At 39.9% G+C, this 68,043-nt stretch overlaps 10 protein-coding genes, 3 long non-coding RNA genes and 1 pseudogene across 17 annotated transcripts; 7 read left to right on the forward strand and 7 right to left on the reverse strand.

Annotated features, from left to right (window-relative positions):
• The first annotated feature begins 1,394 nt into the window (after nt 1-1,394).
• LOC126621182 (uncharacterized) lies at nt 1,395-16,626 on the forward strand. Of its 2 annotated transcripts, XR_007622821.1 has the most exons (3): nt 11,654-11,791; nt 12,221-12,904; nt 15,979-16,626. XR_007622821.1 is itself a non-coding variant. In XM_050289589.1 (2 exons), the coding sequence occupies exons 1-2, from the start codon at nt 1,937-1,939 to the stop codon at nt 12,730-12,732; spliced, it is 540 nt and encodes a 179-aa protein (XP_050145546.1). In that variant the 5' UTR covers nt 1,395-1,936; the 3' UTR covers nt 12,733-16,626. The 2 variants fall into 2 exon arrangements, 1 of the variants encoding a protein (XP_050145546.1); XM_050289589.1 differs by lacking the exon at nt 11,654-11,791 and adding an exon at nt 1,395-1,964 and having other exon boundaries at nt 12,221-16,626.
• A 245-nt stretch (nt 16,627-16,871) lies between these two features.
• LOC126621023 (uncharacterized) lies at nt 16,872-18,420 on the forward strand. The gene is made up of 3 exons (XM_050289390.1): nt 16,872-17,773; nt 17,961-18,002; nt 18,122-18,420. The coding sequence occupies exons 1-3, from the start codon at nt 16,966-16,968 to the stop codon at nt 18,247-18,249; spliced, it is 978 nt and encodes a 325-aa protein (XP_050145347.1). The 5' UTR covers nt 16,872-16,965; the 3' UTR covers nt 18,250-18,420.
• Nucleotides 18,421-18,844: 424 nt separating this feature from the next.
• On the reverse strand, nt 18,845-20,420 carry LOC126621022 (putative pectate lyase 2). The gene is made up of 3 exons (XM_050289389.1): nt 19,716-20,420; nt 19,344-19,447; nt 18,845-19,240 (listed from the first exon to the last, which is right to left on the reverse strand). The coding sequence occupies exons 1-3, from the start codon at nt 20,418-20,420 to the stop codon at nt 18,883-18,885; spliced, it is 1,167 nt and encodes a 388-aa protein (XP_050145346.1). The 3' UTR covers nt 18,845-18,882.
• An 8,237-nt stretch (nt 20,421-28,657) lies between these two features.
• Nucleotides 28,658-29,750, forward strand: LOC126623906 (uncharacterized). Its single transcript, XR_007623932.1, has 3 exons — nt 28,658-29,075; nt 29,159-29,256; nt 29,432-29,750. It is a non-coding gene; the product is annotated as an uncharacterized LOC126623906 (long non-coding RNA).
• Nucleotides 29,751-30,000: 250 nt separating this feature from the next.
• Nucleotides 30,001-30,530, forward strand: LOC126623907 (uncharacterized). Its single transcript, XR_007623933.1, has 3 exons — nt 30,001-30,018; nt 30,075-30,452; nt 30,495-30,530. It is a non-coding gene; the product is annotated as an uncharacterized LOC126623907 (long non-coding RNA).
• Nucleotides 30,531-35,972: 5,442 nt separating this feature from the next.
• On the reverse strand, nt 35,973-36,891 carry LOC126621584 (stigma-specific STIG1-like protein 1). The gene has a single exon (XM_050290122.1). The coding sequence runs from the start codon at nt 36,776-36,778 to the stop codon at nt 36,326-36,328; it is 453 nt and encodes a 150-aa protein (XP_050146079.1). The 5' UTR covers nt 36,779-36,891; the 3' UTR covers nt 35,973-36,325.
• A 2,538-nt stretch (nt 36,892-39,429) lies between these two features.
• LOC126621596 (stigma-specific STIG1-like protein 1) lies at nt 39,430-40,367 on the reverse strand. Its single transcript, XM_050290135.1, has one exon. It carries the CDS (start codon nt 40,233-40,235, stop codon nt 39,783-39,785), a length of 453 nt encoding a protein of 150 aa, XP_050146092.1. The 5' UTR covers nt 40,236-40,367; the 3' UTR covers nt 39,430-39,782.
• Nucleotides 40,368-44,600: 4,233 nt separating this feature from the next.
• Nucleotides 44,601-45,357, reverse strand: LOC126624440 (stigma-specific STIG1-like protein 3). The gene has a single exon (XM_050293502.1). The coding sequence runs from the start codon at nt 45,219-45,221 to the stop codon at nt 44,739-44,741; it is 483 nt and encodes a 160-aa protein (XP_050149459.1). The 5' UTR covers nt 45,222-45,357; the 3' UTR covers nt 44,601-44,738.
• Nucleotides 45,358-46,037: 680 nt separating this feature from the next.
• Nucleotides 46,038-48,036, forward strand: LOC126624018 (cytochrome b561 and DOMON domain-containing protein At3g25290-like). 2 transcript variants are annotated; one of them, XM_050293014.1, is made up of 3 exons: nt 46,038-46,340; nt 46,475-46,729; nt 47,709-48,036. In XM_050293014.1, exons 1-3 carry the CDS (start codon nt 46,173-46,175, stop codon nt 47,958-47,960), a joined length of 675 nt encoding a protein of 224 aa, XP_050148971.1. In that variant the 5' UTR covers nt 46,038-46,172; the 3' UTR covers nt 47,961-48,036. The 2 variants fall into 2 exon arrangements, with proteins under 2 accessions (XP_050148971.1, XP_050148972.1); XM_050293015.1 differs by having other exon boundaries at nt 46,243-46,340; nt 46,500-46,729.
• A 489-nt stretch (nt 48,037-48,525) lies between these two features.
• Nucleotides 48,526-50,613, forward strand: LOC126623456 (uncharacterized). Of its 2 annotated transcripts, XM_050292371.1 has the most exons (7): nt 48,526-48,957; nt 49,053-49,119; nt 49,260-49,306; nt 49,638-49,725; nt 49,953-50,086; nt 50,180-50,278; nt 50,365-50,613. In XM_050292371.1, the coding sequence occupies exons 1-7, from the start codon at nt 48,541-48,543 to the stop codon at nt 50,443-50,445; spliced, it is 933 nt and encodes a 310-aa protein (XP_050148328.1). In that variant the 5' UTR covers nt 48,526-48,540; the 3' UTR covers nt 50,446-50,613. The 2 variants fall into 2 exon arrangements, with proteins under 2 accessions (XP_050148328.1, XP_050148326.1); XM_050292369.1 differs by having other exon boundaries at nt 49,953-50,278.
• Nucleotides 50,614-50,615: 2 nt separating this feature from the next.
• Nucleotides 50,616-52,270, forward strand: LOC126623457 (pentatricopeptide repeat-containing protein At4g04370-like; annotated as a pseudogene).
• LOC126623455 (glycosyltransferase BC10-like) lies at nt 52,254-55,651 on the reverse strand. Of its 2 annotated transcripts, none has more exons than XM_050292367.1 (11): nt 55,404-55,651; nt 55,008-55,296; nt 54,788-54,904; nt 54,285-54,385; nt 54,111-54,182; nt 53,885-53,966; nt 53,561-53,641; nt 53,342-53,383; nt 53,185-53,244; nt 52,860-53,009; nt 52,254-52,785 (listed from the first exon to the last, which is right to left on the reverse strand). In XM_050292367.1, the coding sequence occupies exons 1-11, from the start codon at nt 55,634-55,636 to the stop codon at nt 52,606-52,608; spliced, it is 1,407 nt and encodes a 468-aa protein (XP_050148324.1). In that variant the 5' UTR covers nt 55,637-55,651; the 3' UTR covers nt 52,254-52,605. The 2 variants fall into 2 exon arrangements, with proteins under 2 accessions (XP_050148324.1, XP_050148325.1); XM_050292368.1 differs by having other exon boundaries at nt 55,008-55,300; nt 55,404-55,552.
• A 1,475-nt stretch (nt 55,652-57,126) lies between these two features.
• On the reverse strand, nt 57,127-57,733 carry LOC126621623 (leucine--tRNA ligase, chloroplastic/mitochondrial-like). Its single transcript, XM_050290159.1, has 2 exons — nt 57,531-57,733; nt 57,127-57,425 (listed from the first exon to the last, which is right to left on the reverse strand). Exons 1-2 carry the CDS (start codon nt 57,720-57,722, stop codon nt 57,183-57,185), a joined length of 435 nt encoding a protein of 144 aa, XP_050146116.1. The 5' UTR covers nt 57,723-57,733; the 3' UTR covers nt 57,127-57,182.
• An 8,720-nt stretch (nt 57,734-66,453) lies between these two features.
• LOC126621624 (uncharacterized) lies at nt 66,454-67,562 on the reverse strand. Its single transcript, XR_007623110.1, has 2 exons — nt 66,836-67,562; nt 66,454-66,710 (listed from the first exon to the last, which is right to left on the reverse strand). It is a non-coding gene; the product is annotated as an uncharacterized LOC126621624 (long non-coding RNA).
• Between the last annotated feature and the right edge of the window lie 481 nt (nt 67,563-68,043).

Consider the following 68,043-nt stretch of genomic DNA (forward strand, 5'->3'; position numbering starts at 1 on the left):
ATATTAACCACCCAGTCTCACTAGGTGGGTGTTTTTTCATTTTTTCCTTTGAAATTCTAATAGAAAGAGGATAATTTTGAAATTATGAAAGTTTCACCTGTTTCTTGTCTTCTCCCCTTATATAGATAGATAATGTTGACTGTCATAATAAATCGCCATATATAGGCCATGTCATCAAATACGAAGACAATCTGATAAAGGCATCTCTCAAACTTGATGGAATAAAAGTACAAAAATATCTCACGTTTTTGTCAAAATTTACCTACGAATAATTAACGCGATCGAGCACAGAAGCATACCCAATTTTTGCTCTAGCTTATAACTAAGTGCCTAATTTCTTGCCAGTTTTGTGAGTATGAATATTATATATCAACCTAAAGATATACAGTTTGGCTATATATAAAAACGCCGGCTGCCACCAACGGATATTTCTCCTCTTTCGAAGATGTCAGTTAACGTAGGCAGCAAGGAACCTTAACATCTTAAGAAACCCAACTTCATGCATTCTATTATATTTTATTAAAATCAAATATAGAATTGAGTCAAAAATATCTACTCATTTTTTCTTTTCTTGACATTTTATAAACGTCTCTCATTTAAGAGAGGAGATATTTGAACTTGTATGCTCATTATCAAGACTTGTCGAGCTAACGTAATCAACATCTGCCAGTCAAGAATGAGAATTTACGTCGACTACTAGTCTACTGCTATTTTCGTCAGATGCATGAAGGACCACATTATGGAGTCCTCGAGTGGGTAATAGTCTTTTGACAGAAAGAAAAATGAGAATGGGCAATGACGTAATGGTCATTAGTAGACTTGGGCCTCTCCACAGTTAACTATATGTGTAAGCCTGTATAATGAATTCTCACATGATCTTATTCCAAACTCAAACATGATCTACTCAAACATATCAAATTACAGGACAAGCCCAAACCCATGGCTTTCGTTAAGAATCAAAGATGATTGTGCAGGGAAGTAAACAAAAAAGAGAGTGATTCTAAACCAAATGGTCACTCTAGTCTAGTGGTGCCACACTACTCTAGTGTCTACTATAATACTGCCATACAACAAGTTAAAACTTGGTCACTCTGATCAGAATTTGTCTTCCCAAACATGCATGCTGACTAGAAGGGTTGGGGTTTAGGGTTTGGTATAGGGCAAAGAACAGAGAAAAAAAAAACTTAGGTTTCTTGATAGTAGATACCATATAGAAATAATGAAATGGATCATAATCATTCATAGACCTTCAATTTCAATAATTGAAAGAAAAAATAATAACACACACACACACAAGTCTTCCGCTTCAAAAAAGAAAAACCGTCCCCAAAGAAAAGCAAGAGAAAAAACTCTAGCTGCCGATCTCTGCCCTTGGCGTTGGGATCGGCGCAATCCTTCTTAATCTTTTTTTTTTCCTCTTTGATTTTAGTTTGTAGTCTCTCTCTCTCTCTCTCTCTCTCTCTCTCTATGTTGAGGAGAGCTTTCAGTTCGTGATTGTGGTCACTTTTTCACTTTGTCGAGGAGAGATTTTGGGGTTGTGTTCCTAGTCATGGTTTGTTCATTCTCAGATTTCGAGTGGTGATTGTTGTTCAAATATGAGGTAATGGTGTTTGTGATTTGTGTGTAAGAATGTGAGCATAAGTATGACTATGTGAACTTAGTTACAGGATTAAAGACTGAATAGGAAGTCTTATCGGGATTGGATTTGTGAATCCATATTGGTGCTAAATTACTATTTCATAGGTATTGTTTTTCTATATGGATTTTAATAGGGAAATCCTTATGGAAGAAGGCTAGGATTATGTAGTATATATATATAGTGGCCTCTGCTCTCGCAGTGTGTGCTCAACTCCGGACTAAGACCTATTGTTAGTTAAGAGCCTTTGAACACTGAAGAGTGGAGAAGGCGCACTGTGTCTTGTTGCAGAGATTAAGCATGGCAGCCGGTTTAAGTTCTTCCGCAGGTATGTCTTTTCTCTGTGCACTGCTTTATGGTTTATGGTTTTGTGTTTTAATCACGGTAACTTGCTTTGCATGATCTTGGTGTTGTGTGTTGATGCACAAAACCGGAAGTCTTGGAACAACGTAAATCCGACCGTGAATCTGCATGAAATGTAAATGACACAAGAGTTATCGTGGTTCACCCCAAGGTTTGGGCTACGTCCACACTGATTGTATTATATTTCTCTGAGAAGTGAGGGAGAGAGAGCTTAGGGGATGTGAGGAGCTTTGAGAGCTTCTGAGGGTGAGAGAGGGGATCTCAGGCCTAGGAATTGGCCTCCGAGAGTGAGAGTGAGGCCTTTCCCAATTGTGAGGGTGATGGGTCCTTTTATAGAATAAGGACTCCTCACTTATTACATATATGCCCCTTCCTTTATCCCATAATTACATTTAAGTCCCCTGAGTATTTGTACGAGATCTAAATACGAGGCCCTAAATATGGTATAAACAGTAGTCCCCCAAGTCTTCAGTCAAGAGAGTCTTTTGGCTGGAGACTTGAAATTCAGTCCATGTGTGGGCCGAAGTAACTAGATGTCATCTAGAACTAATGCTTGATATGAGGCGGTGCCCAATCTGAAATGATGCTCAACTAGAAGTAGCACATGTTGCGAGGCCGCTTTGCTTGTAGCTTGTGTTGCCTTGGTTGGCTCGGCTTGTGGCGTTTGAAGGTGAGGGAGTCCCTTTTATAGAATAAGGGCTCACTCCTCAATACATGGATGATGGGCTAGAGTTGATGCTCTCTAATGGTGGTGAGGGGAGTCCCTTTTATAGAATAAGGGTTCGCTCCTTAATACATAAATAATGGGCTGGAGTCCCCCAAGTATTTTTCATGAGGCCCAGTTGAGGCCCAATATATGGTACATAATGTGGTCCCCCAAGTCTTCGGTCAATAGAGTCTGTTGGCTGAAGACTTCAAATTGAATCCATGTATGGGCCGAAGTGGCGGTTGTTCGGATGTGGTATTTGTATACCCTGCACTGAAGCTTTGTAAGTGAAGCTTTGAAGCTGGAGCTCTGTAAATGAAGCTTTCGAAGCTAGAGCTTTTGTAAATGAAGCTTTTGAAGCTAGAGCTCTGTAAATGAAGTCTTTGAAAGCTAGAGCTTTTGTAAATGAAGCTTTTGAAGCTAAAGCTCTGTAAATGAAGCTTTCGAAACTGGAGCTTTTGTAAATGAAGCTTTTAAATCTAGAGCTCTGGTGAATGAAGTCTTTGAAGCTGATTTGACATGAGTGATGCTCATGGATGTTTATGTTGATTGACATGAGTGATGCTCATGGATGTTGACATGAGTGATGCTCATAGATGTTGACATGAGTGATGCTCATGAATGTTTATGTATGATTGGATGAGTGATGTTCATGAATGTTTATGTATGATTGGATGAGTGATGCTCATGAATGTTTATGTATGATTGACATGAGTAATGTTCATGTATGATTTGAAGTACTGGGCGTACTTTTGATCCCCTGGTTGGTGCTATTTCGGGCTTATGAGCCTTCGCCCTTCACAACATGCCAACCCATTTATTTTGGGCTTTGCAGTTTTTTTTTTATTTTTTTATTTTTTATTTATTTTTATTTATTTTTTATTTTTTTTTTACCCTCTGATGGGGTTTATACAGATGTCTCCGAAAGATAATAAATTACATCATTCGGGTGGGGTGTTTATTACTTGTTTTTGCAGTGTTTTTCTGCTGCACTCTCTTCTTCTTTTCTCTTTTTCTTTTCTGCTTTACTTTTGCTTTTGTTTCTGTCTTCTTTTCTCTTTTGCAGATGGCAGACAAGGAATTATAAGTACATTCATCTTATCTCCGCTTTTGCACGATCCCTCATGATCACAGCCTCCACCACCTCCCCATACTTCATATTTTATTTATGGCTGATGAGCTCCAGGGTGAAATCTCCTGTATGGAGACAATTTGTACATGCTGCCTTTTAGAATAGTCCACGTTGAATCTCCTTTTTGGTGCTGTTTTGCTTTTACTTTTTCTTTTCCTTTATGCTTTTCCTTTCTGCATGGTCCACGAGTCCCTCACAATTATCTCTGGTCTTCCGCAATTATACCTGTCCACCCATGTTCTTTGGCCTTTGGAAAACATCTGACTTTAAGCTTTTAATTGCCATTGCTTTTTCTTGCTTTTCTCTAGGAGGACAGCTGCTTGGACAGACACCACCCATATGCCTTTCTTTATCTTTCCACTCATTCTCTGCCCACCCATGTTCCCCATCCCTGTCTGATGCAGTCCTTTTATTGAATTTACCAATCATACCCCTGCAAGCCACTGAAACATCTCGGATATCTCTTCTCCGACGCGCTTTGTTTCCAAGCTCGAATCGCCGGCGATAGACACCTCGCTCTGGCAGCTACCTCCACTGTATACGGAGCTGCTAATTTTTTCTGTCTTTTGAATGAAGATTTCTATCGTTCTAGCCAAGCAGAATGATTAACGAATGGTGTGAATATTTGTACCGGTCGTTGTTGTAACGAAATCTCACAACTACATGTTCATTCTCCCCAGACAGAGCCTCTTCACATAGATGATTTGGAAGATACGCCGAATGACAACATACGGTATCATCCCTCGTTTCCTGGGTGGCTCTGATGACAACATACGGTATCATCCCTCGTTTCGACGGTCAAGATCGACGGTCGTAGGGAAGCGAAGAGTGGGGCCAGGTATGGTGGATGAAACACCTCCAGGTTGAGATCGGTGGGGAAAGTTCTCCTGAAGTTGTCCATCTCGTGTGGGTTGCTCTCGCCTACCAATACTCTGCCATCTGGCACAAGAACAACGGATGAGTGGTACATTGTTGGAATGCCGGCTGGCTTCAGCACCACGATTCTCCGTTCTGGGTTGGATTCGTAGGTTCAGTACAAGACCGGGTTGAAAACTGGATTTTTCGCGTTCTCCCAGTCTACGGTCCCGTTCAATGCGCCGTTGATTATGAGGACGTCACCCGTGGGCAAGAGTAACATACCGGACATGACATGGGGCATGGGCATTCGGGGTCGGTTTATTTGATCCGGCCGCAGCTGTTGGAGGCGAAGACGTGTACATTTTCATTTTTCGCCTTGGAGGCGTACCATCGGTTGTCGGAGAGTTTTTCTGGGAGCTCGACCCACTGACAGCTACTGTCGTTGCAGGGTAAGAAAGTGCGGATTTTTCAGATGCCGATATCCCCGTATCCGCTGGTTTAGACGAGGGTTCCGTTGGGTTCAGGGACGCCGGAAGAGCAACAGAACTCGGAGGCGACGAAGAGGGGGCAGAATGTATCGGTGGCGAGGTCAGAGAGGAGGGAGTGGGCGGTGCAGTCGTTTACGGTCATGTTTCTGGGTTATGTACTGACGGCAGGCGGTGCCGTCGGGGAGGGTGAAGATAGTGCAGAAAGATGGAAGCTTGAAGCTTTTCGAGTGAGCTTTAATGGTGGGAGGTTTATGAAATACTCAAGACTCAGCTGCAAAACTGCTCAACTGCACTTTCATCACACCACAGGAATAAGGGAGTACGGAGACATTCATATAGCGCAGACTTTGCAGACTCCAGAGAGAGAAAGTTTGGAGCTTTCAAGCACGTGATTCACCGACACCTTGTTGGCCGAATCGAGCACCAGGGTTCTGCCCAGAAGCGTATCACACATGGCCATGGCCACTGCAAGCTTAGAGAGGATCGAAGCTCCTCCGTAGAACCCGATCAAGGATCCCTCGTCGTCGCCGTCCAGGCTCTCCATCGCCGACATCCCGTCCGAAGCTGGACGCTCGCCCTCGCCGCCTCTCTCTTGCTCCACCGACACGCCCAATTGCAGCGAGACTCGTAATTCTTCTCCCACCGCTGATCTGTCTGCAGCATCATTGAGGAGCGAAGAGTATCGCCAGTTGTTTCGCCTTCCACCCGAATAAGCCTTTTTTAGGTGCAGATTTGACCAACGGCGTCAACGAAGGGGAGGACGCCGAGGAGATTACAAACCGACGGGTGTGATTGAGAGATGAGGATCTGCGTGAGGCTGAGGCGGCGAGGTTTTGGAGCTGAGCCGAGGAAGTAGGTGCCACTCGCCTCCATATTTTAGCGGCGTCTCGATGAGAATTTGTTTGGTGTATTTGATTATTTCTCCTCTGAGGAGTGCAGGACTCAGCGACTGCCAAATAGGTTCTGTGTTGAAAACTTAAAAGAGCATCACTTATGAATCTGTTTGGAATAGACCCATTGCAAGGAAGCCTGTGGCTCCAATAACCAAAATAGTCTTTTCTTGAAGATATCCCGGAATGGGCTTCAACTCCATTGGTGAAGTTTAGAATAAAATCAAGAGACACAGAGAAAGTGAGTGGTATTTTGTTTTGAGTATATTCAGACGCTTCCTTGGATTCGGAGCCTTGGCTGTGTGTTTGTGTCCATTTCTGGGTTTCTAGAGAAAGAGAGATGGGACTGGGATTTTGGTTTGGTGTTTCTGCAGATTCACGGCAGAGGTGAAAAAAATGAAAGAGAACCGACATAGTTTTTTGTGTCGTTTCCCACAGACGGCGCCAAATGTTGATGCACAAAACCGGAAGTCTTGGAACAACGTAAATCCGACCGTGAATCTGCATGAAATGTAAATGACACAAGAGTTATCGTGGTTCACCCCAAGGTTTGGGCTACGTCCACACTGATTGTATTATATTTCTCTGAGAAGTGAGAGAGAGAGAGCTTAGGGGATGTGAGGAGCTTTGAGAGCTTCTGAGGGTGAGAGAGGGGATCTCAGGCCTAGGAATTGGCCTCCGAGAGTGAGAGTGAGGCCTTTCCCAATTGTGAGGGTGATGGGTCCTTTTATAGAATAAGGACTCCTCACTTATTACATATATGCCCCTTCCTTTATCCCATAATTACATTTAAGTCCCCTGAGTATTTGTACGAGATCTAAATACGAGGCCCTAAATATGGTATAAACAGTAGTCCCCCAAGTCTTCAGTCAAGAGAGTCTTTTGGCTGGAGACTTGAAATTCAGTCCATGTGTGGGCCGAAGTAACTAGATGTCGTCTAGAACTAATGCTTGATATGAGGCGGTGCCCAATCTGAAATGATGCTCAACTAGAAGTAGCACATGTTGCGAGGCCGCTTTGCTTGTGGCTTGTGTTGCCTTGGTTGGCTCGGCTTGTGGCGTTTGAAGGTGAGGGAGTCCCTTTTATAGAATAAGGGCTCACTCCTCAATACATGGATGATGGGCTAGAGTTGATGCTCTCTAATGGTGGTGAGGGGAGTCCCTTTTATAGAATAAGGGTTCGCTCCTTAATACATAAATAATGGGCTGGAGTCCCCCAAGTATTTTTCATGAGGCCCAGTTGAGGCCCAATATATGGTACATAATGTGGTCCCCCAAGTCTTCGGTCAATAGAGTCTGTTGGCTGAAGACTTCAAATTGAATCCATGTATGGGCCGAAGTGGCGGTTGTTCGGATGTGGTATTTGTATACCCTGCACTGAAGCTTTGTAAGTGAAGCTTTGAAGCTGGAGCTCTGTAAATGAAGCTTTCGAAGCTAGAGCTTTTGTAAATGAAGCTTTTGAAGCTAGAGCTCTGTAAATGAAGTCTTTGAAAGCTAGAGCTTTTGTAAATGAAGCTTTTGAAGCTAAAGCTCTGTAAATGAAGCTTTCGAAACTGGAGCTTTTGTAAATGAAGCTTTTAAATCTAGAGCTCTGGTGAATGAAGTCTTTGAAGCTGATTTGACATGAGTGATGCTCATGGATGTTTATGTTGATTGACATGAGTGATGCTCATGGATGTTGACATGAGTGATGCTCATAGATGTTGACATGAGTGATGCTCATGAATGTTTATGTATGATTGGATGAGTGATGTTCATGAATGTTTATGTATGATTGGATGAGTGATGCTCATGAATGTTTATGTATGATTGACATGAGTAATGTTCATGTATGATTTGAAGTACTGGGCGTACTTTTGATCCCCTGGTTGGTGCTATTTCGGGCTTATGAGCCTTCGCCCTTCACAACATGCCAACCCATTTATTTTGGGCTTTGCAGTTTTTTTTTTATTTTTTTATTTTTTATTTATTTTTATTTATTTTTTATTTTTTTTTTACCCTCTGATGGGGTTTATACAGATGTCTCCGAAAGATAATAAATTACATCATTCGGGTGGGGTGTTTATTACTTGTTTTTGCAGTGTTTTTCTGCTGCACTCTCTTCTTCTTTTCTCTTTTTCTTTTCTGCTTTACTTTTGCTTTTGTTTCTGTCTTCTTTTCTCTTTTGCAGATGGCAGACAAGGAATTATAAGTACATTCATCTTATCTCCGCTTTTGCACGATCCCTCATGATCACAGCCTCCACCACCTCCCCATACTTCATATTTTATTTATGGCTGATGAGCTCCAGGGTGAAATCTCCTGTATGGAGACAATTTGTACATGCTGCCTTTTAGAATAGTCCACGTTGAATCTCCTTTTTGGTGCTGTTTTGCTTTTACTTTTTCTTTTCCTTTATGCTTTTCCTTTCTGCATGGTCCACGAGTCCCTCACAATTATCTCTGGTCTTCCGCAATTATACCTGTCCACCCATGTTCTTTGGCCTTTGGAAAACATCTGACTTTAAGCTTTTAATTGCCATTGCTTTTTCTTGCTTTTCTCTAGGAGGACAGCTGCTTGGACAGACACCACCCATATGCCTTTCTTTATCTTTCCACTCATTCTCTGCCCACCCATGTTCCCCATCCCTGTCTGATGCAGTCCTTTTATTGAATTTACCAATCATACCCCTGCAAGCCACTGAAACATCTCGGATATCTCTTCTCCGACGCGCTTTGTTTCCAAGCTCGAATCGCCGGCGATAGACACCTCGCTCTGGCAGCTACCTCCACTGTATACGGAGCTGCTAATTTTTTCTGTCTTTTGAATGAAGATTTCTATCGTTCTAGCCAAGCAGAATGATTAACGAATGGTGTGAATATTTGTACCGGTCGTTGTTGTAACGAAATCTCACAACTACATGTTCATTCTCCCCAGACAGAGCCTCTTCACATAGATGATTTGGAAGATACGCCGAATGACAACATACGGTATCATCCCTCGTTTCCTGGGTGGCTCTGATGACAACATACGGTATCATCCCTCGTTTCGACGGTCAAGATCGACGGTCGTAGGGAAGCGAAGAGTGGGGCCAGGTATGGTGGATGAAACACCTCCAGGTTGAGATCGGTGGGGAAAGTTCTCCTGAAGTTGTCCATCTCGTGTGGGTTGCTCTCGCCTACCAATACTCTGCCATCTGGCACAAGAACAACGGATGAGTGGTACATTGTTGGAATGCCGGCTGGCTTCAGCACCACGATTCTCCGTTCCGGGTTGGATTCGTAGGTTCAGTACAAGACCGGGTTGAAAACTGGATTTTTCGCGTTCTCCCAGTCTACGGTCCCGTTCAATGCGTCGTTGATTATGAGGACGTCACCCGTGGGCAAGAGTAGCATACCGGACATGACATGGGGCATGGGCATTCGGGGTCGGTTTATTTGATCCGGCCGCAGCTGTTGGAGGCGAAGACGTGTACATTTTCATTTTTCGCCTTGGAGGCGTACCATCGGTTGTCGGAGAGTTTTTCTGGGAGCTCGACCCACTGACAGCTACTGTCGTTGCAGGGTAAGAAAGTGCGGATTTTTCAGATGCCGATATCCCCGTATCCGCTGGTTTAGACGAGGGTTCCGTTGGGTTCAGGGACGCCGGAAGAGCAACAGAACTCGGAGGCGACGAAGAGGGGGCAGAATGTATCGGTGGCGAGGTCAGAGAGGAGGGAGTGGGCGGTGCAGTCGTTTACGGTCATGTTTCTGGGTTATGTACTGACGGCAGGCGGTGCCGTCGGGGAGGGTGAAGATAGTGCAGAAAGATGGAAGCTTGAAGCTTTTCGAGTGAGCTTTAATGGTGGGAGGTTTATGAAATACTCAAGACTCAGCTGCAAAACTGCTCAACTGCACTTTCATCACACCACAGGAATAAGGGAGTACGGAGACATTCATATAGCGCAGACTTTGCAGACTCCAGAGAGAGAAAGTTTGGAGCTTTCAAGCACGTGATTCACCGACACCTTGTTGGCCGAATCGAGCACCAGGGTTCTGCCCAGAAGCGTATCACACATGGCCATGGCCACTGCAAGCTTAGAGAGGATCGAAGCTCCTCCGTAGAACCCGATCAAGGATCCCTCGTCGTCGCCGTCCAGGCTCTCCATCGCCGACATCCCGTCCGAAGCTGGACGCTCGCCCTCGCCGCCTCTCTCTTGCTCCACCGACACGCCCAATTGCAGCGAGACTCGTAATTCTTCTCCCACCGCTGATCTGTCTGCAGCATCATTGAGGAGCGAAGAGTATCGCCAGTTGTTTCGCCTTCCACCCGAATAAGCCTTTTTTAGGTGCAGATTTGACCAACGGCGTCAACGAAGGGGAGGACGCCGAGGAGATTACAAACCGACGGGTGTGATTGAGAGATGAGGATCTGCGTGAGGCTGAGGCGGCGAGGTTTTGGAGCTGAGCCGAGGAAGTAGGTGCCACTCGCCTCCATATTTTAGCGGCGTCTCGATGAGAATTTGTTTGGTGTATTTGATTATTTCTCCTCTGAGGAGTGCAGGACTCAGCGACTGCCAAATAGGTTCTGTGTTGAAAACTTAAAAGAGCATCACTTATGAATCTGTTTGGAATAGACCCATTGCAAGGAAGCCTGTGGCTCCAATAACCAAAATAGTCTTTTCTTGAAGATATCCCGGAATGGGCTTCAACTCCATTGGTGAAGTTTAGAATAAAATCAAGAGACACAGAGAAAGTGAGTGGTATTTTGTTTTGAGTATATTCAGACGCTTCCTTGGATTCGGAGCCTTGGCTGTGTGTTTGTGTCCATTTCTGGGTTTCTAGAGAAAGAGAGATGGGACTGGGATTTTGGTTTGGTGTTTCTGCAGATTCACGGCAGAGGTGAAAAAAATGAAAGAGAACCGACATAGTTTTTTGTGTCGTTTCCCACAGACGGCGCCAAATGTTGATGCACAAAACCGGAAGTCTTGGAACAACGTAAATCCGACCGTGAATCTGCATGAAATGTAAATGACACAAGAGTTATCGTGGTTCACCCCAAGGTTTGGGCTACGTCCACACTGATTGTATTATATTTCTCTGAGAAGTGAGGGAGAGAGAGCTTAGGGGATGTGAGGAGCTTTGAGAGCTTCTGAGGGTGAGAGAGGGGATCTCAGGCCTAGGAATTGGCCTCCGAGAGTGAGAGTGAGGCCTTTCCCAATTGTGAGGGTGATGGGTCCTTTTATAGAATAAGGACTCCTCACTTATTACATATATGCCCCTTCCTTTATCCCATAATTACATTTAAGTCCCCTGAGTATTTGTACGAGATCTAAATACGAGGCCCTAAATATGGTATAAACATTGTGTTTATGCTAACATGTGGTATCAGAGCCCAAGGTTCATAAATTATAAGTTATGTGATTGAAACCAGTAGATTCCAAAAAAACATAAATAATATTTGAGAAAAATAAGTCTTCATTGCTTGGTGGGAGAATCGAACACAGGTTCTTGTATTAATCCTTGCAAATAACGACAAAACTTGATTATAATAATAATATAACCGTTGGAATTTAAGAGGATGTTGTTGTTGGATTCTCTGCAAATCCATACGAAGGGTTTTCTTTCGAATTGGGGTTTTCGATTAAGAATAATATCCAACAAAATGTGTTTCTGGGTTATAATTTTATCAATCTTGCAACATATATGATTGATCTGAATGGTTATTCCGCTGCGCTGCTTCAAATTTGGATCTGTGCAAGGTACGATTGATAAATTGCAAGTTTTATTTTGGCTACTTCTGCAGTTAGTCTGCAGATTGAATCGAAGGTTTATATATAAGATTATGATAACAAAATCTATATGGATTTCTTTGAAATTGAAACTATTCTGCAGAAACTTAGACCTTGGGTGTTCGATCATGTTTTATCTGCAATTGTTTTAAAATTTGTAGATTACTAATGCACCTTTATGTTGTATGTTAAACCATGAATAATGGTTATAATGCATGAGACATCTCATGATTATCTATTGTTGCATATCTTCTTATTAATGAGTCAGTTTTTCTATGTATGCTTATCAATGATGTGTTGCTAAGACTATATGTATGAATCATTGATGCAAATTGTGATGTGCAAACTGTAAAGGAAATCAGGAACCTAACTGGTTCATGTTTGTGATTTCTTCCGCAGTGTCTGCAATAACAATGAAGACCTTAAATTTGGCCAACATTCCAATTCTCACTGGTGGTAGTAACTACAAGAAGTGGAGAAGGGAAATTGGATTTCTATTAACTCTTAATGAGTTTGATATAGCAATTGACAATCCCAAGCCTGTAATCACTGATCAAAGTACAAGGGTGGAAAAGGTAGATCATGAGAGATGGTCAAGAGCCAACAAGGTGGCAGTTTCTATCTTAGAGAGTGGTATGACTGATACCATTCGAGGTGGGATCAAGAAACATGAGTTAGCTGTGGATTATTTGAAGGCAATTGAGAAGAAATTCAAGGAGTCTCAGAATGCTGAAATTAGTCAATACATGGCCTTACTGACAACCTATAAGATTGATAGTATTGGTTCAATTCGAGATCACATACTGAAGATGATCGATGCTGCTGAGAAGTTGAACTCAATGGATGTCAATATTGGAGAAAAACTGTTGGTTTTCATGATTATCCAGGCTCTTCCAATCAAATACTCTTAGCTGAAGGTGTCTTATAATACACAAGACAAGAGTTGGGATATAGATGAGCTCATCGCACAATGTGTTCAAGAGGAGACTCGGCAACAGTAAGAAAGAGGCAAGGATGTTGAGACTGTGAATTTTGTGCAAGGAGGAAAAGGGAAGAAATTCAACAATGCTGGAAATAATTCAAGTAAGAATTTCAAGTGCTCCAAACCTTCTGATAAGACTGGTACTTCTGCTAAAATATTTGATATTTCTAAAGGGTCTAACAATCTTAAACCAAAAATTAAAAATGTTGCCAAGCTTAAGTGTTTTTTCTGCAAAACTCGAGGTCATCTAAGAAAGGATTGTGAACTTGTTTGGGCCCAAATTTACACCATCGACATGTGCAATCAAGGCCGTTGAGTGAGCATAGCTCTCAACCGTTGGATGGAAAAGTGAAGATAGTTTTGTTGTTGTTAAAATAAAATATTATGGTTTTTATCATAATAATTATCTTTTAATTATCTTGACAGATGCGAATTATATCTCTAAGCAAGTGGTACAGTTCAAATTAAATTGGGATATGCGTGACATTAGATAGTGAAGCATGCAGATGATAGTCATACAACTGCAAATGGACTAATGCATGCACGGATAGAGAAGCCTAGGTAGGCTTGGCTTTTGGTAGTGATGTGATAAGCCTAGGATTTGATGGTGGAGAGAGAAGCCTAGGTAAGCTAGGTCTTTGGTCATGATGGGATAAGCCTAAATAGTTTTTATATTTTGTTTGAAAAGTCAGCCAACTTATGCCACAGATCAGATTTCATTATGCGAGGAAGAGTTGCAGTCAGACTCTGCAACATTATATGACCGTGCAAGTCAAGTACTTCAGTCTTATAAATACAGATGTGGTAACGAAAAGAGCCCTCCAACTCAACACACAATTGCCCTGCGCAAACTCTCTCAACAACTTTGAGATTTTTATTTTCTCTTTTCGCTGACACATCTTCCGTTGGCATCAACAGCACTGTGAAAGCAACCGGTGATATCTTTAGTCGGCATAGATAGCTCTGTCGCCGTAGAATCAGCTGATCTCGCAGCATCTTCCGTTGGCATCAATAGCACTGCGGCGATGGTGATTGGTTACCTATCCAAGTCTTGGTTGAGAAGGATTTCTGAATCCTTATTGATCGAGGTCATCTCATTAGCCTTCTTGGCGAAGTGAGGTGTTACAGCTTACTGAGCTCAGCGCATTGCACGCCGAGTTATTTTATGATTGGATACTCTCAAGTGGGATTTAAAGTTCGGCATTCAGACGGCCGAACCACGTTATCATTAAGACTTATATCCGCTTTGAGTATTTGTGCCCTTACACTTTGGTGTCGATTCGGCGTGAGTTTACTCTGACGAATACCATCACTGTGACCGAATCCAACGACAACGATTTGTGAACTTCGTAAGAATAGTAGCCTTGTCTTCAGGTTCGAGAACCCAAGAGGCTGAGACGTGTTCCTTCCTCGGTAGCAATCGCAAGACGCAGAAGTCAGCTGCGCACCCAACGCAACATCAACAAATTTTACTCATCGGCCGAGCTCGGCCGTCGAGTTGGCACGCCCCGCACACAACTGAATGACGTAGTTAGTTTACTAATTACTCGGCATGCGCGCCACGTAGGCTTGGTAGTTTTTAGGGTCAACAGAACTGTTTAAGGATTATTTGAAAGCTAATGGCAAAGAGGTAGTTAATGTCTGTGAAGAGTCTTTTGATCAGTGGGAGTAGTTTGTTATTCTGTTTTACAAAGAGCAATTACTGCATTAAGGACAATTGCAAAATAAAGTTTGAGAAATGCTGCTACTGTGAAGTTTGAAGAGCTAGTGCGGCATTAATGTTCTTCTCTAAAGTTAAGTTTATGTTTAGCTAGTTTAATTATCAATTAGTATAATTGTTAGCTAGGTTTATTGCATTCAGAGATTCAATTTTTGTAATTGATTGGTCTGATATATATATATATATATATATATATGTTTCTGCTGCTGAGTATTGGTACTCATTTAATAAATGGTATGTTTTGCTATAGTGTAATTTAGTGTATGTTTCAATAACAATCTTTTCCCAAGGCTTGTTACTTTAAAATTTTAAAGTTTTGTAGTTTTGGATGGTGGTCTTATTGTAGAGGAAGTTTTGTATGATGCTTTGGAAATAGTTTGGCTGTTTTAAGCTTATGATTAGTAAATCGTTTTAAGTCAATGTTATGTTGCTTTCCTATAAGATCAATTTATGTTTTGGTTTTCTTGAAAAGTGGGAACATATTATGTGATTGACTGTTTAATATCAGTTTATGTTATGAGTCATATTTGCAGTCTGGATATGTGTGAACTTAGAATCAATACTGCATTTTGGTTGTGGTTTATGATTCTCTGTTTCCATGTTTTGGAGTGTAATAGAATGATGGTCATAACAATGGATTCTCAGGTGAGGCTCTGTGATCACTTCTTAATTGGAGAAGTTCATGTCTGAAACTGATCTCATGTTAAAGTGGGAGAAAATGTAAGAAATGAACATGAGATTGAGTGTTTTTTACGGTGAGTGGTTAAGTCCAATTAGAATAAGAAAGCCTTATGAGAAGCTGTGAACAAATCCTTGTTTGTGAAGGATTCTGTTAAAAATGTTTGAACTGATATGGCTTGGAAAACATAAGTTGTTTTCTATAAGGATTGTAATAGGAAATCCTTGACAAGTTATAAGAAGGATATACGTGTTTTGGATTCAGTTGATGCTTTGAGAAATCTTTGTGATTTGACTCAGGTAATTGTTTTGAATTCATAGGAATTGCGGACATACAGTTTATTGTCTGTGATGAACTTGATTATTTTGAATTAAGTTAAGAAATAGTGGGAGTGGATATTTAGGTCCATTAAGTATCAGCATGATCATAATGTTATATGTGCAGATTGGACATAAGTGGTTTGAAAGCGCCGGTTGCATAATGGTTGTGACTATGAGTTTTCAGATTCTTTGTTTTGAGATGCATAGGTAGATTGTTTATGATGTTGCTCATAAGGCTTAGTGATCACCCTATTTGTAGTCTTAATCGAACTGGTTTCTTGGTTCATACTTGCTCAAGTGGGAGAATGTAAGAATGTGAGCATAAGTATGAATATGTGAACTTAGTTACAGGATTAAAGTCTGAATAGGAAGTCTTATCGGGATTGGATTTGTGAATCCATATTGGTGCTGAATTACTATTTCATATGAATTGTTTTTCTATATGGATTTTAACAGGGAAATCCTTATGGAAGAAGGCTAGGATTATGTAGTATATATATAGTGGCCTCTGCTCTCGCAATGTGTGCTCAACTCCGGACTAAGACCTATTGTTAGTTAAGAGCCTTTGAACACTGAAGAGTGGAGAAGGCGCACTGTGTCTTGTTGCAGAGATTAAGCATGGCAACCGGTTCAAGTTCTTCCGCAGGTATGTCTTTTCTCTGTGCACTGCTTTATGGTTTATGGTTTTGTGTTTTAATCACGGTAACTTGCTTTGCATGATCTTGGTGTTGTGTTTATGCTAACATTGTGTGCTCGTCAAAGGACTATGAGAAGGAAACTTGACGTTTGTTGGAGGGGACTCATAGTAGAGCTTTTTGCCAACAATTGCAAAATCATCAGAGATTGGTGTAGTCTTTTCCTCGTGAAGCCTCTACAATAGTTCTCGAGCCTGCAATTAATGTTTTAGTTCTCGCAACTAGGGTTTAGGGTTTAGGCTCAGGGTCCTCCAAGATTGAATAATTATAATGTATTTTTTTTTGTGTTTGTAATTGTAAGATTGTGATATTCTTTTGACATGTATAATCTCTTGAATATTCTAAAAGAGATAAACATGATGAGTTTTTTTTTTTTTATTAAAAAAAAAAAATCTTTCGGTAACAAAAAGCCTTCAGCTTCAAGGATTACGATTCGTGGTAATTAAGATAATAAAAGCTAAATTGCAATGAAATACAATACCGGGATTTATTCTATCATGATTACTTGGTCAAAATGTTCATCTCACTAAATATTCCCATAAAGCAAAAGCACCAAACAAACAGACCAGTCACAAAGCATACGTAAGAGCAAATAAAGTAAAAAAGAAAAAGACATTAAAGTGAACACCACCAACTACTACTCAGATCACACTTCACTTTACTCATCTAGCTACTTTGCTTAAACTGCCAAATTTTTGTTGGGATGTACACCATCACTCAAGCTTAACCTAGCTAGCTAGCATCTCTCATGTCTCCTCTAACAACTCCTATGCCGTTTGTCCTGCTCATTTTCCTTACCCTTCCGTTTGTCAGCCTCACGGCACCTCAAGCCAGCCTCTGCAGAACTTCTTGCGGCAACATTCCCATCAACTACCCTTTCGGCATCGATGAGGGCTGTGGGAGTCCTTACTACAAAAACATCCTCGTATGCTCCGAATCCTCTAAACTCGAACTCCGAACACCTTCCGGAAGATACCCCGTTAAATCCATAAGCTACTCCGACCCTCACATTCTTCTCATCGATCCTTTCATGTGGAATTGCCTAGACGGTGACACATTCCGAGCCACAAGACCTTTTAGCCTCGACACGAGCACGCATTTATCTCTCTCTCCTCAAAACGACTACCTATTCTTTAATTGTAGTGAACAAAATGTGATCATTGAGCCAAAGCCTGTGTTTTGTGAGAGGTTTCCGGAGCGATGTGACTCTTCGTGTGACAGTTCTAGTTATCTTTGCAGGCACTTGCCTGAGTGCGCCTCAGCGTTGAGGACAAGTTCTTGCTGCTCTTACTATCCCAAAGCCACTGAGTCTCTGAGGTTGATGTTAAAGTATTGTGCTACTTATACTAGTGTGTATTGGAGAAGCAGTGGTGAAAATCAGCCGGATGATCAAGTTCCTGAATACGGAATTCGTGTCAATTTCGATATTCCGGTGACCACCCGTTGCCTTCAGTGTCAGGACACATCTAAAGGAGGCGGGACATGTGGATTTGACACGAAAACACTCAACTTCTGGTGCTTATGTGATAGAGGAAATGTCACTACGTATTGTAAAGGTACGTTTTTGAGCCATTTAGCCTTGTGGTTAGAGTGTATAGGGTGATGGGTAGGAGTGGACTAGGTTCAGGTTCGAAACTCTCCGATGTAACTTAAAAAAGTTTTTTAGTCATTACATTGTATCAAACATTAATTTCCCTTCTAATAATTTTTATGATTGTTGATTATTTAATTACAATGATGCAGATCACAGCATTTCTCAGAATAGGAGGAATGGAGTACTTGCAGGTGATTCACTTCTGAAATTTAGGCTTTTAGCGCGAACAAAATTTCATAAATTCAAGTATATATAGCTTGGATGTTGTGTGCTTAACTATAAGTTGGATTTTATTTTTTTAATGTTGCAGGGACGATTAGTGGAGTGACAGTTGCAGGAGCCTTTGGAGTTGGAGCAGGAATTTGGTACTTGAAGAAAATGAGGGCTAAATCACCAGTAACATGTGGGGTTCAGAGCAATGAGAATAGGCTTTTCTAAAGACACTAAACCAAAGTAAAAGCATCCACCTTCTTTCTTTACCTTTTCTACTTTTTTTTAATCGCTTTTTGCACATCGACATGCTTTTCTACGTCTCTTGATTCTTTTCCTGTTTATATACAACATTGAGACAGCCAATGAAGCGTGAGAGTAACTTTTCTGCTTGAACAATCTAGTGATGTTATATTATTTGTATCTATTTGTTACTACTGAAATATCAACAATGCCGTGCACTGATATTATAACACCCAAATTTTTTATACGAAAACCTGCAAGCAAAAGCGACAATAGCTACTTAGTGCTTTTCATCAATATTGTCAAATTTTCTTGTGACAATGTCAGTAGCTAGCCATCTCACTAAAACAAAATTCTTGGATCGGAGATATATCATGCATCCTAATAATAAAAAGTTCAGTAATTCCTCACTCTATGTTGTGCCATCTCTAATATTATGTAGGAACACAAATTGGATAGACTCACAACACATATAACAAAGAGTTTCAATATTGATAATAGAGATCCAAGAAGTCAATGTACGCACAGAGCTTCAATTACGGAAAACTTAAATGGTAGGACCAAAAACAAGAAAAAAAAGTTTGGAAAAGGGTATATATATATATATGGCAAAGCAAATTAACATACTTTGCCAACAAAGCAGCGTAGAGGACCTGCATTTGAGGTTAAAGCAGGAACCATGGCTCCTGGAAAGACCTTAAACGACTGCTTTCGAGAGTAAAGTGGATAGCAGTTTCCATATCCAGATTGAACAAAAAAAGCACCATTCTTGAACACATCCCCTGAAGATCTCCATTTCCAATTATTCCAACTGCCTCCAGCCTCTCTCTTTGTAACCTGTTTGGCATAAGAAGTCTCAGGAGCTATGAAGTAGTTCCCTTCACTGAAAATTGTTGGATTGGCACTGCCTCCTACGGCATACATTTTCCACTCGTCATATCTATTGTTGGCCAGGTGCGCATACCCAAACCTAACCCTTTTTTTTTTCACGACAAAAACAATGGCATAAATTAATTAAACAATGTACTCTCATGTATTTTTCTCTTTTCAGAGAGTTGCAGGTAAGTTATTGCGCTTACCTTGGCATTCTTTCAACAAGGCCAGCCCCAAAACGGTTAAAGGCGATTGTGACTCTCATATTTTTATCTGCACTAAAATTGTCATTGTGACCAAGCAACATCACCTGAAATTAAAGCACAAGGGAGTTAGTTAAATTCGATACACAACAACTAGCTAGCTCTCAATTTAGTTGTATCCTCTATTCAACGTTGGATGAGGTCTCATGCTCTAATTCCCTCATCCATTGACAATAAAACAAGATACATGAACGGACTAGCTAGAAAATAACTTGTTCAATTAGCCCAAAATGTAACATAAGTCGAGCAAAGAAAACAAAGGGCTCAATTAATGGAAATTAATTCATAACCTCATAATTAACCTTTTATGCTTACTTTGTCATGCTGAGAGAAATAGTTGTTTGTGATGGTGACGGCAGTGGAAGCATGGGTGACATCAAGGAGGCCATCTGCGCTACGAGCTAGGAAGCAATGGTCTATCCAAACATGCGAAGAAGCAAAGACAGCAATAGCATCTCCGTCGCACCCTCGACGCTTCCCAATATGTGTAGGAGTGCTCCTAACATTCCCACCCTTCCCAGGCTTACAATCATGAATGCTTATTCCATGTATAATAACGTGGCTAACGCCCTGCACCGTTATGCATGGTCCGTACGCAATTTCAACTTTAGCACCTCTACCATCTATGGTCTTGAAACTATTCATAATGAGCTCATTTTTTAGCGTGATCACCATGTCCTTGGCAAAAACGATCCATAATGGCTGCGTTTGGATCACCCCGTAACGGAGTGAGCCGGGTTTAGGGTTTACTGAGTCATCATTTGAGGTTGTGACTACATAAGTACGCCCGTATTTTCCTCCCAATGCGTCTTTGCCATAGCCTACTGCGCAGTCGGCCAAGGCTCGGCGGTTGGTGGCCCAATTGGATTTGGTGCGCCAACACGAGTCTACCACGTTCATGATGTTTTTGAGAGTGATATTGGGGGTGGTGTAGTAGTCTGGGGAATAGGCTTGAAATGTTGGAGCAATATAAGTTAAAAAACATAAGAGAAATAATACGAGAGGGGCTAGGGAGGCCATGGCTTAATTATGAGTTGATTAAGAAAACGAACAGAATTAGGAGGATATATAGGGAGAATTGGATACGGTGATGACTAATGAGAAGATTGTGCACACGATTAAAATAGGGAGTGCTTTTGTTTATGTTTTGGTATGTAAGAGTTTTGGGTCTATACAAGACGTGGTTGCACGAACTAAGGCTGGTGGACTTTCTTTTGTAATGTATACCGTCCTGCTTATGTTATGTAAAGAAATAAAATTCTTAGCCAAGAATATATGTTTCAGTGAATGGTGAGGGGCACGTAAAAATTTCGGACCTAATAGAATATGATATATTTACATGAAGAAAATGGGGGATTTGAGTTAAATTATACGATGGGTTAATAATAATATTTTTGTATCAGATTTTTCATGTACAAAAGTCAGAAGGCTTCTCACATATAAGTGAGAGAACTATCATTAAACCATAATATTAATTATTAAATCAGAGAGGCCTATTAAAATTAAGGAAATATAATAATCTCTTAAACTGTCAAGGAAAATAAAATTTGAGAGTATTATTTTAAGAGTTGGATACATAGACTGGATATTGTAGGGGATATATATACTGCATTCAAGAAAAGACTAATTGAACCTAACTAATTAGCATTTGGAATAGGCTACGTTGGAGATTTTTTTTGATAATTAATAGTGTGGTTTATTATTCTACATGTTTTAATAAGGGTGAATGATATGTGGTATAAATTAAATGGCAAAATTGATTAAAGATCTAGTCAAATAGCACAAATAAGGGCAACAAAAATAAAATTTGCAAATTTGTACTAAAAATCCATGACTTGTTTCAAAGAGAATAAATACGTGCATCAAACTCACAAAAGTAGCATGACTTGGTTCCGAAATTTCCCATAGTTTACAATTTTTGATTTAGGGGTTTAAGTTTTAGAGACGCTTTAGGTATTTTTTAGGGATAATTAGACATAACTCCAAAAATTTAGTCAGCCCGACAAAAAAAAAATAGTCAGCTATTAGTTTTAATCCAAGACATCATGCTTAATGATTTTAGGTCCGTTGACTTTATTTCATAATTTTAGTCCATGACATCATGCTTATTGAGTTGGGTCCATTGACCTTTTATTTAAAGTAAACAAAATAATGAGTCGACCTAATTTTACAAACAAGCTTTTAAAATATTTTTCAAATACCTATTATGCCCTAAGTTGTATGGAGTCCAAAATGATGACCTTCAAACAATTTTTTCGTCCTCAAAGAGATTTGTTCAAATCTTTAGCAACTGTTTCTTAATAACTATTTTGTTATTAGGGATTATTTTATTTGAGAAAAAAAAAAGTGGAAGAGGCAACTGATATGGTTACCTCGCAGTAAAGCGTTGGAAAAAAAAAACCCATAAAATTAATTTGTGTTTAATTTACTATATTTCTATTAACTTTTATTTTGGTTATTTTGCTTTAGTTTTGTTGATAGAGTTAATTTGGTCTTTTTATCCACTTTTGATTGACAAAGAGAGTTTTGTTAGTAGGTAGTTTAGATGACGTTAAGGTATTAGGATTGTCATCTTTCAATTATCATTCAATAAATTTTAAGGTTTTTTTTCATGTTTTTGGTGGAATAAGATTTTTATTTGCTATCCTTCTCTTCGTCATGCTGTATCAACATGATTGATAGATCTCGCTTTTAAGGTATATTATTAAAAACTAAGTTAATGTCTTATAATTTAAATAAGATAGTAACTTTACGTGATTGTGTTTAAGAATGACCGAAAAATTGTTTAGCTACATTGAAGCAAATGAGAAAATTCAACTAATAAAATAGAAAGAAACATGCATCAGCCAAACACACACACACACACACACACAACATCATTAAAAGAAAAAACTAAATAAACAGTAAATGACAAAGCCCATGTCGATGATCACTAGCAAGCTAGCCATTGTACGAGTCCGCACATGCACTCACACAAAGACTCATAACCTTAACCTAAGTACAGACAGTTGTAATTTGAGAGAAAAAACATGCAATTAAATACATAAACCATTAACTACGTAACGGATAGGGATGCACACAGACACGTGCATACATTATTGTGATTCTTATTGTTGAGTAGAAGTATTCGATCTGGGCGGTGTCATGATGATTTCTAATTAAGCATAGTCGCAAAACCCTTTGTCACAGGAAATGCCTATCTTGCAATGGTTGAAACACTTGCCACGGTTTTGATTGTCGGACATTGGTTTGACACAATGAGAGTTGCAGCATATCTCTGACATTTCGCATCTCTTCCCACAAACCCCGTAGTTGAGTGCGTCTGCCCTCATATCCGTACAAACATTGTTCATCAATCACGCCCTAGGCTACCTTCAGTGGCACTACAAACAAGAGGGTTTTGGCCACATCCTCCCCTACCCGCCGGAGTCTTCGAGGCCAGGAACCGGCTTCTTGATGCCGCTGCTTGGTGGTTATTTGGTCTTGCAGAGAGAGTAATGGTTATTAAATGAGCAATACTCAAATCAAATTTCAAAATGATGGAGCTATGTAACAGTAGACAACAAGTGGGTACATAGATGAATATATGGTTACACAAATGTTTATAAGTACGGACATACGGTACACAAAAATACATAAGTACAAATATTTAGGTACATCGATGAATTTTAAAAACATATAGGTATATATGCATGTCCTTTAACGAAAAGGATACCCATTTTTTGGCATATGCTGTTTTAACTGTCTCATTGTTCGATCATATCCTGGGGGCCAATGCAACATAGACATGATCTCATCCAATTAGATGCCCGACTGGCTTTTTCTTTCCAACTTAATTTCCTTCTAATTAACATACGTAAAGTACCAAACTAATCAAATCGAGCGGTGAAAATGATCTCCAAATAAGAACTTAATTAATTAAATGGGAAATAATAATTCCCCTCATAATTGAGAGAGAGAAAGAGATCCACTTAGTTCGTAAGAACCGGCCTCTAATACCAGGTAGAAATGAGAGAATTTAACAAAGGGGTTTTCAATTAGTCTTTTCAAAAGATTAGAATTTCAAAAAAATCTGGTGCTAGATTACATATTCAATTTAATCCCTTAAAGTGTACTTTTATTAAAATTTATATTCTATTTCTGTTATTTAATGGCTCCACATTAAAATTTTAATTTTATTAATATGCACATATTAGTTCTTTGAACATAAATGAGAAATTATTAAATGAAATTAGTGACACATAAATATGTAAATATATAAGTATACAAATGACTGTAACGAAATGTTTGTACCAACATATATTATAATGAACCTAAATATATGTACCGAAATATATTATATTGAATTAATGTACCTAAATTTTAATACCGAAATGTCACATCCTGGCCCGGGGTCCACCACCGTAGCACTATATTGTCCGCTTTGGGCCCCGACCACGCCCTCACGGTTTTGTTTTTGTGAACTCACGAGCAACTTCCCAGTGGGTCACCCATCATGAGAGTGCTCTGGCCACCTTCTCACTTAACTTCGGAGTTCTGACGGAACCCGAAGCCAGAGAGCTCCCAAAATGCCTCGTGCTAGGTAGGGATAGGAATATATATTTAAGGATTACTCCCCTGGACAATGTGCGATGTTACAATCCACCCCCCTTTAAGGGCCCAACGTTCTCGTCGGCACACTTCCAACCAGGATTGGCTCTGATACTATTTTGTCACATCCTGACTCGAGGCGGACCACTTCCCGGGCCCGCTCCACCACCGTAACACGATATTGTCCACTTTGGGCCCTGACCACGCCTTCATGGTTTTGTTTATGGGAACTCACGAGGAACTTCCTAGTGGGTCACCCATCATGGGAGTGCTCTGGCCACCTTCTCGCTTAACTTCGGAGTTCTGATGGAACCCGAAGCCAGTGAGTTGTAACATCCCACATCGCCCAGGGGAGTGATCCTTAAATGTATATTCTCATCCCTACCTAGCACGAGACCTTTTAGGAGCTCACTGGCTTTGGGTTCCATCGAAACTCCGAAGTTAAGCGAGTAGCGCACGAGGTCACTCCCATGATGGGTTACCCATTGGGAAGTACTCGTGTGAGTTCCCAAAAACAAAACCGTAAGGGTGTGGTCGGGGCCCAAAGCTGACAATATCATGCTACGGTGATGGAGCGGGCCCGGGAAGTGATCTGACCCGGGCCGAGATGTGACAGAAATGTGTGTACCGAAACGTACGTACCAAAATGTATTATATTGAATTAATGTACCGAAATGTATTATATTGAAGTAATGTACCTATATATTTGTATAAATGGATATACCGAAAATGAATTAATGTACCTAAATGAAGATTACACAAATTGTATCGGAATATATTATATAAAAAAAACTAGTTTACCTAAATGCAGACATCAAAATATATTATGATGAATGAACTGTGTTGATGCACAAAATCAGCGAAGACTTTGGTACAACAGAAAGTGTCAGGTTTTGTGACCTTCGCTTGGTTGCTTCGGTCACTAGTGAGGATAAGTACGTAAATAAATAGAGACAGAGAAGCAAACACAGGATGTACGTGGTTCACCCAGATTGGCTACGTCCACGGAGTAGAGGAGTTCTTATTAGTAGTGAAGGGCTTACACAAGTACAAAGGATCAAGCTCTCAATTTAGTGAGTTATTGTGAATGATTTAACACAAATGGCATTAGGCAATGTTGTGGGGGAATGACCCCTATTTATAGAAAAACTTGTAGCTTTGTCACATTGACATGTGTCATGTTATGATTGGTTCTTGATGTCGACACGTGCTGCGCTCTGATTGGCTTCTAATCTTGACACGTGTCGAGTAGTGATTGGCCTCCTGGTCGGAGGGGAACTCTTCTGGGTCCTTGACAGTATAGCGTTGGCCGGTGCTCGGTAGTTTCGGGATTGGTCAAGTATGGTACAAACAGTGCTCCCCTAAGTTCCCGAGTGAGGGAAACTCCTCGGTTGGGGACTTGCAAGATCCAATCCCTTGAGTAATCGCGAAACTTCTAAGTACCGAAGTGTGGTCTGATCTTCATCTGCCCTTCTCTGGAAGTACCTTTCCTCCATCCGGGAATGGTGTATTTAGCTGATGTTGACGCACAAGGTAATGTATCAATTTCACTTGAAGCTTAGTTGTAGTTTCGGGCTTAGTCAAGTGTGATACAAACCCTATAGTAGGAGTCCCCCAAGTCGCCGAGCTAGGAGATCTGCCGAAAGAGGTGACAGACAAGGTAAGCAGTCAAACTTCCAAGTAAGCAACCCAGGATCAGAGGTTTGACTTCGGCTTCCGGTTGATTGTTCTCCTTCTCCTTGTCTCTCATTCAACTGCCAGGATAAGGAGAAGCAAATGGATAAGAGATGATATGAGATACTTTTGCTTTTGAAGAAGTAACTTTCCACAGGCTTATTCTTGAACTGTGCTGGAGGGTTTTCTGGTGCCTTTCAGAGTATAAGGCCGACTCAAAAATTTGAGGGTCAAAACAAGTCCATCAAATCTAGAGTACGTTCGACCTTGATGATATGAGATACTTTTATTGTTGACGGAATAATGAATGTGGTATGGAAAGGTGTCGTGCTGTAGTGATCTGTTTCAGCTCACCGTTGAACCTTCTGCTTCAATCTTTTGCATGGCAGAAGTGGTGTGCAACCTTTGCATTTAAATGGTCCTTCAGAACATTCCTTCATAGTGACTCATCCACGCTTGGCAGCTTCAGTGTAAAGAGCCAATATCTGATCAACTGTCATGAGGTATTTGCCGGTGGAATTCGTGACCTTGACAGCAGTTGAGGATGAGTACTCGAGAGCAATGCTAAGTAAGCAACCAGGCAAAGGCTCCAGGCAGTCAGTTCCAAATTGGAGGTTTGATTTCAGGTTCCGACTGACTGCTCTCTTTCTCCTTGTCCTGCAGGTGTGGACAAGGACAAAGACAAAGACAGGGAGAAAGCATGATATGGGATACTCTTGCTTTCGACCCTGATGATATGAGATACTCTTGTTCTTGGTGTGGCTTATTTGCTGAGGTATTATTGGGGGGAAATAAAGCTGAGTATTTCGAGAGGTTATGTTGAGGGTGCCTTTTCGAATGCGAGAAAGGGTTGAGCATTTTTGCAGGTTTGCCTGTCCGTTGAGGAGGGAGGTCAATGTATATAGGGATTTCCCAATAACAAGTAGTAATGCTATTCCTGTACCCTTCTTGGTCACAGCAATGTAGTGGGAGCTGCCAGCTTCACGTGTTTTAATTTTGTCAGAGCACTTTGAAAAAGTGGTATGTGGTATCTGGAAAGCTGATATTACGTGTGAAGATTACAGACAAGCTTTATCTAAGGAAATCTGGCTCTCGAAGTTCTGAGAGTTGTGCCTCTTCGGTTTTCGAACAAGCAATCCCGTCGAGGATCTGACTCTCGAGATTCGGAAAGCGGTGCTACTCCGGTTTTTGAGAAAGTAATTATGTTAGGAGTCTTTTCTTGAATGTGAGTAAAGGTTGGACGTTCTTGCCAACCTGTCTTGCCGCAAAACACGGAGGTCGACACACATAGGGACTTTCCAGTTGTCAAGCAGTGGTGCTGTTCCTTTACCCTTATGGGTAATAGTAGGGTAGCTGGAACTTCGAAATTCTCGTGCCTAAACTTTGTCAGAGATCTTTGACAAAGTTATATGTGGTACCCGAGGAGTTGATGGTGCATATGGAGAGCGGTGATTGAACAGTAAGATTCACGTGCTTTCTACTTCACCAGAAATCTTCGACAGAGTGCCCGTAATTTCCGCAAAGCTAATTGTGCATGTGACAGGTGCTGACGAGGCTGAAAAAGCAGGTGCTTCGTCGATTTCTGAGATCGGCCCTCGTGGTCTCTGAGCAGCCCAGCTTTTGAGAAAGCAAACGCCTCTTCGATTTCTGAGATCGGTCCTCGTGGTCTCTGAGCAGCCCAGCTTTTGAGAAAGCAAATGCCTCTTCGATTTCTGAAGCTCCGTCGAGTGCAGATTTTTATAGAGGCTGACATTAAGTTCCACAGCACACTTGAATCTCTACCAGTAGAAGTTCATTTCTTGCACTTCTAAGATCTTGATTTGTCTGACCTCTTCCTTCTTCAACACATTTGAAAATGTCTGGACCCTCCGACCGTCGTTTTGACTTGAACCTTGGAGAAGAGACAGCCACGCCTTCTCCAGACAACATATGGCGCCCATCCTTCATATCCCCTACTGGTCCCCTTACCGTTGGGGATTCTGTGATGAAGAATGATATGACCGCTGCAGTGGTGGCCAGGAACCTTCTCACTCCCAAAGATAACAGACTACTTTCCAAACGGTCTGATGAGTTGGCTGTTAAGGACTCTCTGGCTCTTAGTGTTCAGTGTGCAGGTTCTGTGTCTAATATGGCTCAACGCCTATTTGCTAGAACCCGCCAAGTTGAATCATTGGCTGCTGAAGTGATGAGTCTCAAACAGGAGATTAGAGGGCTCAAGCATGAGAATAAGCAGTTGCACCGGCTCGCCCATGACTATGCTACAAACATGAAGATGAAGCTTGACCAGATGAAGGAATCTGATGGTAAGGTTTTACTTGATCATCAGCGGTTTGTGGGTTTGTTCCAAAGGCATTTATTGCCTTCGTCCTCTGGGGCTGTACCTGGTAATGAAGCTTCAAATGATGAACCTCCAATGCCTCCTCCTTCTGGGGTTTTGTCAAGTACTGAGGCTCCGGATAACCACCCTCCGGTGCTTTCTCTTTCTGGGGCTCTACCGACTGCTGAGACTTCCCCTAAGCAACCTTTGTGAAGGCTCCCTTTTGTTTGTTTATTTTGACTCATGTATATGTACATATTTGTGGCTTATCGAAAATATTAATAAATAAGCTTTGCTTCATTTCAACATATTGTGTTAAATACACCAAAGCCTTCTTCATAAAGTTCTTTGAATTTTTGCTTTTGTTGAAACCTGTATTGTTGAAGCTTTGTGAGTGAAGCATGTAGTTTGAGGTAGTGTTCCCTTAATTTCCCGAGTGAGGAAAACTTCTCGGTTGGAGACTTGAAAAATCCAAGTCACTGAGTGGTTGTGAGACTGCCGAGTATCAAGGTGCAGTAGCATATGGTGGGAGTCCCCCAAGTCTTCAGGCGAAGAGAGTTGCCGAATGAGGTGTCTCGCGTGTTACTAATTTGTCAAAGTAACGAATCCTTGTTTCGATGTCACACATTCGTATATGCTTTATCTAAAAATATTTCCAACTTTTGTGTGTTTGATGCTGCATGCTATTGACTAGACAAGATCAAGTGCAATTAGTAGCTTTTCTCTCTTTTTCATCTTTTCTTTGGTGGAATTGCTTTTCGTTTCCACTAATCAGCCTGAGTGGATGCAAGATAACACCTTTCTCTATAGCTCAGATTGCAAAGTCGTCTTCATGAAAGTTTTTCCTTATCTTGTGAACTACAACATATCCAAATTTGAGATCCATCGGAGTAGTACAACTTCAGAAATTCAAGTATGATGAGTAACTGTTCATCAATATTCTGTTAATCCGTCAGACTTGTTGTGAGCTTCGAAACTCCATTTTCTCTTGTTCAGATCAACATACTTTCTTCATTGAAGTTGTTCCTCAGCTTGTGAACTACAACATATCCAAATTTGAGATCCCTCGGAGCAGTATAACTCCAGAAATCCAGGTATGATGAATGACTGGTTATTATTTTTCTGTCAACCCGTCAGATTTGTTGTGAGCTTCGAAACTCCATTTTCTCTTGTTCAGATCGGTATGCTTTCTTCATTGAAGTTGTTCCTCAGCTCGTGAACTACAACATATCCAAATTTGAGATCCCTCGGAGCAGTATAACTCCAGAAATCCAGGTATGATGAATGACTGGTTATTATTTTTCTGTCAACCCGTCAGATTTGTTGTGAGCTTCGAAACTCCATTTTCTATTGTTCAGATCGGCATGCTTTCTTCATTGAAGTTGTTCCTCATCAACTCTTTCATAACATATCAAAAATTCAGAATGAACTAATGGTTAAATATTTCCAGATCTTCGAAACATCACAGCAGCTTCGAAATCTGCAAGAATCCGACTGTCATGTTTGGAGCTTCAACACTTTAATTTCCGTCGCTCAAACAGAAATGGTTCCTTCTTGAAAGTTGTTCATATGCTCAAGAAATATAGGGTGTCCAAAATTCAGCCCCATTGGAGAAGAGCAGAGGTTGCAGAAATTTGATAGATGAAAGGAGGCGGAAGAGGGAGAGAGAGAAAAAGTCTCTTGGGTTGGATTTCTATTTTGGGGCAGATTCCAATTTTTGTAGCACCTTCATTATTGATGAATTGCTTGTACTTTTGTCCATTATGAAACTTGGGACTTTGGCTTGTTGTTGGATCTATTATAATATGTTTGGGAACATATATAAGTGAATAAATAAGAAGGAAAATTTTGGGCCCTTGTGGGTGTAAAACAAAAAATGGTTATGTTTACCCAAGTGTTTTTGTACAAGTTCAAGGGCATCTTGGGTTTTGTGAACAAAATTTGTTTATTTGGAGCAAGGTTTTGTGTTGAAGCTTTGTAGGTGAAGCTGTGGTGTTGAAGCTTTGTAGGTGAGGCTTTGTAGATGAAGCTTTCTAGGTGAAGCTTTGATGGTGAAGCTTTGTAGATGAAGCGTTGTAGATGAAGCTTTCGAGGTGAAGCTTTGATGGTGAAGCTTTGTAGATGAAGCTTTGTAGATGAAGCTTTCGAGGTGAAGCTTTGATGGTGAAGCTTTGTAGATGAAGCTTTCTGGGTGAAGCTTTGATGGTGAAGCTTTGTAGATGAAGCTTTGTAGATGAAGCTTTCGAGGTGAAGCTTTGATGGTGAAGCTTTGTAGATGAAGCTTTGTAGATGAAGCTTTCGAGGTGAAGCTTTGATGGTGAAGCTTTGTAGATGAAGCTTTCTGGGTGAAGCTTTGATGGTGAAGCTTTGTAGATGAAGCTTTCGAGGTGAAGCTTTGATGGTGAAGCTTTGTAGATGAAGCTTTCTGGGTGAAGCTATGTAGGTGAAGCTTTGTAGATGAAGCTTTCTGGGTGAAGCTTTGATGATGAAGCTTTGTAGATGAAGCTTTGTAGATGAAGCTTTCGAGGTGAAGCTTTGATGGTGAAGCTTTTTTGGCTGTGTATGAATAGATCTATTGTTTGGATATAAGCCATTGTCTGGTTGTTCCTTTCTTTGTATAGTCTTGTCGACACATACTTAGATTTTGTTTCGTGTTGGATATATCTGCTTTGAGGTTTCAACACTTGAGTGTTCCATTGCTAGGAATGTAAAAGAGTGAGGGCTGAGTTGGCCAAATTACCTCTTTATTGAATTCATTGCCAAATGGCCTTCATTACATAGGATGCCGAACGGCTATAGCTCAACACTTGTACATCGTGAGTCTATTTGTAGTAGTACTTCAAGTGATCAGTGTTCCATGGATGGCCAAGGGTCTTGCCATCGGAGCTTCTAAGTGTGTAAGAGCCAGGGCGACTGATGCCAATGACTTCATACGGTCCATCCCAGTTTGGACTAAGTGTGCCTTCACTTGGGACTCTGTCGCAGAGTAATCTTTTCTTTAAGACCCAGTCTCCTATTTTGAAAGAACGAGGCTTGACCCTAGAGTCATAATAGTTGGAGATGCGCTGCTTGTAGGCGACATTCCTCAAGTGAGCTTGGTTTCTGTGTTCCTCGACTAAATCCAAGTTGAGGGTGAGTTGTTTGTCATTTTCACTTTGAATGTAGTTCTGGACTCGGAATGTTGCTTGCTCGAGCTCAACAGGGACAACCGCCTCTGTGCCAAAGGCAAGTGAGAATGGAGTTTCTCCTGTTGAAGTCCGATATGAAGTGCGATATGACCAAAGAACTTGGGGTACAAATTCTGGCCAACAGCCTTTAGCTTTGTCCAAGCTGGTTTTCAAAGTGCGCTTGATTATTTTGTTGATGGCCTCAACTTGTCCATTAGACTGGGGATGAGCTGGAGAGGCAAAGCATAAGTTGATGTTGAACTTAGAGCAGAACAACCTGAACTTCTTGTTGTCAAACTGTCGCCCATTGTCAGTGACTATCGCATTGGGAATGCCGAATCTACAAAGGATGTTCTTCCACACGAAGTCTTCTATCTTTGCCTCAGTAATGGTTGCCAAGGGTTCTACTTCGGCCCACTTTGTGAAGTAGTCCACTGCAACGACTGCGTAACAGACTTTGCCCTTCCCTGCCGGCATTGGGCCGATCAAATCAAGTCTCCACTGGGCGAAGGGCCAAGGGCTGATCATAGGAGTAAGAGGCTCTGGAGGGGAATGAGGAATAGTTGCATATCGTTGACATTTGTCACATGAGCGGGATACTTTGATGGCATCCTGGTGGAGTGTTGGCCAGTAATATCCTTGGCGAAAAGTCTTGTGTGCTAGGGACCGAGATCCAGCATGATCTCCACAGACTCCCTCATGTATTTCCCGAAGGACGATTTCCGCCTCGGCAGGCGTAAGACACCTTAAGTATGGCAGGCTAAAACCTCGCTTGTAGAGTTGGTCATTAATGATCAGGTAGCGGGCAGACTTGTATCGAATCTGCTTAGCTTGGACTTTGTCAATTGGGAGGGTGCCATGAGCAAGGAATTTATAAATTGGGGTGATCCAACTATCTTCTTGTTGTAAATTGTACACCTCCGCGACCATGGTGCTTGGTTCTGCCAACAATTCGACATGAATTTTTCTCCCAATCTTGTCTTCCACTGCCGAGGCGAGGCGAGCCAAAGCGTCTGCATGACTGTTTGCCGCTCGAGGAACTTGGGTGATCTGGTAGTGGAAGTGCTTGAGCAAAAGTCGCGTTTGCGCAAGATATGCTGCCATGGAGCTGTCCTTAGCATCAAAGTTGTTGGTAACCTGGTTGACCACTAATTGGGAGTCACTGAAAATATCAATTTGTTTAACCCCGAGGTGTTTGGCCAAACGTAATCCTGCTAGAAGGGCTTCATACTCGGCCTCATTGTTTGATGCCTTGAATTTGAAACGAAGAGCATACTCCATTGCTACTTTGTCGGGCGTAGTCAAGACTAGTCCCGCTCCACAGCCCTGTTGGTTGGATGAGCCATCAACATACAGACTCCATGCTGAGGTCGTTGATTCTACTTTCTGAGCTTCCGACGGTAATGAAGCTACTGCTTCAGGTGTAGAAGCAATGTCAACCGGATATGTGAAGTCGGCAATGAAGTCTGCCACTGCTTGGCCCTTCTCAGCTGGCTTTGGTTGGTAGGAGATGTCAAACTCACCCAACGCTATTGCCCATTTGATCATTCGCCCTGAAGTGTCAGGACTTTGGAGTATCTGTCGAAGAGGATAATTGGTAAGCACGATGATGGAGTGCGCTTGGAAGTAAGGGCGGAGTTTTCGAGCAGACATGACCAATGCCAGAGCCAATTTCTCAATGTTAGAGTACCGTGTCTCCGCATCTTGTAAGGCTTTGCTAGCGTAGTAGACAGGTCGCTCAATATTCCCATCCTTTCGAATGAGAACGGAACTTACGGCTGAAGCTGATACCGATAGGTAGATAATGAGAATGTCTCCTACCTCGGGCTTGGAGAGTAGAGGGGCTTTACTCATGTACTCCTTGAGGTTTTTGAATGCCTCGGCACATTCATCAGTCCATGTAATGTACTTCCTACTTCCCTTAAGTGCTTTAAAAAAGGGAGCACATTTGTCTGTGGCCTTAGAAATGAACCTGGTTAAGGCTGCCACCTTGCCAGTAAGGCTCTGGATGTCCTTTGAAGTTACCGGTTCCTTCATGTCGAGGATTGCTTTAATCTTCTCGGGATTAGCTTCAATGCCTCGTTGGCTAATCATGAAACCTAAGAATTTGCCAGAGCCTACGCCGAAGGCACATTTGTTGGGGTTTAACCTCATTCGATACCTCTTCAAAATAGTGAAAGTTTCAGATAGGTTGGTGATGTGTTGGTCAGCATGTTTGCTCTTGACTAACATATCATCAACGTAAACTTCCATGCTCTTCCCAATCTGCTCGGCGAACATTGAGTTGACTAGTCTCTGATAAGTCGCTCCTGCATTCTTTAGGCCGAAAGGCATGACTTTATAGCAGTATAGTCCTCTGTCGGTAGTGAAGGCTGTGTGTTCTTGATCCGAAGGGTTCATGAGGATTTGGTTGTATCCTGAGTAAGCATCCATGAAGCTCAGGAGTTCACACCCGGCCGTAGAGTCTATAAGTCTGTCAATAAGAGGAAGAGGGAAGCTATCTTTCGGACACCCTTTGTTTAGGTCGGTGTAGTCAACACACATTCTCCACAAGACCTTTTGAAGCAAAAGACTTTCTTTGGTCGGATTTTTCTTAACAAGGACCACATTTGCTACCCATGTCGGGTAATTGACTTCGCGGACAAAGCCTATGCCTTTGAGTTTTTCAACTTCTGCTTTCATTGCCTCGTATCGTTCAGCGTCATAAGATCTTCGCTTCTGTCTCACCGGCTTGATCTTGGGGTCAATACTCAAACGATGACAGATGACATCGGGAGAGATGCCTGGCATGTCCTCGTATGACCAGGCGAAGACTTCAGTGTTCTCTTTCAAAAAAGATATCAATGCTAACCGAAGGGGTGGTGACAATGTGGTGCCAATCTTCACCATGCGATCTGGATAATCTCTTGAGATAGGTACCTTCTCCAACTCTTCAGCAGGTTGGGCTTGCTGGGTGAAAGAGTCATCTCGAGGATCATCGGGTTGATTGTTGCTATCAGGAAGATCCAAGTTCGCTTCATCTAGGCTGGTCTTTGTGACTTGGTCATGTACAGACAGGGTTTCCTTGGGTCCGGGCAAGTGTTGTTGCTTAACTGAAGTGTTGTAACATGATCGTGCACTAAGCTGATCTCCTCTGATGTAGCCGTTGCCATGGGGGGTTGGAAATTTCATCAACAGCATATGCGTGGATACCATAGCCTTGAGATCATTGATGCCTGTGCGCCCAAAGATGACATTGTATGCCGTTGGGCAGTCAACCACTAGGAAGTTAGTGGTAATGGTAGCCGTGTAAGGGCCTGTACCAATAGTAAAGGGTAAATGTATGCTCCCTAAGGGTTGCACGATATCACCGGAGAAGCTTATCAGAGGAGAAATCGAGCGATCGAGCAAGTGTTCAGCTACACTGAGTGCCCTGAAAGCTTCGGCAAACATGATATTGACCGAAGCCCCTGTGTCTACGAGGATTCGTCGAACATCAAAGTTGGCTATGTGAGCCTCCACGATCAATGGGTCGTTATGAGGGTAGATGATGCCTCTTTCTTCCTCAGGGTAGAAACATATCGGATCCCAGTTAGGCTTTTGATACTTCCCTCCCTTGATGTCTTCCACGTGAAACACTTGGTGACCAGGCCTCAGAATTCGTTCACTGTTTTTCATGGCCCTATTGAAAGATTCAGATATGGGTGTGCCGCCGCTTATGGAATATATGACATTCACCTGGCGTTGGTTACGGTTATCCCTTTGAGGGTGAAGAAGGAATTGATCAATTTTTCCTTCTCGTGCCAAAGCTTCAATACGATCACGGAGGATGATACATTTCTCGCTATCATGGCCGTTATGCTCATGGTAGCAACAAAACATGCCCGCGTTATTCGGGGGCGTGTAATCTGGGTGCCTCGGCTTTGGCTTTGGTATCAGGTGAGCTATGCTGGGGTAAATGGCCGCGCATGTGGCATTCAAGGGCGTGTATGTCTCATACCTTGGGGTAGGGGGTATCTTGACGCGGGTTTGACCCACCGCATTGACTGCCTGGGGGCGAGCGTTATTGTGGCGATACCCTTGGTTATCGCGATAGTGTCCCTTACTCTTTTTACTGAAAGGAGAGTGGTGAGGATGGAAATCCTTCCTCTTGCCTTGAAATTGATATGTCTGTTGATTCGGCGAAGCATTATGCAAGGCATGGGGAGGTGCCACTGCTGTTTGGAAAGTCGAGGTCTTCTCATTTAGGTGAGTCTGGCTTCCACCTCCCACTTGTTGATAAAGGATGGTTGTAGGGGGTTTCTCCTGATATGTCTTTGCCTCGGCGGAGGCATGGTTATAAGCCTGCGCCATCACCTCAGAGTAAGTCTTCCAAGTATTGGCATTGATCATGTATTTAAAGAAACAATCACGTAAGTCTGCCGTGAAGGCTTTGAGGGAAGTCCTTGACAGTATAAAGTTGATCGGTACTCAGTAATTTTGGGATTGGTCAAGTATGGTACAAACATATTATATTGAAGTAATGTACCTATATATTTGTATAGATGGATGTACTGAAATATATCAAATGAATTAATGTACCTAAATGAAGATTGCACAAATTGTATCGGAATATATTATATAAAAAAAATTAGTTTACCTAAATGTAGACATCAAAATATATTATGATGAATGAAATGAAAATTAAATGTATTAATACATTAAAAATAGGAAATAAAAAGGAAATAAAACATTAAAATATAATTAACAAATGAGATGATTAAATGTCTTAGGGACTAAAATTAGATTTTAATCTTACACAAGGTTGTAGACTAAAACTCATCTTTTTTAAGGATTAAGATGAAGTTTTCTAATTTAATAATTGTACTTATTTATTAAAACAGTAACTTGGAGTACAAAGCAAGATTTCTTAACATACTAAAATTACAAAGCACACAAGAACAAGGAAACACAATACTAACCCTAAGAGGAAACTGAATCCGGGTCGGATCCTCCTTCTCTAACAAATTACGTATTCATTAGGTACATTGTAATAAAAGAAATAATCAATTAATAATAAACAATAATTAATTGGCCAAGCCTCCATATGGTAATCTGAAGAATTTCAAGTATAGTTGTACCCCCCAAACACTCATTGCAATATATAGATCGAGTAGAATAATTTATCTGCTGATGGCATCATGAAGACATCATAATTATCATGCGTAGCTGCACATCCCATAGACACATGAACTGCCTTTCTTGCACTTGTTGTTGCAGCTCCCACAATTTTTCTTGTCAGACCTAGGGTTCACACACTTGCCTTTGCAGCATGTCTCCCCGTACTTGCATTTCTTCCCGCACTTGCCACAGTTTACTCTGTCTGTGTTCGTATCCACGCATTTCTTCTTGCAGCAATCTCGCCCTGCGCTGCCCGTCGCCCGACAAACTCTAGGGTATTTGTCGCATGTGGGCACAGCGGCCCGAGAGGCAAGGAAGCGGCTTCTTCCGATAAGAGAAGTAGTTTTTTCTGACTGCATGCTTTTGGTTGCATCATCTGTATCATTATTATCCTCGTCCAAGAACGATTCTTCTTGGTCCGGTGTTGCGGAGAGAGTAATGGCTAAAGCCATTAGCATGGCAAGCAGAAGAAAAACCTTGAAGGCTTTCATGATGTTTTGTTTGCGTAGTCGGGTGTATTTTATGTATAAGGGGAGAGATTTCTGAAGGAAGAGAAGATGGTGATGAAGGTATGTATGAATGTTTTGGATGAAGAAGCATATAGGGTTGGAGTATTTATAGAGAAGAATGAGAGGGGGCTATGGATGGTATTAATTTCATAATTTGTGTGAGTATTCATCTACTTAATGGGTTGGTCTAAATCAAAGGGCTACGAAGAGTTTAAGTAAACAAAGTTAGGCTTCCAAAGAAACTTTGTACTCCAAATTAATTAGGTGGATATGGACTTATGGAGAAGAAGAAGATAGAAATTTACTTATGATAAAGTAGGCAGGTTAGGCGCTGTGGTGTTCTTATTCGCTTGGGTTGATCACACTCATGCATGCATAATATTGCATATATGTTGGTGCATACGTGAGCTCAAGCCCGCCTTCTTGTTATTTCAGGGGTCCAAGAAACCAAAGTTAGTCCATTCTCCAAAAGGGGAAACCGTTACAGAAGCACTTGTGGAGCCTCTATGTTGACATTTTCTTCTTCTTTAGTATACTTTTGGAATCACATAACTGACCATTGACCAATATGTATGAACGAAGAAGCTTCCGGGAGAGTACCACACTATCCAATTCGAATTCGTTGGCTTAGATTTTTGGTTCTGCGCATAACAAAATATACATTTAAACACATTTCAACTATAAGTTTTATATAAAAACAAAAACGCTTTATATATATATATAATTATAATCATGCTCTAAGTAAATTCTAATCTTTCCACTAAATCTTCTTCTAAACTATTTGAGTTTGAAATGAGATTTTCTAAAGTGTAAAGTTGTAAGCAATACATTTTTTTTAGTACATCGATATTTTTACACTAGGGGGAATGGGAGTTTGGCTAAGCTACACAATGGGCAACCTAATTTGTTATCGAAATCGTCATCCAAGAGAGGTATATATATATACATGATCTAATTTTTTGGCATATGTTGTTTTAACTAGTTTTAACTGTCTCATTGTTTGATCATAAATACAAATATTTACGTACATAGATGAATTTTAAAAACATATAGGTATATATACATGTCCTTTAACGAAAAGGATACCCATTTTTTGGCATATGCTGTTTTAACTAGTTTTAACTCTCTCATTGTTCGATCATATCCTGGGGGCCAATGCAACATAGACATGATCTCATCCAATTAGATGCCCGACTGGCTTACAAATTAATTTCCTTCTAATTAACATACGTACAGTACCAAACTAATCAAATCGAGCGGTGAAAATGATCTCCAAATAAGAACTTAATTAATTAAATGGGAAATAATAATTCCCCTCATAATTGAGAGAGAAAGAGATCCACTTAGTTCGTAAGAACCGGTCTCTAATACCAGGTAGAAATGAGAGAATTTAATAAGGGGGTTTTCAACATTAGTCCTTGCAAAAAATTAGAATTTCAAAAAAACATGATGCTAGATTACATATTCAATTTAATCCCTTAAAGTGTACTTTTATTAAAATTTATATTCTATTTCTGGTATTTAATGTCTTCACATTAAAATTTTAATTTTAATTTTATTAATATGCACATATTAGTTATTTCAATTATAAATGAACATAAATGAGAAAATATTAAATGAAATTAGTGACACATATATATGTAAATACATAAGTATACAAATGACTGTACCGAAATGTATTATATTGAATTAATGTACCTAAATTTTAATATCGAAATGTGTGTACTGAAACGTACGTACCAAAATGTATTATATTGAATTAATGTACCAAAATGTATTATGTTGATGCACAAAATCAGTGAGGACTTTGGTACAACAGAAAGTGTTAAGTTTATGACCTTCGCTAGATTGCTCCACTCACTAGTGTGGATAAGTATGTAAATGGATAGAGACAGGGAAACAAACACAAGATGTATGTGGTTCACCCAGATTGGCTACGTCCACAGAGTAGAGGAGTTCTCATTAATTGTGAAGGGTTTACACAAGTACATAGGTTCAAGCTCTCCTTGAGTGAGTACTAGTGAATGATTTAGTACAAATGACATTACGAAATATTGTGGGAGAATGATCTCCTTTTATAGAAGAGAGTTTCTAGCTTTGTTCTGACATTGACACGTGTCGTGTTGTGATTGGCTTCTAATGTTGACACGTATCGCGCTGTGATTGGCTTCTGATGTCGACACGTGTCGCACTGTGATTGGCCTCCTGGTTGAAGGGAAACTCTTCTGGGTCCTTGACAGTATAAAGTTGATCGGTACTCAGTAATTTTGGGATTGGTCAAGTATGGTACAAACATATTATATTGAAGTAATGTACCTATATATTTGTATAGATGGATGTACTGAAATATATCAAATGAATTAATGTACCTAAATGAAGATTGCACAAATTGTATCGGAATATATTATATAAAAAAAATTAGTTTACCTAAATGTAGACATCAAAATATATTATGATGAATGAAATGAAAATTAAATGTATTAATACATTAAAAATAGGAAATAAAAAGGAAATAAAACATTAAAATATAATTAACAAATGAGATGATTAAATGTCTCAGGGACTAAAATTAGATTTTAATCTTACACAAGGTTGTAGACTAAAACTCATCTTTTTTAAGGATTAAGATGAAGTTTTCTAATTTAATAATTGTACTTATTTATTAAAACAGTAACTTGGAGTACAAAGCAAGATTTCTTAACATACTAAAATTACAAAGCACACAAGAACAAGGAAACACAATACTAACCCTAAGAGGAAACTGAATCCGGGTCGGATCCTCCTTCTCTAACAAATTACGTATTCATTAGGTACATTGTAATAAAAGAAATAATCAATTAATAATAAACAATAATTAATTGGCCAAGCCTCCATATGGTAATCTGAAGAATTTCAAGTATAGTTGTACCCCCCAAACACTCATTGCAATATATAGATCGAGTAGAATAATTTATCTGCTGATGGCATCATGAAGACATCATAATTATCATGCGTAGCTGCACATCCCATAGACACATGAACTGCCTTTCTTGCACTTGTTGTTGCAGCTCCCACAATTTTTCTTGTCAGACCTAGGGTTCACACACTTGCCTTTGCAGCATGTCTCCCCGTACTTGCATTTCTTCCCGCACTTGCCACAGTTTACTCTGTCTGTGTTCGTATCCACGCATTTCTTCTTGCAGCAATCTCGCCCTGCGCTGCCCGTCGCCCGACAAACTCTAGGGTATTTGTCGCATGTGGGCACAGCGGCCCGAGAGGCAAGGAAGCGGCTTCTTCCGATAAGAGAAGTAGTTTTTTCTGACTGCATGCTTTTGGTTGCATCATCTGTATCATTATTATCCTCGTCCAAGAACGATTCTTCTTGGTCCGGTGTTGCGGAGAGAGTAATGGCTAAAGCCATTAGCATGGCAAGCAGAAGAAAAACCTTGAAGGCTTTCATGATGTTTTGTTTGCGTAGTCGGGTGTATTTTATGTATAAGGGGAGAGATTTCTGAAGGAAGAGAAGATGGTGATGAAGGTATGTATGAATGTTTTGGATGAAGAAGCATATAGGGTTGGAGTATTTATAGAGAAGAATGAGAGGGGGCTATGGATGGTATTAATTTCATAATTTGTGTGAGTATTCATCTACTTAATGGGTTGGTCTAAATCAAAGGGCTACGAAGAGTTTAAGTAAACAAAGTTAGGCTTCCAAAGAAACTTTGTACTCCAAATTAATTAGGTGGATATGGACTTATGGAGAAGAAGAAGATAGAAATTTACTTATGATAAAGTAGGCAGGTTAGGCGCTGTGGTGTTCTTATTCGCTTGGGTTGATCACACTCATGCATGCATAATATTGCATATATGTTGGTGCCTACGTGAGCTCAAGCCCGCCTTCTTGTTATTTCAGGGGTCCAAGAAACCAAAGTTAGTCCACTCTACAAAAGGGGAAACCGTTACAGAAGCACTTGTGGAGCCTCTATGTTGACATTTTCTGCTTCTTTAGTATACTTTTGGAATCACATAACTGACCATTGACCAATATGTATGAACGAAGAAGCTTCCAGGAGAGTGACCACACCATCCAATTCGAATTCGTTAGCTTAGATTTGGTTCTGTGCATAACAAAATATACATTTAAACACATTTCAACTATATGTAAACTACTTGAGTTTGAAATGTGTTTTTCTAAAGTGTAAAGTTCTAAGCAATACATTTTTTTAGTACATCAATATTTTTACATCAGGGGGAGAGGGAGTTCGGCTAAGCCACACAATGGGCAGCCTAATTTGGTATCGAATTCGTCATCCACGAGATTCGAACCTAAGACCTCTCACTTCTAAACGAAGAGGAATACCACTAGACCGTAGTACATTTTGATATTTTTAAAATAATTTTTCTTCATCCGTATCTTTATGCTGTATTGGTTTTAGGTCGCAAGTCAATTTTTTTTTCTTTGCGCCATTTCAATCACTTCAGTTTTTGTAGTTTGATGGTTCGATTTAAAACTTATTTTTTTTAGAATAATACTTGGCTGCTGAAATTCAGTAGTCATTCCTGCTTTTATCCAATCAAATTTGAACGCATGTTCAAACGATTGAAATTCTAAACACAAACTAAACACGTGTTCAAATCTAATTGGGTGAAAGTAGGAGTGGCTGCTAAAAATTCAGTAGTCAAATATTGTTCATTTTTTTATGAGTAGTGTTACACTTCTCATTTATTTTTGTACCATCACTCATACAATTTCTCTAATAGAGAACGGCCCACCAACACATGTGGGTTCCATCTCTATTAGAGAGATGATACAAATGATGGTACAAATATGTTTAGTGCAAAATGAAGTTAACGCTTCTTTATCAACATAATATCTTTTATGTGTAGTTCATTTAATTCGGTTTTCCAAATATATAATTAGAGACATTCAATATCTTACTTCGCATATATATATATATATATATATATGCTTTGGAAAAAATTTCAGCTGAAAGCAAAAAAAGTGGTGGTTGATTGACTAGATTTTCATTTCTTCAATGGTTCCTGATCTTATGTAGTTTTATGACAAAATAGTTTTTCGTGGTATCCAAGTATTTATTTGTAATGTGCGTGCGCGCAGCATCGTTTCGAATTGCTAACTAAAGAATGCTATTACCATCATCACGCAATACTTAAGTATATTGTTTGGACCAACCTGTATGTAATATATCAATTTATCATATCATCAGATGCAGTTGCACTTTTTTCCAATTTTCACCTTAATTTGTATACACACAAAATTGCCCCACGCATGCCACCTATTAGTCGTTACATTAACTTGTTCGATTATATACGGATAATAAAGCCATGATCTTACTACTTACATTACGTATTCCATACCTTGATCCGTGTGTGTGTATGTGTATATATATCTATATCCAACGACGCTTTTTTTACACACTTTTTTAGTCCCGATTTCGTTATGTATTTCAACGATATCGAAGATTGATAACATTATTTTTTAAACTACAATATATAACTCAAGTAAACAGAATGCATTCCTTCGCTAGCAGGTCTTCGGCCGGCCCATCTTGTAGTCTTCGGTTAGTAATCTTGTACTCTCGACCGGCTCGAATCACTACGTTATCCATGTCCCGGCTTCCGGCAAATCCATCAGGAGTACAGATAACTTGGCCTTATTTGTAACAATCACACATATTCTTAACTATATATAAAATTATGTTTTAAGTTTTTAATTAAGCATAACTGCAGAGCCCATAGACGCATAAGCTTCCCGCTGGGCACCTGTTGTCGCACTTGCCACAATGTCTCTCATCCACAGAGGGATACACACAACTCCCTTTGCAGCACAGTCCTGAATAGTTACACTTTCTTCCACACATTCCACAGTTATGTTTATCAGTCATCACATTGACGCATTTTTTGTTGCAGCAGTAAGGTCCTGGGCTGCCCATTGCCCAGCAAATTCTTGGACTCCTCTCACAAGTTATCCTTGGTCGATGTCGATGCCCTACAAACTCGTGCAAACCAAGAAACCGACTGATAGTACAACTAGGGTTTTGTGATTTGGTGTTACCATGTGTCTCTTTAATAGTTGGAGTTGCTGAGGAGAAAATGGCTATGTCCGCTATCAACACCAATGTGAACAAAAACTTGGGCAGTTTCATGGACATAACTATAGTGCAAATTACTTAGGACCGAAAACAAAGGGCAAATTAATATGTGAGGAAGGCAGAGAGAGAAAGCGAGAAATTTTAGATGTGATAAAAAGCAAGGGGTCCTGGAACTACTTATAGAGATTCAGCTGTACTGAATTTACTTGTTGTCAAGATTTTAAAAAGATAAGTCTCAATCTACGATTATACTGTCTTTCAATTTGTATTACCGTCAACATCATAGGTATAAGAGTTTTTATCATAAAAAAAATATCATTGTAGTTATGTGGAACCACACAAAATAAAGTATATTTAATTTTGTCAATTTTTGAGGTGAAATTCTTGTATTCTTCAAGACCTAAAAGAGTTCTTCATCATCCAAAAACGAATTAGGAAAAATAACATATATGAAGACATGCATGTGTATTAATTGTCAGCCGTTATGATATGGGATCTTTATCAAGGGACTAGGACTAGACTCGGTGACTCGGGTAGGGGATGTCACGTTCCCCATTGATGCCAAAATTCCAATGTGAGATGGAAAATGGTGAAAAGAGAAGAATCACATGTCGATCATGTGGGTGTATTGACTAATTAAAACTAGGAATTGAGGATACTATTCGGCAATATATATATATATATATATATATATATATTTACTTTGGTTTGTGCCTAACATTAGGAATTGAGGATACTATTTGGCCCTATATATACACACACTTTAGTCACGAACATCTTGATTGAAGATAGATCCAGTTAGTTGATTTACTATTCAATTGTAATACATTGAGGATAGTTAACTTTTCAAGTTGCTTGTGCGGGACACTTTTTTTTTCTTCTACTAGATTGAAATCTTCGGTAAGGTTTTTATCAAGGCTCATTTGTGCACCCTATCCTCAACTATGTACGTATTCCCTATCATTCAATGAATATCGTATCGTTTATCCAAAAAAAAAAAAAAACTTTTAGGAATTGAGTAATGTTACACTTACCATATTTGTACTATCTCTCTAATAGAGGTATACTCGCTAACAAATGTGGATCTCATCTCCATTAGACCGGTTCCATATCTCCCCCCGAATTTCATCAGTCCCAGGCTCAAGTGCCTGAAAGAGATGGTACAAATAAGGTATGAAAAATATAGTAAGAGTAGCATTTTTGTTTTCATTATAATTATATAATTATAGAAAGAAACTAAATTCAAAGCAAGTTAACTTGATTGCATTAGGGGTAAGCGACTGCGTGTTCAGTAAAGAAGCAACAACAAGATACTGCGTACCTTCCCTAAGCACATGAAAATAACGACTTTGCAGCAAATTATATGCACATAGCAATACAACAAGGGAATTGCACTTTTCAATCACTAGCTAGTTAGATTATGGAACAAGTATATATATCATTTATTGCTCTTGAAAAATGTGATATTTGTTTGACATAATTTTGTTGCCGGACGATTCCCTTCTTGATGGAGGATTTCTGATGGGCGGGATTGAAGTACAATTAACAATAAAATAGAAAGTGTAGATACACACCACGCTTGCATGGTCAATGTTTCCGTGTACCTGAAACAGTGTCTCATGACTGTATTATTTTATTCAAATTACAATATGAGAATTTTGTTTTTTTGCATATGAGTTACTTTGAAACCATTAATTGCAATGGTTTTACAATAACAATAATAATGCTTTAGGTCATATAAATATAAGAATAATTTTTCTCTCTTTACATATAATTTGTCATAATTAATATGACAGAATAAATGTATAGCAGTTTACTCAAATGTATAGCAGTAGTATACTGTGAAATAATCATGCATAATGGCACATCCCATAAACACAGAAGTCTCCCTTCTTGCATTTCTGATTGCACCCACCACAATGCCTCTTGTCAAACGATGCATTGACGCACTTGCCCCTGCAACAAATCTCTGTGTACTTGCATCTGTAGCCGCAAATCCCACAGTTGTACCGATCAGTCTTCACGTCAACACATTTCTTCTTGCAGCAGTCTGGCCCCAGGCTGTTCTTCGCACGACAAACCCTAGGAAAGTTGTCGCAATTATAACTGGGCAGTGGTATATTTTTATGATGATTATAAAGAAAACGGCTCACTCCTCTTAGAGAAGTAGTTGCTTCTTCTTCATCTGGTATTTCAGGAAATTTAGTTGCTTCTGTTTCAGTACTTGTCTGCATTTCCACGTCTTCGATATGATCATCGCGGAAAATTTCAGCTCCAACAATGGCCATTGCTGCTAGGAGGGTAAAGAAGATGTTCATCAACTTCATGGCCATGACTAAATTAGAAGCTAGTGATTTTCCTTTCTTTTTTTTTTTTTTTTTGGGGGTAGGAGCTTAGGAGGTACTTAACAGGAATCAATGTGACATTGGGTTTTATAGTAACATTAGGGAGGGGGGGGGGGGGAGTTGACAATTGGAAACTGAATGTACAAGTCTTGCTTTATTTGTATGGTGCACTAATGGTCTCAATTCAAAAGGCTACTTACAAATTACTGAAAATCTTCTATGAAGAAATCAATAGATTGGGCATAAAGAAAAGTTGCCCTTCCATTGATTCTGTATCCCAACCATAAGAGAAAATTTTCAGTGTCCCGTAAACACAGTCCGATGCACCAAGTATCATAAAATAATTGGTTAGAAACTTTTTTATTCAGATTTTCAACTATTATCACACTTGGTGTACCGTACCGTGTTCTCAGAACACTGAAAAATCTCTCCAACCATAAAGTCTAAGTAAAAGAACATAAAAATTGCAAAACCGACCCTTTTTCTCACTTTCACAGTTTCACATCAATGATAGATTTATGTAATATTTAATTTAACCCCATGATGAAACTGAAACCCTCATGTTGCAATTTGAAAAGTAAACTAAGCCCAGAAAAATTGCATCTTAGTATCAAACATTTAAAAAGAAAAAGGGAGCAGGGAAAATAAAGATGGGAATAAAATCTGATTTTTCCTACTTCCACTAAAACAAGCCAAACATGATTCCCTAATTTGCAAAGAAAAGCACATATTCTCAACTGCCAACACTACTTAAGAAAAAATTTCAAGCTACAAAACAGTTTCATATCTTAAGTCGTATACAATTCTACTTACAGACTTCTATAATATGTGAAATTAGTATATTTTCTTTTTTTAGGATTTTTCTCATTACTTTGTTATCACTTCAAAAAATTGACAGATTCACCACCCCTCAAACAACTTTTGCTTGAGAGAGAGAGCATGATAAGTTATCCAAGCCTGATTATCCTCAGTTTTATTATTTTTCCTCTCCCTTCATCATGCAATCACCAAGGGAACACTCATAGCCCTGCAGAGATTGAAGTCACAGCACATCTAAGAACATGGCGAGCTCAACATCCTTCTCCTTTTCAGCATCACCTAAGAAATGTAAGCTTGGTTTAAGGCTTAAACGTTTTCATTAGAGTCATTTATTTGTATAACTAGCATCTCTACTCGCGCCATTTATTTTTTATCTCGCGGCCATTTTTCTATGCCCATTTTAATGAAGAAATTATTGACAGACGCATGGGGTTCTAAATATTATAGGATGGGGGACTTTGTTGCCGATGGGAGCAATAGCTGCAAGGTACTTCAGAAAATATCCATTTAAGTGCAAGGAATGGTATTCAGTTCACATAATGTGTCAAACCGGTGGATCCGTTGTAGGCACAGTTGGATGGCTTATTGGTATGTTGCTTGGACATTCTTCAAAGGGACACAGTAACAAAACGCATCGCACTCTTGGGATTATTATATTTACATTCACCGCCATACAAGTAAGTCTCAAACTCCTTGTAGTTGATTAAATTAAGGGTTGTGTTGAAATTAATAAGATAGTCATGTGTCTTTCTAACTCAATGCGTTATTATCATGTAATTAGAAAGATAGATGCATGTATGTATGAAATCGATTGTTAGACCATTTTTATCAAATTTAACTGTTCGGGAGTTCTAGTATTGGACCGCTAATTTAAGATTTTTGTGTTTAATTTTATTTGTTGGGTTTTGTCCTCAGGGCCGGCCCTAAGAATTTGGGGGTCCTAAGTGAGCCTTTGAAGTGGGGCCTTAGAGTTCTCTAACCCCTAACTCTTTGTACATTAATATGTATAAAAAAAATCGCTAAATACATGAAAAAATCTATATCTACATCAAACATCATTAAAATTTAATATTAGAATAATAAAGATACACAAATATTACTTAAATTTTACATGTCTCCCGTTTTTAGATGTCAATGTACTAATTAAGTTACATAATCTAATTTTCAACATTTTATGTACAAAACAGGTTTGTTGTTTTTTATCAAGTAATTATATAAAAAAAAATTGAATCTTACAAATGTTGTGCTCAGCCCAATATGCTATTGTATCTAGACAAGACTTAAAGTCTGTAAACTTCTTATTTGAACAGACACAAATTTTATAATATGTATATATATAACAAATAAATAAAAATTATGGGGCCTCCGGAGTGGGTGCCCTAGGAGGCCGCCTACTTCGGCTACCCTCAGGGGCGGCTGTGTTCGTCCCATTCTGTACCAAATAAGCATGTACAGTTTACCTATATCTCGAGTTTGTATATGATAATATATATGTGAAGGGTGATCGAAGAAATGAGTCAGAATTATGATAAGCTAATGATTTAGTTCTCTCATAAATTGTAACCCAAATAAAGAGATCAATACTATTGTCGGAAGGGGTCGAGTCAAATGTGAGTAGCTTCGAGAATTAACGATACATTTTCTATGGTTTTGCAGATGCTTGCCATGTTTTGGCGACCTAAGCAGCAGGAAGAAAAAGGATTTTCCAATAAGTACGTGAAGATATGCCATCATCTTTTAGGCTACGCTCTAATTGCTCTAACTATAGCAAACATATTTGAAGGAATCAAAAATCAAGCTCATCCTCCAAATTGGAAATGGCCTTATGTCGCAATACTTTGTGTTTTAGGTGTTACTGCTTTAGGGTTAGAAATTTTCAAATGGATTAAATTGAAATTAATGCATTAGGCAGTGGATATCAACAGCAATATGTACACTTCTCCTTGATCACTCTACAATTAATTTAATTTTTATATTTTGTTCATTTTCAAGTAAGGGATATACAAGCAAATTCCCACATGAATTCGTCTGCCTTTATCTGTTTTAATGGTATAAACGAGGAAGCCAACGAAGGTTTGTTGAATTGGTAAGAATTGTTCTCTTCGCTAAAGCAGGGTTAGGTTCAAGCTCTGCTGCGAGCAATCCCTCTTGGTGACTAATCTGTAAAAACCAAAAAAGGGGCTATAACCCCTCTGTAAGTCCTTAAAGAAATCTTGTGCTATGCCCTGGTCCTGGGATGGGGCAACCCTCCCTCCCCCTAAGCTTCGAATACCAAAAAAAAATGCTATGAACAAGGAACAAGAATCAAAGAGAAATCTTTGAAATGAGAAATTTTTCATTGTTGTGTCTGGAATATGGATGATACACGTGTTACTTCAAAAAGCATTTGTCCTCAGAAATTTATTGAGAAAAGAAATCCAACAAACTAAATCTGGGCCATAAACTCAAGGCCCAAGCCTCAAATTTTGGGCCGGTCATAAAACTTGGGATGGTTCAAATCTCCGACGTCGTAGCGTCTTCGTTTTCAATCCGCACCTTCTGGCGCTCCAGTCAGCAATGGCAACCGCGAGTCTTTAAGCTTCCACGCCAGATGCAATGGCAGTGTAATCGCAATTCGCAACCCGACAATCTGGAGAAGGCGGAGAGAGAAAACGAACCCGAAGGAGAGGAGCAACCAGGCATGGCCAGCTCCGCCGCAATCGACGGTGTCGCAGCGGCGGCGCTCCGCTCGGTGCTGCAGCGCATCCAGAAGGCAGCCGAAAAATCAGCGCGCAAAGCCCAAGACATCCGAGTGGTGGCGGTGAGCAAGACGAAACCAGTCTCCCTGCTCCGCCAAGTGTACGAGGCTGGCCATCGCTGTTTCGGCGAAAACTACGTCCAAGAAATCGTCGAGAAAGCTCCTCAGGTATAAAACTTCTGCCTCTCTCTCTCTAAAGAGCTTTGGGCAACCTATTTGTACTGAAAGAGATTGAATTTTTGGTGATCGTCTGCGCGGTGCAGCTTCCGGAGGACATTGAGTGGCATTTCATTGGGAATTTGCAGAGCAATAAAGTAAAACCCCTTCTAAGTATGATTATTTGCTCTTTCTCCAATCATGGTTGTTGTCAATTTGCTTGAATTTCATACCTTTAAGCCTTTTTTCGGTAATCCGTTTGTTGTACAAAAGCAATCAGCAGTTTTGGTTTGATTTTTATGTAAATTGTGCAGCCGGAGTACCAAACCTTGCAATGGTAGAGAGTGTGGACGATGAGAAGGTAGACACTTATTCTGCTATCTTCATTTTCTGTGCGTTGTATGCAAACTTACTTTTCAGTTTCGGGTGATGGATCTCGAGAAATTCAATGGCATTTTGTATTAGTTACGGGATTCTAGTAAAGATTGTACCTTTTTTTTTTGTCATTCGTTCTGTGTTGTATCATATTACCTTTAGTTACTTATGGTTGGGGCAATTCAAGTGTAGCTGCCATTGTTAATTGTCCGTAATTGGGGAAGCTCGTGTTTTTCTTAGCGATAATCATGTTCAGCAGTTATGACACTGAGCCGCTTGGTTGGTTTTAAGTTTACTCCACCTTGTATGTTGTGCAGATTGCTAATCGTCTTGATCACGTGGTTGGCAGCATCGGGAGAAAGCCTTTGAGGGTCTTAATCCAAGTGAACACCAGTGGAGAAGAATGTAAGTTAACTAGATGTGTCATATGAGCCAACCCTTTTCTGAGATATAGTGGGAGATGCATGCTTGTGGAGTATTGCGGTTTATGCTTGCATGGTTATCCGTTGTACTTTTTGTATTCGTTTTATTCATTATCAAATGTTTGCCGATAATCCATGTCTTCCGTATGTTAGTCATTTGTTCTTTATTGTTTTGAGATAATATCTGATCTCCGTAAAATACTGTTATAGCAAAATTTGGTGTTGAGCCCTCTGGATGTGTGGAGCTCGCAAAGCATGTAACTTCGGGTTGTCCAAACCTTGAGTTTTGTGGTCTAATGACAATTGGGATGCTAGATTATACTTCTACACCGGAAAACTTTAAGGTGATGCTCCAACAAACTACATGTAAATCTTTCTCCGAAGTTTCAGTTCCTCGGGTTTATTGGCAATTCTCAAATCAACCTGTTTGTTGTCAGACGTTGGCGAACTGCAGAACTGAGGTTTGCAAGGCACTCGGAATACCAGAGGAGCAATGTGAGCTTTCAATGGGCATGTCTTCGGATTTTGAGCTAGCGGTAAGGACTAAGCTTTCGTAATATGTTTTCACTACACACACCAGTGAAATTTTCTCACTAAATGGAAAAACTTGATGGTTTTGCAGATCGAAATGGGGAGCACAAACGTGAGAATTGGATCGACAATATTCGGGCCGAGAGAATATCCAAAGAAACAATCAAATTAGCTGGACAAACTTGATTCATGTTCTTGTAATTTTATGCCGCGATTTTGGAAAATTGTAGTAAGAGTTCTATGCCATTTGATGGCTGGACATGCAAATCAAACTGTACCTTGTAACTTGAACAGATGAAATCGAATAATATAAATCTCGATTAATATTTGGTTACACAAAGGATGAGTAGAACTACTCAAAACTCTTTGTTTTCTAAGAACTTCTTAGTTATGAACAAGCTGAACAGCTCTTTCTTAAACCACCTGAAACCGCCACTGCAATCTGCCCCAACTGCCACCACCAAAACTTTCAACACTGTCATCAACCGCCTCTCATCCCAAGGCTCTCACCATGAAGTCCTTTCCACGTACTCCTTCATGCTCGAAACCAACACACCTCCGGATACCTACTCCTTCCCTGATCTTCTCAAAGCTTGCACCTCCTTATACCTCTCTGTATGGCCTCTCGTTCCACCAATGCATCGTCGTTAATGGGTTCTCTTTGGATGCCTACATTGCTTCTTCTCTGATAAACTTTTACGCCAAATTTGGACACGCCCAAAATGCACGCAAGGTTTTCAACGTAATGCCCCACAGAAATTTTGTTCCCTGGACTTCCATTATCGGATGCTATTCGTGTGCCGGAAATGTTGGAATTGCGTTTGAGATGTTTAGTGAGATACGGCGTGAAGAAGTTCAGCCCAGTTCAGTTACTCTGGTAAGCTTGATCTCTGGAGTTTCAGAGCTGGTTTATTTGCAGTGTTTGCATGGTTGTGCAGTATTATATGGTTTTGAGTCTGACATTACTTTGGCGAATTCAATGTTGAATGTGTATGGTAAATGTGGAAGAGTTGAAGATGCTAGAGACTTATTTGAGTATACGAATGCAAGAGACATAGTTTCATGGAATTCCTAGATTTCAAGCTATTCCCAGGCTGAAATATCGGAGAAGTATTCCGGCTTTTGTATACGATGAGAGTTGAAGAAATGGAGCCTGATAAACAGACGTATGCATACGCTGTGTCCGTGGCTGCCACGCAGAGTAACTTGAAATTGGATTCCCACGTCGAAACAGCGCCCACGGTTATGCACTTGAAGTTTGAAGTGCAGGAACATTGACCTTGCATTTCATATCTTCGAAGGGACGACGAATAAGGATGTGGTTCTGTGGACGGCCATGATGTCTCTCAGATGTTAGAATCAAGAACAGCGCCGTCCAGTGCCACCATAGCTAGTGCTCTTGCAGCTTGTGCGCAACTGGGTTCTTTTGATATGGGAACCTCGGTTCATGGTTATGTGCTGAGGCAAGGAATGAGGCTAGACATCCCAGCCCTGAACTCCCTTGTTACAATGTATGCAAAGTGCGCGCGTTTGGAGCAGAGTCAGTGCTGTTTTTGAAAGGATGGGCATTGTTGATCTTCTCAGTCGAGCTGGACTGGTGGAAGAGGCATATGACTTCTACAAGAGGGTTTTTCCAGAGCCAGCGGTTGATGTCTTGGGCATACTTCTTGACGCTTGTCAGACAAAGGGTAATGAGGAACTGGGGAACATCATTGCCGGAGAAATTTTGATGCTGAGACCTGGGGATGCCGGAAACTACGTGCAATTGGCACATAGCTACGCTTCGATGAACAGATGGGATGGCGTTGGCGAGGTGGGGGCAAATGAGGTCTCACGGCTTGAAGAAACTCCCGGGCTGGAGTTCTGCTGAGTTGCACGGGACGATCACTACATTCTTTACAGATCACAATGCAAATCCTCAATTTGATGACATCGTATCGATATTGAAAATGTTAAGCAAGGGAACGAGGAAACCAAGCATTGACAACGAGAGTTGAATGATTAATTTCGGAACTCGTTAACTACATTCTTTATGGGTCACAACAGAAATCCATGACATTCAATTCCGCTGGAGCTTACAGAACGAAAATTTAACCGGATACACTCGAAGATATCCAATTCCTATCATCTCTCTTACAAGAGTAAACTCATCATCTTTGAACAAAGATGATCAGCCGCATCGACCAACCTTTCTTCTGCACTTGGTATCGAAATCTGTCGTGTGGGTGAGTATGGTATCTGTAAACCTCTAGTGGGCTTTCTACTTTGCCCAGATTATAGTTTGTGTCATCTAACAGTCAGTGAGCTTCGGTAAGAACTTGCAAGTATATGATCATGGTGGCGGATTTAACAGTGCAGAGGTATCAAATTGACCGACTACTCCCCCGCTAAGAAGGCGCATGGCAGCTCCCGGTGAGAATTTCCTTGCGAATAAGAAACAAGGAACGTATGTTGAATTGACACGACACCATTCTGTCCGGTATTCTGTCTCATAGTATACGTGGTTGACATCCTGCCGGAAAAGAAAAAAGTCAGAACGACGAAGCCAGAATGGAAAACAAATGAAGAAAATAATCATAATGTTACCTTTATTTCTTTTATTTTTTTAGGCGCCGCATTTGCGTGGTTGAAAGTCATAGGATGCCAGCCTTTACTCTCGGTTTTAGTTGCAGCAGAATTGTTCCACAACGAATAGGTTAATGTCCTTCGCTCAAGTTCGCCTTCAAGCTCACTCATCTAGCAAATTAAGACATAAAAAAAGGTAACATGATCGCGCTTAGAAACTCTCGAACTAGTGACAGTTAAAGTAATTCATAGAAAGCCATTTCAACAAACAGAGAAACAGAAACCTTGATACCATAAGACATTTAGCAAAGATAGAAAAGGAAGAACAAGAACATCTATAGCTTACCGCAAGCAGTGTCTGCACGTAGTGTTCATCTGGGATACAGTTGTGCTGCTTCTGAAGTTTCTGCATTTGGTATTTAAGTCAACATCAGAATCTAAGATCACTCACTTGAAAGAGAAAACTACACGATTTTGGATATGCCAGAACCTATCACACTTACAAGATTCAGCTTCCCCTTTCTGACATCCACAGGCGGGCGACGCTGCAAAGTAAGAAGCAATGAAGTGTTTTCTTTGTTGATATAAACAAAGCGAGAAATTTTGTAATTTGTTAACAATTTGATAAGAATGATCGTAATTTGATAAGAAAGCTTCATAACAGAACATAAAGACGAGAAGACAACCCTAAATGCCAAACCCTAAACTGCTTGATTGCGTACCTTGCAAAAACTTTTGAACACTGGAAGAACAACATCATCGTCCACAAGGACTTCTGCATGGCTTCGTACCAAAGCAATCCACTGAAATTGCCCATCCAATTCAAATTAGAGCATAATCATGAATGCATATCACATAATACTATAAATGAGAATCCCTACAAACCAGACACAGAACAATAATCATTATCATGATGATGATTACGATAATAGCTAAACAAGTGAAGCACTGTTGAAGACGACTGACTTGACTTAACAAAGGACTCTGTATCCCAAAAAGAGGTACTTTTCACCATTTTCATACAAAAGTTTAAAACAGATAATAACCTGGGATCCTTTTCGCCATTTTTCTTTTGGTATGTAAGGTGACATTTTAGGATTGTAGCGGCCCTCCTTTACGTCAAGAAAGCTACAACATAAACAGACTGAATAAGACACTTGAGATTTCTCAACTCAGAACTTGAAATTACATTTGAAACTTTGCTAACAGACATTTAACCATCTACAACTTATCAGTGCTTAGCACCTCAAAAGTGAAAGCCCCTGCATCTACCTGTCCACAAAACTCCTACGAGAAGCCATCATATAACTGTATACATAGCTGAAGTTGTACAAAGGAACACAACTGCAGTGCAAAAAGTAAGAAAGTTAGATAGGTAGTGCACCATATGAAACTCCTCTTCTGCAAATGGAAAAACGGTTATACAATTACGCCAAGAATATTAACCTATCAGAAAGGAGTATAAATCTTTGATTTGCGGGATCCCCAAGAGCTGTTGCAAACAACAGCCTCTCCGCTTCGATCATACTCGATTCTCCCCAACCCACCTGCATTGTGTGACCACCAGTTCGGATTCAGCACAAGTAGGCAACAAGACTACATTGCAAAAACCTGATTTCGAAGCAAATAATTCCTTCGAACTAAATTTGGATCATTTTGAAAATATTTGAGCAGTATTTTGTCCAAAATTTCAATTATTGAATGTTATAATCTATAAGGCAACTATTACCACATCACAGAATTGATTACCAACTCTTTAGACTGCCTTAATTTCCTTTTTAATTCCCTTCATTTTCCGAGCAAACAAACAGGGAACATGAAGAAATAAAGAAAGTTTCGAACTTTTTGCAATTTTTATTTAAAAAAAAACTGATAGAACGAACTTCAAAATTAATACTTTTTCCGTTTCATTTTCTCAGCAACCAAACAGAAGCTAAACGAGCAACTACCTGTATGCTATTCGTCAATTGACGGCCGTAAAAGAAATGAGACCGCGTCGTCGACCCATCGAACACAAAACCAGGCGCCGAGTGAATGTAAATCGAAAAATTCGGCGCTTCAGCATTCTGCGAAATTCACACACAACTCTCGATCACTTTCCCGAGAAAGTCCAAGAAAACTGAGACGGAAAAACAAAAAAAAAATTGTACAAAAGTAAAGAGATTAAACCTCGAAGAAGCTGCCCCAGAGAAAATCGAGCGGGAGGCTACGGCGGGCGAGGAAAAGGAACGCGATCTTCGGAGTGCCGGTGAAGCTTCTGCCGTGGCGGGAAATTCGAGATCTCGCTACGACCAACGAAGACGGAGAGGAGGAAATGAGGTCGGGCTGCGAGTGGAGCCGGAACAAGGCCCATACGCAAAGCGCGACGGAGAGGACGATCACCAGCTTCCAGCTCAACCTGATGACGTGGCGCGCCGGGATCGGCGGTGACTTCTTCATCGTCATCATCGTCATCGTCCTTCCTTCAATTAATTGAAAATTACATGAAATATATCAAAATTAACAGAAATTACGAGCTCAATTGAAAATCAAAATGAGGGAGAGGGAGAGAGAGGGAGAGAGTACATTGAAGGGTTGAATTCGGAGGAGGAGAGGAGAGGAGGAGCATTTGAATTTTCAAATAGTAGGAAGAGGAGGAGAGGGGAGGGGGTGCGCTGGGTGCGCTGCTGGGTGTGTGAATTTTGGAGTTTTATGTGGGGCTTCGGAGAGAAAGAGGGAGAAGGTGGACTCCTCTGCTGGACTCTGTCAGCGGACAATGATGACAAGTGTGGAGTCTCTGATTTCCGCGCCGTGATCATGGCCGTACGACTCGTGAGAGGGTGGGTCCCACATGGGAAGGGACAGGGGCGGTTGGATTCTTCTTTAAACGGCACCGCGTTGCCACTTTTGGTTGTAAAGCTAAAAGAGGTTTTCAGCGTACGCCATGAAAGCATTCAAAAAGAGCGTAATTTTATTGTCTGACTGACCGACGAATTAGGTGGCATGTTCAACCAAGCTCATTAAAAAAATTCTTGTGCTCGTCAGTCAGATCAAATTGATTGTCTAACTCACTCACAAAGAAATGAGTCATTCTGTTTGGATGTCATTTTAGACAAACTTGAATATAAGAATCTCAGTCTTTTGTGAGCGAGTTGTTGAGCTCATATGATTTGATTGGTGAGCTTAAAAATTGATTACCAACTCGAAACGGTAGCACCCCTTGTATCCTACGTGAGATTGCTATTAGTCACATTATTGTTTCACAACCTCATCCTGTTTCGCAAAATTTTTATAACTCTAGTGATTAAAAACAACGTAACATGTTGAATATAAAACAGAGAATAAGAAAAGTGCATATATCACATTCAAACACATTCAAACCAAAACTGATCATTGTTTTAGATTGAACATTGCTTAAGTAGTACTTGTAGCACCCACATTGTCCTCGATAGTTTTTTTAGTCGCAACGTATCAATCAGAAGGGCAAGAAATCATGAGTCAAAACTCAAAAGTTTGTCGGTTGTTCACCATTTGAATTACCAATTGAGAATATTTGTCTCCTAATCAGTTTTAAAAATTCTCACATTACGTTGTTTAGGTCCTGCTTAAGTGTTATGCAATTGACCATCGCTCTAATTAATTTCTAGGCTTTTGAAAATTAAGAACTGATGCATAGACCTGCTTAGGCACACGCCTAACCCGTCCAAATCTACCAAGTCACCTGCCTAGGTCGTGACTCTCACTTAAACAGTAAATAGATAACTTTCATTTTACATTTTATTTTTTTTCAACAAATTGTAAGAGACTTGTTGAATACTTAGATGAACACACATTATATGCTTGTTCCCATGTTTTCATTATGTTCTAATACTTTATAATCTATATGTTATTTTATTTTACAATTTATGTATCCTATGTTTTTCACGCATATAATATATAATAAATTTACTTAAATCCGCCTAGTCGTCAAAGCACTAGACCTCAATCTGTCACTTGACTAGCATCTAACGTCTTTTAAAACCTTGGATATGATACTGAACTTTTGAATACATTCTATGAATCGTTACTTTATTATTCGCACTATTATTTTTATAAATAAAGAAAAATTAATGACTCCGCCTATTTACATACATGTTGTTTTGCATCTAGGGCCCTCGAACGTGAGGGGCCTATCTGGGCAAGCCAGGGTCGTGTAACACAATTAGCTGTGCATTCCTTCTTCCCAAAACCTAGACCAAATTCTAGATTTCTAGGCTTCCGAAACGGGAAGGCATATGCAATCAAATGCAAAGCAGATAACGTCGGAGCTGTTTCTTCATGCAGTCGTCTGACTCGATCACCAATGCCGGCATGGGGCTGAAAGGATCATCGGACAGCCGCCTTGACGTTTCCACGGTCCAGAATAACATTCAAGATCTTGCTAGGAACAAAAATTCTCTTTTTAATTGACTTCCCATCCAGGTATTTGGAGAGTTTTTCATCTTGTGATGCAAGCTGGAAGGCATCCTCCTCCGAACAGGTCTCTTCAACCTGGATCGTACCCCTCGTCTTGCCGTTGATCTGAACTGGGAGGACACTAGTAGATTCCTTCAAGTAAGCAGGATCCGTCTGCATTTATAAGAACACAGGAAGTAATCAGCTAGTGATCTATATACCATTCGACATTCCTCGCACTGTATTACATCCTACACCATATTTCATGTGTAATCTCACCTTCGGAAAAGGCTCATATGCCAGAGATTCGGAGTGTCCCAAGCGAAACCAAAGCTCCTCAGCCATATGAGGTGCATATGGCGAGAGCAACAAAACAAATGCTTCAATGGTTTCATGTTTAACTATCTCAACGAGATGGAACATATATCGTTTAAATGGTTTCAAGGACTTTATTAATAACTGATATAACATAAATATAGTTAGAAGAGTATTATTGTAATTAGGTTATAAGGCTATATAAGGGATTATATAGCTATCATTTTCTTAAGTTCAGTTGTATACATTTCCTCTAATCAATCAATATAATCTATCTTGTTTCTCTGTATAGTCTTTCTCTTCCTCTGTACCAACTTCATCTTTTACAATGTAATTAATATGGTATAAGAGCCACCAGGCTCACGCCATAGCTTATGGTGGTTCCATTTCTTAGTAGTTTGCATTTTTTTTTCCTTCTCTTGTTTAGTTTCTCCTCAAATTTTCTTTAGATTTTCGACGCTTCCGCGATTGTTCAAGAAATTCCCAATTTTGCGAATGAAAAGCTCGTGTCTTTGGATTTAATTTTTGGGTTTCCTACATATGATGGATGTTGTGCTAGGATAGCACCAAACCTTATGGAACCAACTCAAGCTAACCCACAGGAAATTTATCAAATGAAAATGCAAGAACAAAATATAAAAGACACCAAGATTTTAACAAGGTTCCTCAACATTCAATGTAACTGGAGTACATCCTCGGAGCAGTAGGAGCTCACCCAATAATCCACTATCAACCAAATGGGAGTTTACAAAGTGTTGGCAATCTCACAACCCAAATAACCCAATACACTCAATAGCTCTCACACACCACAGAAACAAATAGAGAAAGAAATATAATGAATAATTTCTTCTATATACATATACCTCAAAGCTATTACAACAACAACAACTACCTTGGTGGATGATTACTAACCAAAAAGAGGAGCACTTTCTTCTTCTCTTCTAAGAGGGGCTACTCCACTTATATTTTTTCTTCTCTGTTTTCTGATGCACTCTTCTCTTCTCTTCTCCAAAGGCAACAACCCCATATTAAAAACCAAAACCCACGGGTGTTATGGCCAAAACAATTCACTTTAGACAAGGTGCCATGTTTTCCTCCCCAAAACATGGAAGGGACATAATTATGTTGTCTTTTTTCCTTTTGATTTGTTTAATAGCCACTTGGCCACTTGGCCACTTATTCAACAATCTCCACATTGGCCAAGTTCCGAAAAACGTCATGATAAGCCAACCAGCACAATTAACACACAACATCACTCCCAAACACTAGTAAGAGAACAACTCATGCCGAGCCAAATGCTCTAAAAAAAAACTCATACTGCTCAACGCCTTCTTTATATAGGCATAATGTGAGCCAAGTTCAAACAGTGAACAAACTTGGCTACACTAACAACCTTAGTCAACATATCAGCGGGGTTGTCTTTAGTTGGAATCTTCTGGAGAATGATTTCTCCTTCACCAACAATTTCACGAACAAAGTGATAACGCACATCTATGTGCTTGGTCCTCGCATGATGAACCTGATACTTAGCCAAATAAATGGCATTCTGACTATCACAATGTACCTCCACCTGCTTCTGATCAACCCTCAAATCTCTAATCAGCCCATGTATCCAAATGGCCTCCTTTATAGCTTCAGCAACTGCCATATATTCAGCCTCTGTAGTAGACAAGGCAACAGATGACTGCAAAATGGACCTCCAACAAACTGGTCCTTTAGCCATAGTAAACACATAACCTGTAGTAGACTTCATTCCATCCAGATCACCTGCATAATCTGAATCAACATAACCAATTGCAAAATGACCAATACCAGAGTCATCTCTATCAAAGCATAAACCAATATCTCGAGTACCATGGAGATATCTCAATATCCACTTAGCTGCTTGCCAATGCTCTTTACCTGGATTATGCATATATCGACTCACCATGCCAACTGCATGAGCAATATCCGGTCTAGAACATACCATTACATACATCAAACTACCAACCAAATTTGCATATGGTATATTTTTCATTTACAGCTTCTCTTTATCAGTTTTAGGACATTGTAGAGAACTCAATTTAAAATGAGGAGCCAAAGGGGTACTAACCGGTTTGGTTGAATCATGAACTCCAAACTTCCGGATCAACTTCTCAAGGTATTGTCTTTGATTCAAACTGACCAAACCCTTCTCTCTATCTCTAGTGATCTCCATGCCAAGGATCTTCTTCGATTCACCAAGATCCTTCATCTCGAACTCGTTCTTCATTTGTTTCTTCAATTTCTCAATCTCTTCAACATTCTTTGAGGCAATCAACATATCATCAACATATATCAATAAATAAATTAAAGACCCATCTTGCAAATTCTTGAAGTACACACAATGATCATATTGACTTCTAGAATAATTTTGGCCTCTCATAAATTTATCAAACCTCAAATACCATTGCCTTGGAGATTGCTTCAAGCCATAAAGTGATTTCTTCAATTTGCAAAACAAATTTTCCTTCCCTTTCACTATATACCCATCCGGTTGACACATATAGATCTCTACATTCAAATCACCATGTAGGAAAGCCGTCTTCACATCGAGTTGCACAAGCTCAAGATCATATTGTGCAACAAGAGCTAACATAATACGAATTGAGGAATGCTTCACAACCGGAGAAAATATTTCATTGTAGTCAATGCCCTCCTTTTGTGCATACCCTTTAGCAACTAATCTTGCTTTAAATCTCACATTGTTTTTCTCATCAACATCTTCCTTCTTGGCATACACCCATTTGCAACCGATAGCTTTCTTGCCCTTAGGCAATTTAGCTAACTCCCAAGTCTTGTTCTTCAAGAGAGAATTCATCTCATCACCCATGGCATTGCACCACCTCTTCTTCTCCTCACTCTCAATGGCTTCCTAGAAATTGGATGGAATATCATCAATGATAATAGGAAGAGCAAAAGCAACATAGTCACTATACCGAGCTGGCTTGGTAATTTGTCTCTTTCCTCTGTTCTTGGCAATAGACTCTTGAGGTGAAACTTGCTTTTCAACTTGAATAGAATTTTCAAGTTCAACTTCTTCAACATCTTCATGGTCTCCAACTTCTTCACTTGTAGTGGCTTCGACATCAGCGGAAATAGGATTTGAAGTACCAGAGGCAACTTTCTCAAGCTCCACCTGTTGGACATCTTTCACATTTTTCTCATAGACTTTGTACATACTTTCTTCATCAAATGTCACATCTCTGCTGATTACAAGTTTTTTCATCTCTGGGCACCATAACCTGTAACCTTTGACACCACTACTAAAACCAAGAAAGATAGCCTTTTTGGCTCTAGGATCAAGTTTATTTTCAGTCACATGAAAATAAGCAGGTGAACCAAAAATACGGATATAGTCATAATCAGAAGAAGGTTTTCCAGTCCATACCTCCATTGGTGTCTTACCCTGAACAGCAGTTGAGGGTAACCGGTTGATGATGTGACATGCATAATTAACTGCCTCTGCCCAAAATGACTTGCTTAAACCCGACTGAGACAACATACATCTAACCTTCTCAAGCAAGGTTCGATTCAATCTTTCTGCAACTCCATTTTGTTGTGGAGTTCCCCGAACACTAAAATGTCTCACAATCCCTTCCTCTTTGCAAACTATAAAGAAAGGATCAGATGCGTATTCACCACCATTATCCGATCTCAAAATCTTAATCTTTCTCCCAGTCTGGTTCTCAACCATTTTCTTCCAACCCAATAAAATGCTTAACACCTCACTCTTGTGCTTCATAGTGTAGACCCAAGACCTTCTTGAATAATCATCAACAAAGATCACGAACCAATGTCTACCACTCAAAGAGGGAGTCTTTGTAGGACCCCAAACATCTGAATGCACATAATCAAGAATGTCATTCGTCTGATGTACAGCAGTACCAAACTTCACTCTAGTTTGCTTTCCCAAGACACAATGCTCGCAGAAATCAAGCTTACAAGTCGTAGCACCTTTTAGAAGACCTTGTTTCACAAGCCCTTGTAGAGCTTTCTCACCGGCATGGCCTAATCTTATATGCCACAGTCTAGTAGTATCAGAATCGGATGTGCCCATATTTTCTGAGACTACAGATGCTTCACCTGTCACAGTGCTTCCTTGCAATAAATACAAATGGCCACATCGAGGAGCTTTCATCACAACAAGTGCACCATAAGTAACTTTCAATGTCTGTCCATCTGAATGAAACCTGAAGCCCTTGGATTCCAACATCTGAATGAAACCTGAAGCCCTTGGATTCCAAAGTACCCAAAGAAATAAGATTTTTCTTCAAATTCGGTACATACCGAACACCTGTCAACTCTTTAACCATGTTATTATGCAACTTCAAACGAACTGTACCAATCCCTTTTGTTGTGCAAGGATTGTCATCTCCCATGAATACAACACCACCATCAAACTCTTTCAAGCTTGAAAACCAATCCTTGTGAGGAGTCATATGATGGGTACAACCCGTATCTAACACCCATTTAGTGGCACAATCAAATGATGAAGAAGTGGTTAAAGCAAAATAAAAAAGATCTGTTTCAACCTCAGCAACATTTGCTTCAGAACTTTCTTTTCCTTTGGTCTTCAACTTAGGACAATCTTTCTTCCAATGGCCCTTATTATGACAAAAGGCACATTCATCCATTTCCAAGGTTTTTCTACCTTTAGAGTTTCCTCTAGGTCGAGAGTGTGATTTTTTCCTACTAGTAGAGGACCTTCTCTCCGATGATCTACCTCTAACAAATAAAGCTTCAGAGGTACTATCATGATTTTTATCTCTATGCCTCATTTCATAATTCATCAAGGCATTTGACACATCTTCAAATTTCACAGTTTCTTTATCATGCATAATAGTGGTAACAAAATGCTCATAAGAGTCTGGCAAGGAATTCAACAATATTAAGGCCTTATCTTCATCCTTAATATCCTCATCTAAATTTAACAAGTCGGCAATCAACTTATTAAAAGCATCAAGGTGTCTACTCATTTTTGTACCTTCTTTGTATTGAAAGCGGTAGAAAGCGGTAGAGCTTTTTCTTCAAGTGTAGCCTGTTCTCTGCACTCTTTGTCATATACTTGTCTTCCAATTTTTGCCACAACACACTTGCTAATGTCTCCCGCATCAAAAAATACTTCTGAGTTTTTGCAAGGCACAACCGAATTGAAGAGCAAGCCCACAAATTTAATTTCTCCCATTCCGACTTCGACATAGCTTCCGGCTTCTCTCCCAAAGCAGCAAGTAGATCTTGTTGAGCCAACACATCTTTGACCTCACATTTCCACATCCCGAAGTTGTTTGTGCCATCAAACTTTTCCACTTCGAACTTTGCATTTTGCACCGTAGTTCTTGCAAACCCGGAGCTGCTTCCAAAAGGATTCTCATCTTGCCCGTCTGACATCTTTGGCAACTAGACAGTACCCAAGAGCAACCAGTGCACTGATACCAATTGTTGTGCTAGGATAGCACCAAACCTTATGGAACCAACTCAAGCTAACCCACAGGAAATTTATCAAATGAAAATGCAAGAACAAAATATAAAAGACACCAAGATTTTAACGAGGTTCCTCAACAGTCAGTGTAACTGGAGTACATCCTCGGAGCAGTAGGAGCTCACCCAATAATCCACTATCAACCAAATGGGAGTTTACAAAGTGTTAGCAATCTCACAACCCAAATAACCCAATACACCCAATAGCTCTCACACACCACAGAAACAAATAGAGAAAGAAATATAATGAATAATTTCTTCTCTATACATATAGCTCAAACCTATTACAATAACAACTACCTTAGTGGATGATTACTAACCAAAAAGAGGAGCACTTTCTTCTTCTCTTCTAAGAGGGGCTGCTCCACTTCTATTTTTTCTTCTCTGTTTTCTGATGCACTCTTCTCTTCTCTCTCTAATTTCTCCAAAGGCAACAACCCCATATTAAAAACCAAAACCCACGGGTGTTATGGCCAAAACAATTCACTTTAGACAAGGTGCCATGTTTTCCTCCCAAAACATGGAAGGGACATAATTATGTTGTCTTTTTTCCTTTTGATTTGTTTAATAGCCACTTGGCCACTTGGCCACTTATTCAACAATGGAGTTGCCCAAGATTTCATGGGAAATTGTGAGGTGGGTCATGTTTCTGATGGTGAATTTGTGACAACTAAGACTGCAAAGACTCTGGATGATAAGAAGAAGGGTGAAGGCGAAGTGGGTTTCTCTGGGATTCAAAAGTTGATGCTTTTGGAGTTTGGCAGACCACCACCAACGAATACTTTATCTCAATGTAGTCAAGTACTTCGGCCGCGTTGCCTCTGCCATTTGAAGAAAAACCCAGATTGTTCTTTCTCTATTTCTTGCTTCGAATGCCAGAAGTATCCATGTTCTTTCCTTCCGGGTTTTCTTGAATCTAATTCTTAGTGTGGGCTGAATCCTCAAAGAACAAGATGTTGAAGGTGTTCGGAAATTCGTCACCAGATACAAATCGGATATAAAGACGACGAAGAACGATATGATGCATGAACACGCGGGAAGACCAACGTATCCCGTATCTGACACGCGGGGATACGGATACGTGTGGGAATACGAACGGATATGCGACCGATACGTATCTAAGTCAACAGATACATTGTTGACTGATGGGATACTCGTATCTTACTGTTGGGATACGAGTATCCTACTTTTCGGACTATAATCAGAGGATAATCACACAAAAAAATCAAGATAATTACACTTAATCCGCACAGAATCGTGTTAATTGACAGTTGATTGAGATTAGCTGGACCGAAACGATTCTTTAACCAAAAATCGAAACGATTTTGTGTATAAAATTCGGATCTACCTGTTTTTCCTCACTCAAACCTTAGAACCGTCATTGGCAATTGCTTCTGTCGTCTCCGTTTGCAAGTGTTGCATTGTATCCTATGCATCTGCTGGTGAGAACTGGTAACTGGGTTTCGAATTCTATGCTTTCCTGAAGCCTTCTTTTTCTTCTTGTTCATAATGTTGATGGTTTTCTGCTCTGATGCCTCAACTTTACTTATTAGATCCCCTTTTTGCTTTTCTGAAGCCAAACGAAAAGCTCCTTTTGCTTTTCTGTTTGCATATTATAATAATATTATTGTTAGTGATCTAGAATAATTTAGATTATAATATATTAATATATGCTTTTATGTTGTTTTGTTGATCTCTTAGCATAAATTTGACTTGTGAGATTTTATGCGATTACTTTGGATTGATTGATTCTTATGATTTACATGTTGATAATTTAGGAAAATGAATCATCCTGATAATTATGCGAATGCTAATTTAACCTAGTTGAGAATGTTGAAAATGATCATGGTACAATATGGAAATATGTCAAAAAGCTCGAAAGAGTAGAAAATGGAAAATGAGGTATTGTGTTTCAATGCAACTATTGTCAAAAGATTTTTAGAGGATCCTACTCTAGGGTCAAGTTTCATTTGTTAAAAATGTCTGGAAATGGGATCGTCTCTTGCAACAAGGTTACTAATGAAGACTAATTTAGTTGTTTAGTGAATTATCTTTTTAAATATTTGAAGTTTATCAAAATAAATTTGAACTTGAATAGTATATTTGAATTCTTATTTTATAATATTTAGATATATTTATTTATTTATATTATTTTTAATTGTCATATCCTTGCCGTATCGTGTCTTCGTTTTTAGAAATTTGACGTATCCCCGTGTCGTGTCGTATCGTATCCGCGTGTCCGTGTCCGTGTCCATGCATCATATGGCTGATCTTTTGCGGAATGGCCTTGGCATCAATGCTTAATGCAGTCCAGGTGTTTGAAGAAAGTTCCAACTGAAACGTTTCATTTGAAGGTTATGTTTTCAGTCCCTTTTCTCTTAATTTTTGAACAATTAGAATGGATCTTTTCTGGGTTTTTCAAGTTTTTTGGTGCTGGTTAAGACTTACTCTTCTGCTACTTGGTTGTGGCTTGTGTTGCTTGTGGAAGTATATTTGTTCAAGATTTGGGTATTCTTTTTGTGTTTCTGTTGTGCTCCCAATTTCAAGAATATTGTTGGATTATGTAAAATGGCGCTACCGGTTGGAGTTTTCTTTGGGTATTCAACAAGGTGAATTGTAGTGAATTGTGAATGAAATGTGCGATCTTAAAGATGGGTTTTGATAGTTTTGAAGATGGGTTTTGATTCTTGTCTCTCTGCTTCACTGAATTGCAGCACCATTTTCATTTATATTGGGCTTCTTGGCATCCATATTCGTCGTCATCCTTGCAATCAGGAAGTATATATGAATGTATGCAGCTCTTGGTATGGATCTCTCTGTGAAAGTATCAGGTGGTTTGGTGTTACAATATTCTTGTTGTGGTTCTGTGAAAGCATCAGGTGGTTTGGTGTTACATTCTTGGTGTGACTGCTGAGATAAATCCAATGAGATAAACTACTGTTTCATTTAGTGATTTTGTTAGATTATAAGATTTCAAGAAAGTGTCATTCTTTCTTGATGATTAAGAAAGTATCATTCTTTCTTTGATTCCATAGAATTTGTCAAGAGTGTCATCCTTAGAATTTGTGTCAAGAGTATCATTCTCTTGTTGCCTAAAAGAATTCATCTGATTTGATTTTTGGATTGTACTTGTGGCTTTCATCATGGCTTCACCAACGGCTAAAGTTGAGTCTTGTGTGATGGTAATGGAGTGAGCAGAGGTTTTGGTCAGCAGTCACAAGGGTGTCAGTGGGTGTTTTCTTGTTTGCAGCAGGTTAATTCTTGAAGCATGGCAGACATCTTGCTCTCGCAGTTCCAGATCAGTCTCAAATACCGGACTATTTCAAACTTCACTTGGATACTCCAAGTTTAGTTTGAGGAGGGAGTAATAACTGATATAACATCAATATAGTTAGAATGGTATTATTGTAATTAGGTTATATGGTTATATAAGAGATTGTATAGCTATCATTTCCTTAAGTTCAGTCGTATACATTTTCTCTGATCAATCAATACAATCTCTCTTGTTTCTCTCTATTGTCTTCCTCTTCCTCTGTACCAACTTCATCTTTTACAATGTAGTTAATACTTATAAGCCGCATTAAGGAACTCCATCATGGCAGATATTCCAGTGTTGAATCTTGTTGCTTGTATTTCCTCGGTTACCTGCAATTAGGAAAATTCATTGGTTAAAAGGTGCAGACTTCAGATTTTTGGACAGCTGTTGTATCGTAATTTGAGTATAATAGTAAAAGGAGATAGAAGATAACATCCAGAAATTGAGATCTGACCTATGCAATGCACTTATGGAGAGGACGAAGTTGCTCCAAAGTAGGATCCTCATCAGTCACTACTGTCCCATCTTTGAATGTACCATCAGACAACGGTGATTGACCAAAAAAAAAATCAGACAACGGTGAACCAACAACTAGCCTCCATGTTCTTCCCAAAAATCGATGGACACCTTCAATACCACTCGTATTTCAGGTTTTTTAGTCTCGAGATACTTGAGATAGGCAATAGACATTCCTAGGCACATTAGCGAAAACATAGGCCAAACCAAGTATCCAATAAGATAAAGTTCAACGAAAAAACTGCCTCAGTCGTCCCATGAACATTTCATATAAACGAAGCGAGCCCCGTACTCAGAAACAACGTCATCCGGACTGACTACATTCCCCTGCTTTTACTCATTTTATGAGAACGCGCAATCAGATAAATGTTAGGATCGTCTTTCAGTACAAAAGAATCCCCAGACTTCATGACCTACAGAAGGAAAAATTATGTCAAGAGCCTAGCCCTAGCCGTGGTGTGCCGACGAGGTCGTCGGGCCCCTTAAGGGGTGGATTGTAACATCCCACATCGTCCAGGGGAGTGATTCTTAAATGTATATTCTCATCCCAAAAAGCCTACATCCCACATCGTCCAGGGGAGTGATCCTTAAATGTATATTCTCATCCCTACCTAGCACGAGGCTTTTTGGAATTCACTGGCGGGTTCCATCGGAACTCCGAAGTTAAGCGACTAGCGCGCGAGAGCACTCCCATGAGGGGTGACCCATTGAGAAGTTGCTCGTGAGTTCCCATAAACAAAACCGCGAGGGCGTGATCGAGGTCCAAAGCGGACAATATCGTGCTACGGTGGTGGAGCAGGCCCGAAAAGTGGTCCGTCCCGGGCCGGGATGTGACAACGTTAGCATTTCATACGAGACAAGACTTGAAAAACAGTAGTAAGGATTAATGACCATGTCAGCTGTAATTACTGATACAACTTTTGTACAAAGAGATACAATTTCATATTGGTCAATCTTACTATGTTGAAGAAAACAGATTAAGTCACAGACCTTGTGCCAGAACCTTGAATAAAGTAAATGAAGGACAGCATGTACTGCACCAGCAACATACACATCAACTTGGTTCCAGTACCTGCAGATCAAGAGGATTATTAAAATGACAAAAAGAAAAAGGAGGAACTCACATGATACTACAAATTTAATCAT

The sequence above is a fragment of the Malus sylvestris genome, chromosome 5, assembly GCF_916048215.2.
Source record: "Malus sylvestris chromosome 5, drMalSylv7.2, whole genome shotgun sequence".
Lineage (NCBI taxonomy): Eukaryota > Viridiplantae > Streptophyta > Magnoliopsida > Rosales > Rosaceae > Malus > Malus sylvestris.

Bases quoted from the DNA above. Each gene is read 5' to 3' on its own strand.
- LOC126621596 (XM_050290135.1), bottom strand. From the start codon at position 40,235: ATGAAAGCCTTCAAGGTTTTTCTTCTGCTTGCCATGCTAATGGCTTTA.
- LOC126621023 (XM_050289390.1), top strand. From the start codon at position 16,966: ATGTCTCCTCTAACAACTCCTATGCCGTTTGTCCTGCTCATTTTCCTT. The intron at 17,774-17,960 runs GTACGTTTTTGA...ACAATGATGCAG, and splicing joins TGTCACTACGTATTGTAAAG to ATCACAGCATTTCTCAGAAT. The intron at 18,003-18,121 runs GTGATTCACTTC...TTAATGTTGCAG, and splicing joins GAGGAATGGAGTACTTGCAG to GGACGATTAGTGGAGTGACA.
- LOC126621623 (XM_050290159.1), bottom strand. From the start codon at position 57,722: ATGTTATATCAGTTATTAATAAAGTCCTTGAAACCATTTAAACGATAT. The intron at 57,426-57,530 runs GTGAGATTACAC...TTATAAATGCAG, and splicing joins CATATGAGCCTTTTCCGAAG to ACGGATCCTGCTTACTTGAA.
- LOC126621022 (XM_050289389.1), bottom strand. From the start codon at position 20,420: ATGGCCTCCCTAGCCCCTCTCGTATTATTTCTCTTATGTTTTTTAACT. The intron at 19,448-19,715 runs GTAAGCATAAAA...CTTTAATTTCAG, and splicing joins ATTTCTCTCAGCATGACAAA to GTGATGTTGCTTGGTCACAA. The intron at 19,241-19,343 runs GTAAGCGCAATA...GAAAAAAAAAAG, and splicing joins CTTGTTGAAAGAATGCCAAG to GGTTAGGTTTGGGTATGCGC.
- LOC126623455 (XM_050292367.1), bottom strand. From the start codon at position 55,636: ATGATCACGGCGCGGAAATCAGAGACTCCACACTTGTCATCATTGTCC. The intron at 53,384-53,560 runs GTACGCAATCAA...CTTACTTTGCAG, and splicing joins TGTTCAAAAGTTTTTGCAAG to CGTCGCCCGCCTGTGGATGT. The intron at 52,786-52,859 runs GTAACATTATGA...CTTTTCCGGCAG, and splicing joins AAAAAATAAAAGAAATAAAG to GATGTCAACCACGTATACTA.
- LOC126621182 (XM_050289589.1), top strand. From the start codon at position 1,937: ATGGCAGCCGGTTTAAGTTCTTCCGCAG. The intron at 1,965-12,220 runs GTATGTCTTTTC...TTTCTTCCGCAG, and splicing joins CGGTTTAAGTTCTTCCGCAG to TGTCTGCAATAACAATGAAG.
- LOC126624018 (XM_050293014.1), top strand. From the start codon at position 46,173: ATGATAAGTTATCCAAGCCTGATTATCCTCAGTTTTATTATTTTTCCT. The intron at 46,341-46,474 runs GTAAGCTTGGTT...AATTATTGACAG, and splicing joins TTCAGCATCACCTAAGAAAT to ACGCATGGGGTTCTAAATAT. The intron at 46,730-47,708 runs GTAAGTCTCAAA...ATGGTTTTGCAG, and splicing joins TTACATTCACCGCCATACAA to ATGCTTGCCATGTTTTGGCG.
- LOC126621584 (XM_050290122.1), bottom strand. From the start codon at position 36,778: ATGAAAGCCTTCAAGGTTTTTCTTCTGCTTGCCATGCTAATGGCTTTA.
- LOC126623456 (XM_050292369.1), top strand. From the start codon at position 48,541: ATGGTTCAAATCTCCGACGTCGTAGCGTCTTCGTTTTCAATCCGCACC. The intron at 48,958-49,052 runs GTATAAAACTTC...TGCGCGGTGCAG, and splicing joins TCGTCGAGAAAGCTCCTCAG to CTTCCGGAGGACATTGAGTG. The intron at 49,726-49,952 runs GTAAGTTAACTA...ATACTGTTATAG, and splicing joins GAACACCAGTGGAGAAGAAT to CAAAATTTGGTGTTGAGCCC.
- LOC126624440 (XM_050293502.1), bottom strand. From the start codon at position 45,221: ATGGCCATGAAGTTGATGAACATCTTCTTTACCCTCCTAGCAGCAATG.